Source organism: Poecilia reticulata, chromosome 17 (genome assembly GCF_904066995.2).
Source record: "Poecilia reticulata chromosome 17, P_reticulata-male-v2, whole genome shotgun sequence".
NCBI lineage: Eukaryota > Metazoa > Chordata > Actinopteri > Cyprinodontiformes > Poeciliidae > Poecilia > Poecilia reticulata.
Window position 1 is genome coordinate 24,677,730 of NC_088846.1, and position 70,902 is coordinate 24,748,631.

At 38.9% G+C, this 70,902-nt stretch overlaps 4 protein-coding genes, 2 long non-coding RNA genes and 3 other non-coding genes across 10 annotated transcripts; 1 reads left to right on the forward strand and 8 right to left on the reverse strand.

Moving 5' to 3' along the window:
* Positions 1-7,794: 7,794 nt before the first annotated feature.
* Positions 7,795-11,326, reverse strand: LOC145548090 (uncharacterized). The gene is made up of 4 exons (XR_014084381.1): positions 11,012-11,326; positions 8,726-8,839; positions 8,070-8,183; positions 7,795-7,997 (listed from the first exon to the last, which is right to left on the reverse strand). It is a non-coding gene; the product is annotated as an uncharacterized LOC145548090 (long non-coding RNA).
* A 2,458-nt stretch (positions 11,327-13,784) lies between these two features.
* On the reverse strand, positions 13,785-16,846 carry LOC145548087 (uncharacterized). Its single transcript, XR_014084378.1, has 3 exons — positions 15,049-16,846; positions 14,458-14,572; positions 13,785-14,363 (listed from the first exon to the last, which is right to left on the reverse strand). It is a non-coding gene; the product is annotated as an uncharacterized LOC145548087 (long non-coding RNA).
* An 11,470-nt stretch (positions 16,847-28,316) lies between these two features.
* Positions 28,317-32,097, forward strand: LOC145547935 (uncharacterized). Its single transcript, XM_081598126.1, has 4 exons — positions 28,317-29,371; positions 29,476-29,631; positions 30,259-30,351; positions 31,067-32,097. The coding sequence occupies exons 1-4, from the start codon at positions 28,853-28,855 to the stop codon at positions 31,484-31,486; spliced, it is 1,188 nt and encodes a 395-aa protein (XP_081454252.1). The 5' UTR covers positions 28,317-28,852; the 3' UTR covers positions 31,487-32,097.
* A 1,122-nt stretch (positions 32,098-33,219) lies between these two features.
* Positions 33,220-42,286, reverse strand: acadm (acyl-CoA dehydrogenase medium chain). Its single transcript, XM_008434644.2, has 12 exons — positions 42,135-42,286; positions 40,987-41,092; positions 40,071-40,168; positions 39,708-39,777; positions 39,282-39,382; positions 38,949-39,029; positions 38,232-38,362; positions 38,024-38,132; positions 37,456-37,596; positions 36,644-36,739; positions 35,048-35,296; positions 33,220-34,190 (listed from the first exon to the last, which is right to left on the reverse strand). Exons 1-12 carry the CDS (start codon positions 42,147-42,149, stop codon positions 34,119-34,121), a joined length of 1,269 nt encoding a protein of 422 aa, XP_008432866.1. The 5' UTR covers positions 42,150-42,286; the 3' UTR covers positions 33,220-34,118.
* Positions 42,287-42,726: 440 nt separating this feature from the next.
* Positions 42,727-46,737, reverse strand: rps8a (ribosomal protein S8a). Its single transcript, XM_008434645.3, has 6 exons — positions 46,640-46,737; positions 45,761-45,867; positions 45,445-45,544; positions 45,085-45,260; positions 43,981-44,110; positions 42,727-42,885 (listed from the first exon to the last, which is right to left on the reverse strand). Exons 1-6 carry the CDS (start codon positions 46,641-46,643, stop codon positions 42,776-42,778), a joined length of 627 nt encoding a protein of 208 aa, XP_008432867.1. The 5' UTR covers positions 46,644-46,737; the 3' UTR covers positions 42,727-42,775.
* On the reverse strand, positions 44,204-44,272 carry LOC145548167 (small nucleolar RNA SNORD38). The gene has a single exon (XR_014084459.1). It is a non-coding gene; the product is annotated as a small nucleolar RNA SNORD38 (small nucleolar RNA).
* Positions 45,344-45,411, reverse strand: LOC145548168 (small nucleolar RNA SNORD38). The gene has a single exon (XR_014084460.1). It is a non-coding gene; the product is annotated as a small nucleolar RNA SNORD38 (small nucleolar RNA).
* On the reverse strand, positions 45,616-45,724 carry LOC145548169 (small nucleolar RNA SNORD46). Its single transcript, XR_014084461.1, has one exon. It is a non-coding gene; the product is annotated as a small nucleolar RNA SNORD46 (small nucleolar RNA).
* An 890-nt stretch (positions 46,738-47,627) lies between the features above and the next one.
* Positions 47,628-58,999, reverse strand: hectd3 (HECT domain containing 3). Of its 2 annotated transcripts, none has more exons than XM_008434648.3 (20): positions 58,091-58,999; positions 57,322-57,781; positions 56,463-56,716; positions 56,253-56,388; positions 55,940-56,061; positions 54,237-54,350; positions 53,988-54,070; positions 52,928-53,093; positions 52,759-52,840; positions 51,690-51,872; positions 51,558-51,610; positions 50,722-50,890; positions 50,532-50,645; positions 49,838-49,927; positions 49,519-49,725; positions 49,303-49,432; positions 48,819-48,893; positions 48,653-48,734; positions 48,493-48,564; positions 47,628-47,843 (listed from the first exon to the last, which is right to left on the reverse strand). In XM_008434648.3, exons 2-20 carry the CDS (start codon positions 57,673-57,675, stop codon positions 47,759-47,761), a joined length of 2,571 nt encoding a protein of 856 aa, XP_008432870.1. In that variant the 5' UTR covers positions 57,676-57,781; positions 58,091-58,999; the 3' UTR covers positions 47,628-47,758. The 2 variants fall into 2 exon arrangements, with proteins under 2 accessions (XP_008432870.1, XP_008432869.1); XM_008434647.3 differs by having other exon boundaries at positions 57,322-57,784.
* Positions 59,000-70,902: the final 11,903 nt, after the last annotated feature.

Consider the following 70,902-nt stretch of genomic DNA (forward strand, 5'->3'; position numbering starts at 1 on the left):
CACAGAATTGTAATTTTCCTAAAGTTTTATGGTGTTTCATTCTCATGACAACTTGAGACATTTGGGGTTTAGGCCAATACTTATGAATAAGTATAGGATGGGTTAGGATGATGCCCTTGTGCCCACTTCAGTGGTCTGTGTGCATTTATAACATAAAAATCCACAAGAAAATGGCCTTTAGACGGCTGTCCATTGTAGTGACCACTATGCATGAACGCCTGACCTTAAAGTCGCCTTAACGGACTGTCATGTGTTCATAGTGTCTTGTGTTGTTGAATTTTTACTGTGACGACATCGCCTCTGTTCTGAAGAGAATAAATATTAAAGGGAGAGAAACCTCAGAGTTGGTCTAAGCAGGTCTGACATGCTTCTCCCCTTCCACAAAAGACAAACCTTTGTGTCCTTGTGATCATTTCAGAGTTTATAAACCTAATAAAAACATTTCTGGGTGTCTTCTTTGCCTGTTTATGTTAGAAGTAAAAAAAAAAGCATTCAAACATTCAGACCCTTTGTGGTGACCGTGTGGAGCCAGGGCTTGTTCTGAAAAAGGGAAATCCAGGTTTTGTAATACCTGATACCTGCCTCCCCCCAAGAGCAACTTATGTTATATTTTTCCTTTACAAAACTTATAAACACCAGCAAACCTCACTAGAGACAAGGGTGTTAGAAAATGAATGAAAAGCAGTTTTAAATTGGATTAAACTGAAGAAACAAAGTCTAATGAATGAAATGTAGCAGCTGGGAGCGAGATACAGAACTATAAAGTGATTTTAACTTATTTTTGCTGTTTTCACATGTTGTATTTGTTTGATGCAAATCCCCCAAAATGAGGTTTGACTTTACAGCGGAAATTGACCCAAATATTCTTAAAGAAGATTATGAGAAGCTTTTTACAGTTTTTATGAGTTGCCTTGTTTGTGCATTTCTTTGATTAAATAAAAATGATAATAGCTATCAGGTAAATATTTTACATTAGAAAGAGATTTACCAGAAAGCCTCAACCCATCTCTTCAGGAAGGAAGCCCAATTTTTAATGTCTAGCGATTTTCCATCCCTTTGTATCAGCAATAAATAATAAAAAATGCACACTATGTGTTGGAGAACAGCGTTTGGTAGATGATTGATATTTCACTAGCAAGGACCATGCCACAAAGATAAAAGTTTAAAGATTTATAATATGTAATATGTATGTGTATATATATTTTTGTCATAGTACCCCCAAGAATTTAAAACTACTTTCACCCCTACATATACAGTGTGTATATATATATATATATATATATATATATATATATATATATATATATATATATATATATATATAAACGACAGTGAGAGACTATATATAGTCTCTCACACACACACACATATATATATACTATATATATTATATATATATATGTATTATATATTATATTATACTAACCCTATACACCTGATGCCGAGATCAACTCAAAACCTTCCGTGATCCACATATTGCGCCGCTGCTCTAGTAAAGCACGAACAGTTAAACGATATGAAATGGGGAAAAAAGTTATTGACTGATTAAGTCATGTTTTAGATTGTTGTTAAAAAACTAATCAGTCACGGCTGCACAGTGAACCCATTGATTTTTTACAGCAGACAGCCGCTCCCATCTCTTGCAGGTACTGCGTACCCCCGCTCAATCTTTTAGGGGTACGCAGTACCCTGCCGTACCCCCTTACTTTCACCCCTGCGTCTAACTCAGACTAGGGGGTCACCTATGGGTCAAGTGTATATTCCATTCTTTTCTTTTGCCCCTTTTTTTAACCAAGATTCCCTTTCCTGTGTAGGTGACTGTTGTTGCATGTCTTTTAAAACATCCTGTTGTAATGATTCAGTAGCATTCCATAAAACCTTTATTTCTCTCATTGCTGCTGCTTTTGCATGCTTATCTGCAAATGCATTCCCTTTTGATACAAAGTCTGTGTTTGATGTATGTGCAGCACATTTACAGACTGCTACGTGTTTAGGTAGCTGTACTGCTTTAATTAAATCTTTTAGCAGGTCAGCATGAGTTGTTGGTTTACCCGTAGATGTAATCATTCCCCTGTTTTTCCAGTACTGGGCAAAAGTGTGTATTGTGGCAAATGCATATTGACTATCAGTATAGATTGTTACAGCCTTATCCTTCATTAGTTTGCAAGCTTCTGTTAATGCTATCAGTTCTGCTGCTTGTGCAGATAGATTTTGTGGTAAAGCTTCTGCCTTTAGTACTTTTTCTGATGTTACCACAGCGTATCCTGTTCTAGTTTTTCCATACGCGTCCTTTTTAGAGGATCCATCTACAAATACTATTTGTCCAAACCCTAATGGTGTATCAGTTAGGTCAGCTCTACATTTAGCTTTGGTGGTTGCTAAAGCTTCACAGTCATGAGGTTCTCCATCTTCTGCTGTTGGCATCAGTGTTGCAGGATTTAAAACAGTACATCGCTCTATCTTTAAATGTGGCTGTGAGAGTAAAATTGACATGCAAGACAGATGTCTTGCTGGTGATAGAAAGGTCATGTTTGTAACAGTAGTGCTGACACTGCATGTGGCACTTTTAATGTTAAGTCATGAAACAACACTACATCTGCACTTGCTATCACAGCCATGGAGGCTGCAACCACAGCCCTTATGCATGGTGGTTGAGCACATGTTACTGCATCCATCTTTGTGGAGTAAAATGCTATCGGTTTCATTTTGCTGCCATGTTGTTGTGCCAACACTGATGTCATGTAGTTTCCTCTACAGTCAACCATCTGAAAAAATCTCTTTTTATAATCTGGTAGTGCTAAAGTTCCACTGTCTACCAATGTTTGTTTAATAGCACAGAAAGCTTTCTCAGCTTCAGGGTTCCATTTTATGTTTTCTGTCATTTTCATTTCTTGTTTGTAGATTAATGCACTCAAAGGTCCCGTTATTTCTGCATAATTTGGGACCCAACTTCTGCAATAGTTGGTTAGTCCCAGAAACGACATCATTTGTTTCTTTGTTTGTGGTTTTGGTGCCTGTAAGATGGCTGTTTTTCTATCTTGCATCACTGTTCTTCCCCCAGAGGTCAATTGGTGACCTAGATATTTAACTTCTGGTTTACACAGCTGTCATTTATTTTTGCTCACTTTATGACCTTCTTTATACAGGTGATGCAGTAGAGGAAGAGAATCTATTAGGCAGTTCTCTTCACTTTGAGCTGCCAATAGAATATCATCCACATATAACAGTAATTGACTGCCTTTAGGTGGGTCAAAAGTGGACAGGCTAGCTGTCATCATTTGGGAATAAATTGTTGGACTCTCACAGTAGCCTTGAGGCAACCTGGTGTATGTATATCTTTTCCCCTCAAAAGTAAATGCAAACCAGAACTGGCTGTCTTCATGTACTGGTATAGAGAAGAATGCATTACTTATATCTATTACCGTGAACCATCTTGCTTCTGGTTTTAGTGAGTTCAGTAGGGTATGTGGATCTGGTACACAAGGTGCTCTTTGTATAACCGCATCATTTACTGCCTGTAGATCTTGAACCATCCTCCACCCCACTGAGGGTGGGGCCTTTTTGACTGGAAAAATGGGTGTATTGCATGGTGAGTCAGGACACTCTATTATTACTCCAGCTTTTTGTAGATCTTGTATTACTGGTTTAATTCCTTGCAGCGCATCAGGTTTTAGGGGATATTGTCTTACTCTGGGTCTATATTCTGTTTTTGGTCTAATTATTACGGGGTTAGCACATTTTATCAGTCCAACGTCTGATGCCCCTTGAGACCAGAGTTCTTCAGGTACACTTTTTAACAGGGTTTCTTCCTCTTCTGTCAACAAGAGGTGTCATTCTTCTTCTGAATCTATATGGGTGCCTGCCTGGACTGTTGTGGTCCAAAAGAGTGCCTTCTTGGTCATTCCTTCAGATGCGCTGTACCAGGTATTCACACCTGTGACCACCCAGTCCTTTGCACTTTCTCCTCTTTCCACCATTTTTCCTAACGCCCACCAGGTTTCATCTTGGTTTTTACATATTGAAATGTGAGGTCTCCATGTCATCTTAAAAAATTGCTTCACCTCTTCTGGGAGGATTACAGAGGCTGCTGAGGTTGCTGACACATCAGAATACATATATGCTATGGTGACTTTTACTGGGGTTACTCTGTGTAATTGGTCTTCAAATTTCCTGTCCGGGCCTGGAGAGTTTTTGTACCACAAAGTAATGTGTAGGTCATCTGGATCCATTACATCTTGTGTTTTCCTTACAGCTTGTTTCCCTTCGTCCACGAGCCTAACTCCGGTGGACATTGGGGGTTTGTTTGGGACATCTAATGTATAGTAGTAATGTACTTGTCCCATGCCCTGTAATACCATTGTATCTTGTGTTTTCTGATGTCTTCTCATTACTTTCAGCCCATCTGGTGTAGGCATCAATGCTAATCCCAATGCTACTAAGCCATCTCGTCCCAACAGATTTACTGGACAGTCTGGCAGTACCAACACTTTTAGTTCACATTGTTCTCCTTCTGGATCTGTTATCCAGATTGGCTGTGTTTCTGGTATGCTATTAACAGCTCCTTGTGCGGCCCTGACCATTATTTTTTCAGGGCCCAACCTCATTCCTGGTATTTTGTGTCTTATAGTTGTCCTGCATGCCCCTGAGTCACATAAAAAGATAATCTTTTTTCCCATCACTACTAATTCAACCTCTGGTCTAACTTTTTCTTCAAAAAATAATTCTTCTAAATTGAGCATGACTTCTGGACCTAAATCTAGTCATGCTTGATGTTGGTCTTTCCCCTGTGCTCCACTTTGACATTCTCTAGCAATGTGGCCCTCTTTTCCACATGTCCAGCAGACCCTCGGACCCCCTCCTTGGCGGGGTCCAAATCCACGGCCCCGGCCCCTCCCTCTTCCTCTACCCCTTCCTCGGTTCTTATCCCTTTGGTAGTACACTTCCATTTCATCTCCAGTGTCTTGGAAGAAGGTGGAGACAGGTGTGGATTTTTTGTTTAGCTTTTGTTACTTTTTCTGCATGCAAAGCATGTGTCACATAGTCTCCCAGTGTTCCTCCACTCATTCCTATATAATGTTTATTTATCCACCCGTTTATCTCGGGTCTAGAGCCTGCATGTAGTGCATTTTTTAACTGCTGACGGTATGGCCCGTGGTCAGCACCGTCCTCCTGTAATCCACTGTTTGTTTTAAACACTTTTTCCATTCTAACACGGAAATCATCAAAAGGTTCTTCTGGTTTTTGTTTACACCTACTGATTTCAGTGTAGTTTGCCTGTCTTCTATACCTAGCTCTGATCCTGGTGAGCAAATGTCCCACTTTAGTGTTTAAAGTGTCACTTCCCTGCTCTTCTACCACCAGGGGGTCATTTACTCTATTCATTGGGTCATAATCCCCTTTAACATGATACCAGTCTGGACCGGTTAACTGCATCCAGACCTGTTGTACCTCAGCACCATTTAAGCAGTAGGTTCTTCTAAGATTTTCCATATCCTCCACACACTGCTCTACGTCTTCTTTAGGGTGTGGAATGCCATCTACTGCTCTCTTTATATCATCCTTTGTCCTCTACGTCTTCTCTTTTCCATTACATTTTGTTTTAATTTTGTCCTGCAGTTCTTTCAGCTGTGTTACGCTTAGTTTTCCACTAAATTCATATTGTTTTATCCAGCAACAAAGTGGCTTTAATGCATCTTTGTCCATTTTTTCAACTATTTTCCAGTCCTTGCAGGACAGGTCTTGTAAGACCTTCTGTTTATGTTTGCTTGCCCCTTTTCCCATTTTGAACTAAATTTAGCCCAGTGTGGTTTCAACACCTACTGTGTTCTAAACACTGGGATTTTTACAATAGGGTGATGATAATTTAGATTGTGGTAAAGCTCACTTCAACTCAAAAAGAGTGGAGCTTTCTTGCCTGCATGCATCCACAAAATCTCATCACTTGGTTCCTATTGTTTTTGGTATAAGAGTTCTGTCTAGAGACAGAAGTCTTCAATCACACACACACTCACACTTTTAGAACGCGCTTCTTTTCTCTTAACTGCAGTAGGGGACTCCGCCGTCCCGTACAGAATTTAACTAACTATCAGTTAGAGGAGTCTGCCCTCCCTGCGGAATTTAACTACTCAGTTTACCTGATAGTGCCTAGGATTCTCAGGGTTTTAATTCTACGTGCTCCACACGTCTCATTCAGGCCTTTTTTAACAGAAAACTACTCACTGTCTCCCGTGCTCCTGGATCACTCGTCAACCGTCCGGGGTCCAGCCCCACAAGGGCAACCAGTCCTGGAAAAGGATTTTTAAGCTGTGGCCACAGACTTCACCTGGATCCCCTTGCGCGCTGGACCAACCTTCAGGTGTCTTGAGATCCGGCTCGAAGGACCAAAATATATGTCAGGTTTAACCCCTGACATAAGTATATAACTCTGCAAAAGAAACACGGAGACAGAGATTAGAATTCAACTCGCTGCGAGGAGAGGTGTTCGGAGATGCAACCAGTCACATGCCCCGAACAAACTCTGGCTTGCATTCCGCTCTCCCCGCTTTTTATTTGGGGAAAAGCCCTGGTTACAAAATGGTTTCTAAAGGTGGGGGAGCAAACAGGCTGAAACTGGTTTACAGTATGCATTCCTCTTCCTTCTCCAGATGCCCCCAACTGGCCTTCTTCTTTTATAAGGTGATGGTCAGCATGCATTGTTGACACCAGCTACTCTGTCTGCTGGCGTCCTGGAGCGGGGGGTGATTTTACAACCACATGAAACAAATCTAAATCCACACACTATTCATAAACAGAAGAGATACTTTTATAGATAACTACATTATTTAGAATGAAAACTAATAAGTAGAAAAAGATAATATAACATTTATCCAACAGAAAATTAATGGTCTGAACATCAACATTTCTGCAATTATTAACGGGAAACACTTTTTTCATCCTGATTAACATAATGATATCAAGGCACTTCAAGGCATTTGAAGGTGCAAAAGTTTATATATTATTTGACACATGAAGAATTAAAGGTGTATTTAAAATTTATATTTTCTGATTTTCCAAAACAAATAATTTTACTTAATCACAACATCTGCAAACAACAAATCATTTTGTCACCAGAAAAAATACTAATTAGTTTGGCATAAAAAATAGCGCTGAGACGATGTTAATGTGAATCGGGGAACAATTTTCACCCTTAAAGAAAAAGAAAACACATTTTAGTTTATTTTGACAGCCGTACGTTGAAAAAAATAGAAAGTTACATTATATATTAATCCTGTAATATATGTGATAATATTTATAATTATTATTACAATAATTCTGAATTTGTGAATAAATTTCCATTTATTTGGTGGTGGAAAATTAAGTCACTATAGAAACTATTTTTAAATGGGATTAAACTGAAGAAAAAGTTTAATGAATGAAATGTAGCAGCTGGGAGTGTGAATCAGAACGATAAAGTGATGTTAGAATAAGTTGTATTTTTACTGTTTTCACATGTTTTATTTGTTTGATGCAAATCCCCCAAAATGAGGTTTGACTTTACAGTCAAACCTGTAATTGACCCAAATAGAAGATTAATTATGAGAAGCTTTTAACATGTTTTGCCTTAGTTGCCTTATTGGTGCATTTCTCTGATTAAATAAACATTATCGTCGCTGTCAGGTAAATCTTCAAAGTATTTTATTAGAGTGTGATTTACCAGAAAGTCTAAACTCGTCTTTTCAGGAAGGAAACCTATTTTGTAATGTCTAGAGATATTCCATCCTCTTATACCAGCAATAAGAAATAAAATATACGCACTACGTGTTGGAGAACAGTGTTTGGTAGCTGACCGATATCTGTTGCAGACCACAGTTTTGTTTTGTTTTTTTTACAAATATTTGAATGTTTATGCTGATAATTCTCACTATCACCTCTTGCAGCAGGTTGTCCAGTTTTCTAATTATTCTGAGGCCAGAAGGTCCAGTGAGGTCCAGTGTTGTTTCCATCCAGCAGTGGCAGAACTGTAGAGCACAGACAGATTTCAGCACAAAGATTTCAGGTGTTTCCCAACCAGGTTTCTGCTCTGAACTCACCTGACAGGAAACCCTGGACCGAGATCCGAACAGCTCCACGGGTCGGATCCAATCCAATGTTTCCAGCAGCAGAACAGAAACGGAGAACAAGCCCAAGTTCCTGAAGGCTGATGACTGAATGAAACAGAAATCAACAAAGTCAATATCCATCCATCCATCCATCCATTTTCTTTACATTCTTGTCCCACAGTGGGGTCAGGAGGTGCTGGTTCCTCTCCAGCTAACGTTCCGGGCGAGAGGCGGGGTCACGCTGGACAGGTCGCCAGTCTGTCGCAGGGCAACACAAGGCAACACTCACACCATGGGGCAATCTGGAGAGGCCAATTAACAGTCATGTTTTTGGACTGTGGGAGGAAACCGGAGCACCTGGAGAAAACCCACGCATGCACAGGGAGAACATGCAAACTCCATGCAGAAAGACCGGGGCCGGGAATCGAACCCAGAACCTTCTTGCTGCAAGGCAACAGCTCTACCAACTGCACCACTGTGCAGCCCACAAAGTCAATATTTTATTTTGAAACTACAAACTAGACTAGTTCAGCATCCACAGCTCAGTGTGCATCAAGACAGAAATAAATTAGTTTATTCTTTAATCAAGATTTAATTCTGCATGTGGAGAAAAGAAGTAAAATACCACGAGATAAACCTGAACCCACCCAGCTCATCTCCACGGATCCTGTAACGATCAGGTTCATGGATCAGGTCCAGTTCGAAGTCACCCACAGTGGGACCAAGATGGAGAGGAATCCCATAGTGCAGGAGGTTTGGACCTGAACAGAAACAAATTAACAAAACCCAAATAAATATAACACTTCAACAAACTAAAGCACAAAAACCTCAGGTTGTAACAAGTTTGTTTGGTTAATGTTGCAGCTGTTAGGAAGTTTATCCCTGCAGCAGATGATAGACAACAGCAGGTCTGTGATGAAAGTATCAAAGAATTGATCCCCCATAGATTTATTTTATAGTGTATGAGTAGAGGTGGACAAACGCTGTACTAACAGTAAAAACACTTCAACATATTTTTACTCACGTAAAAGTAAAAAGTAGCCGTCCAAGAAATTATTCAATAAGACTACAAAAGTATTTGGTAAAGAGTTTACACAAGTACTAAGTAACTGATCAGATGATCAATCATTTAATATTTAGAAATTACATAATCAGATGGTGAAACATCTGGTGTGATGTAAACAATCTGAATGTCAACAAAACAAAATAAATGGTTGATTTCAGGAAAAATGGGTGGCAGTAACAATATGATTTGTTACAATAGAAACAAAAAAAATCACATTAATTCAGTGGATTGTTTATATTTGTATGTATTAAAACTTTTTTAGGTAGTTTTTGTGGATGTTATTTGTATGTAAGGTTTGTAATTGTTTTGTTTTGCTACCTATCGACACAAAACAAGGAAGACCTGCTAATGATAGGCATGAGCATAATGGTGGCTTCCTGGTTAAATCAAAGTTAAATAAATAAATAAAAACTATATCTCTCTACAGAAACACTTCAACAGATGGATGGATGTCTGCGTCATGTCCTGCTTTTTTTCCCACTGGAACTTGTAGTTTGCTGCATTCCAGTTATTCAAGCGTATGACTCGTTTTAAGGTGGTGTAACAAATCGCTTGTATGTCGTCCCTCACACACTTTGCAGTGTTTGCCTTGTTTTGTTCTAGGCCTGGTAGGATTTTCCCTCAGCCAAAAGCATCTGGTTTGGATCATACTTTTTTTGCGCTGTGGTAGAGCAGACTGAAAAGTTCTCAGGCCAAATTTTCCTTATTTTTCTTCCTAATTAAATACAGAAAGACATTGTGAATTCCTGGTTTTCCTACACAGCAATAAATCAAATATAACATTTTGCCTCCGTTTTGGGTTTATTCCTTTTTTTTGTCTATAAAATGTTTTTAGTTCATTCCCAATAAAATAAGAATTTTCTTCTTCTACAACCTTTGCTGTGTTCAGCTAAATGTAATGAATCAGTGTGCCAAAGTTTGTTTTTGAGCAAAAACTTGAAGGATGTTTGTGGCATTTAAATTAAAAATTATAAAATTATATCAAGTCAAACGAGAGAAAAAATATTTTTGTTGCATTTTTGTTTAAGAACATATAAACTTGCCACAGAAAAAAATAATTACATAAAGTGTTGTGCGGCCAAATTTGTGAACAATATATACACAATATAAAGATGCCTATTGCATCACAAACTTTCAGTTTATTTGTTTTTCAATTTCACCTCAAGCGTTAAGTAACTAATCCTGGTAGATTATCTGTATCTTCAGTCCTGTACTCCAATCTGACCCGGTTCTGGGTCTTCAAAGCAATCAGTGAACAGTAACATTTAGTCTGAAAATACAAAACAAACTATTTTTTGTACAATAAACAACTCTGGAACATGTTATGTTTGTAATGGTAAATCTACAAATGGATGGAATGTCAAAGTAAGGTCATAACATTTTTCTAATTTGTTTAAATTGACATTCAGTCTTATTTGTTCCTCAAGAATAAGGGCTAGCAGCTACAATATAAAGCTGCTTTAGCTATGAGTGATAAAACTTTCAACATCAGCTGAACTACTATTACAACAAAACTCACCTCCAGTGAAACTGAACAAAGAAAAAATCATGATTCACCAAAATAAACAATGGATCCTCCGGGTGCTTGAGACCAGTCGTTTCTTGCAAAAGAAAAAGACGCAGATAAGCTTTAATGTGGGCTTATTAGGTCGAGTGGTCTCACGTTGGGATGGGAGGAGTCCTTTTTTCTGAATCATTTTTCACAAACGGAACGGACAGATTGGACCAAACAAACAGCAGCTTCAACATTTGAAACACTTTTTCAGCTCATTAAATAAAGACTGAAGAAAAAAGTTTTTTATTATTATAATTCACTAAGAAAACTGCAGTTAATATTTCACTTAAATAAAGCCAAAAATAGCCTTACCTTACATAAAGACTTTTGCCATCAAGGAACGTCCAAATCAAAATGTGCTATAAAGATTCCCATCAGCGTGAAGACGATTCTGGAAGACGTGACTTCAGTGAATGTTGGGTTCCAGGGAAAAACTAAAAAAATTTCTTGGACATCACGTCCAGGCATGGAGCGATGATATGTCCTTCATCTTTCACATTTTCAGTACTTCTCCATAGACATCAACTTGTTCCTCCAGGTCCAACATTTCCAGAAGGACAAACCCAAACTAGTTCAGCAGAACCATGTCATGCTCAGCTTGATCCTGAAGAAGAATAAACCTGCATAAACCCCAACAGATCTGGAGAATGACTTTGTTCTGACCAGGATTAAATAAACAAACACACCCTAGCCCTAGCCAGCATTTACTCACATTTATTAATGTACTCTAAAAAGGGATGTCAGAAGTAGTCACAGGCCACAAGGACTGTTTCTGTTTTGTTATAAAAAACTTGAAAATAATTCTATAGTAAAAGGAAGCTAAATACTGTCGAAATACTTGAGATTCAACAGGTCTTCTACCCCCCACCCCTATTAAAAGAAATAAGATTAAGATAATAATTCAGTGCAGTTAAGTATTCAGCTGTTTTGTTCTGTGTAAATCTTGAGTGAAAGTGAAAACTAAATGTTTTTTTGAATGTGGACGGGGCTGCGTCAGGTCTGATTCAGCAGTCAAGTGAGTAATACATCTGCAATCCTCTCTCCCTCTCACCATATTCCTCTCACCATCCACCCCTCCCTTCTCCCTTTTTCTCCGTCGCTGCCGGCAGGAGTGTCTTAGCACTGATTTTGAGTTCAAAGGCGGCTCGGAAAGACACGTTACGACGTGTTAATGATGGAGTAAACACTTATAGCTGCTGAAAAAGCGTTTGGTCTTTTTCTTTCTATCATCATAGAAAGTAGTAAACTTTTTTTTTTAAAGTTATGATGAAAAATGGAACTAAGATGTATGAGTTACACAATGGACAAGTAAAAATTGTAAGCAGTCAATATGATTTTTGCTGACTGGTCAGTTGCCACTGAGCCCCTCATGCCAGAGTTGGTGAGGACATGTCCACTCCAGTCCTTCAGGAAGTTACGCTTATGGTTAGATCTACAGTCATATGAAAAAGTTTGGGCACCCCTATTAATCTTAATCATTTTTAGCTCTAAATATTTGGATGTTTGCAACAGCTATTTCAGTTTGATATATCTAATAACTGATGAACACAGTAATATTTCAGTATTGAAATGGGGTTTATTGGACTAACAGAAAATGTGCAGTACGCATTAACACAAAATTTGACAGGTGCAAAAGTATGGACACCTCAACAGAAAAGTGACATTAATATTTAGTAGATCCTCCTTTTGCAAAAATAACAGCCTCTAGTCGCTTCCTGTAGCTTTTAATGAGTTCCTGGATCCTGGATGAAGGTATTTTTAACCATTCCTCTTTACAAAACAATTCCAGTTCAGCTAAGTTTGATGGTCGCTGAGCATGGACAGCCTGCTTCAAATCATCCCACAGATGTTCAATGATACTCAGGTCTGGGGACTGGTTGGCCATCCAGAACATTGTAATTGTTCCTCTGCATGAATACCTGAGTAGATTTGGAGCGGTGCTTTGGATCATTGTCTTGCTGAAATATCCATCCATGGTGTAACTTCAACTTTATAACAGATTCTTGAACATTATTCTCAAGAATCTGTTGATATTGAGTGGAATCCAAGCATGCAGTTATGCCAGAGACCTCACTACAGACACTGGAGTTCCTTGGGAATTCAAGATCTGGAATAGTGGACAAAGTTTATGCAAGGCATATTTCCATGGGTCAGAGTAGGAGAGGTTCGGGACCACAGGGACGGATTACTGCGACTAATCAACATCACATGCTTTGATGTGTGTGTATGTGTGTGTGTGCGTGACAGAGTAGTGTGAGAGTGATTGGAGGTTTAAATACCGCTCTGTATTTTACCTCATATAAAACAGTGGGATTAAACAGCAAACCTCTTGTGGATGCAACAGGCAAGATTCTCCCACTCGAAAGAGTCGAAGCGGGGAATACCACAACAAGGTATTTTAATTGCTGGCCCACTGAAAAGATCTCCAGTTTATACACTGCAAAAAGTCCCCTTTCAAAAACAAGAAAAAAAAGTACAAAAATAAGGTACAATTTTCTTAAAATAAGAAAAATTATCTGCCAACAGAACAAGAAAATTTATCTTGTCAAGATTTTCTAAAACAAGAAAAAATATCTAACCAAGATAAACCTACAATATCTTAAAATTAGTGTATTTTTACTTAAAACAAGCCAATTTTACTTATACGAGTAAGATATATTATCTTATTTTAAGAAAAATTATCTCAAGTAAAGAAAATGTTACTCGACACTGAATTTCTTGAAATAGCGTAAAATTTTCTTATTTGAAGAAAAATGTTCTATGTATTAAGAAAATAAATCTCATATATTCTATTTGTATTAGTAAAATTGGCTTGTTTTAAGTACAAATACACTAATTTTAAGATATTGTAGGTTTATCTTGGTTAGATATTTTTTCTTGTTTTAGAAAATCTTGACGAGATAAATTTTCTTGTTCTGTTGGCAGATAATTTTTCTTATTTTAAGAAAATTATACCCTATTTTTGTACTTCTTTTTCTTGTTTTTGAAAGGGGACTTTTTGCAGTGATATACCTAAATCTAGTTTATTTTTATTGTTGCATTGGATTAAAATATATATTTTATCATAGCTTTACTCAAGGTTCTTATGCTAAGACAAAAATCCAAAAATTGATCCTGTGAATACTGGAACAAGAGATGTTATTGGCTTGCTGAAATGAAGACATGAGTTCAATTACTTTTAACATATTTATTACGTTTAAGTTTCACATAAGCACAATAAAACATGTCTACTGGTCAGAATAAAGTCTGGATGGGCATCTGATTCTGAAACAATCCTGTAAAATGACAGAACAATGAAGATCTGACACATCTGCCGCACTCATAAGATGCCCTAAGAGTCAAGCAAACCAAATTGTCCAAAGCAAAAAAAAATCTTGGGATTAGATGTCAACAATAGGAGCTTCCTCCGCAATGAACTTCTTCCAATAAGCCATAGCCTTTTATATGTGGAAGTCTTGCCTCAGTTACAGACGCTGTTCTCAAGACATCTGTCAGCAGCACAGAGAGGAGTGGCCACAGACACGGATGCTGAAAGGTGTAGTAGTTGTGATGTCCTCCTTTCAGAAGATCAGGGCAGGCATGGTTCCAATGGCCAGTAGAAAGTTGGTTTCATGATCACCACAGAGCTGAAAAGTGGTCTTGTTTGAAGTTGTTGGGTCATCTGCTAAATGGAGCACAGACAGAAAAACAATCACAAAACAAACCACGTTTTAGGGACTAATCAGTGTAATGATAAATCAGTATCATAAATTTCTTACCTTGAGAATGTGAAGGATGCTGTCACTTGCATTTCCCAAAGTTTCTTGTAGATGGTGCAATACGTGATTGGAGATGTGTCTGGCATAGGCTTCACCATGGCAACAGTTTGGTTTACTAAAAAATAAAACAAGTCTTATTTTAGTTCATGTGCTCAATTACAATATTACATGAATTCAAGATGGCAAGAAAGTTATTTTAATTAAATCAAACAAGGACTACTTAAATTCACTAATTAAAAATAGTGTTTAAAATATCCTGGTAACAGTGTGGAATATCTAACCTTGTAAACTCATTGCATTTAAGTTTTTAAATTACAGCACATAAAACACCCTCAAAGTTAGTGAAATACTAGGCGGAAATGCCCTTTAACCATTTCCCGAATGAGAAGCCACCTTAGCTATGTTAAAAAACGGAAGCTACCATGAACCCGTGTCGATATTATTTTTAAGCCACAGCTATTGTGGTTAATAACTGTTCAAAGCTCATATTATAAGAGCGGCTCTTTAACCGCGGATGAAAATTGGCATTTCACGACATGCTAACTAGCTTCAGTTAGCTTATCTTAGAAAGACAGACAACTTTAAACTTACCTCTGAGTACAGCAGCTGTAGGGTCTATACACGTAAAAAGTCCTCCATCTTCATCCATGTCCAACCGAGATTAGAAAATTTGCCAAAAGAAAATCTTATAAAAGTACAGTAGATAACAGCTTAGTTAGGCTGTTACAACTGAATTAACCGTTAATCAGGGCAGTTAAATGATCTCTGGCGTTGCCGTTAGTGATGTGCGGATTGATACTGAAATATCGATTCTTTCGATACCAGAACTTAATTCTTTAAAATCTATTGTCAGATCCAAGGATCAATACTTTCAACACTTTAGTAATTTGAGATAATGTAGATTAACAAGAGCAAGTTAGAAAGTAACAAAATTATTGAGATCTTGCCTAAATGAAACGTTGTTAATGGGAACTACTTTTTCTTCCGCCTGGTAAGAATGTAATGTGTAAGGACGTAATGCCCAAGCGCAGCGTGCTGCTGACGCTCACTCACTCAGAAATGAACATGTTGACAGATTATAAAATAAGTGACATGGAGCTATTTCAGCTGCCATTTTATAGTAGTTTTAATAATTAAACAATGATGCACACTGCTAAAAAAAAATAAAGGGAACACTTAAACACTTAAGTGAACACTTAAGTGTTCCCTTTATTTTTTTGAGCAGTCTATTTAGTAGGGTTATTACTTTACTAATTTTCTTTTTTTTAGTTTGCAACTCCATTTTCACATGTTTTGTATATTTCTGCTGAGTTAAAATAGCTTATAGTAAACAAGATTGTTGTCTCAATATACTTCTGAGTTTAAAATGAGTGCATCAGAGTACATTGTGTTCTTTTTATGAAGCCAAGATATGGATTACATTTATTTTTTATTTAATTAAGAAACAAACTAACTGTCTTTGCACAAAGTATGGGATCTGTATTGCCAATACCAGCTTAAATTTTACTCGGTATTGGATCGGAAAGAAAATCTGTTGTATCGAACATTAATACTATCTCACTGACATTTTGGGCGCTTTCCCATTTGGATTGTATGATGTCATAAAAGGGGTTACAAACATGATGAATAAAATATTGTTCAAACTAATATTAGTAACTGATAAAGTAAGAATTTGAAATATAAACCAAAAGTTAAAATATTTATCATGACATTGAGCTAATCAATATTGTTGATTCTAATCTCATTGTGTGGAATACCAGCCATTTCAAATCACACATCAATAGAAATTTCATGACATGTCAGTAAGAGGTCCCACATCTTGCATCAAGAAGATCAGATTAAGGTCCATAGCAGATGGAAACATGCCAAGAATTATCTTGATATATAAACTGATATTGTCTCTGAAATTGTTGTGTTAAATGTCAACCGTTTAAATATTCAATTATAATCTCCAGTACACTCTGCCAACTTATACAAGAATATAAGTTCATGTTTTTTTTTTTTTTTTTCATTGACAATAACACAAAGGATTCCATTTGGACATAGTCTGTTTTAATTATCTGAATACATTTCATTAAGTATGTGATTTCGCTTTCTGTGCTTGAAATAAGAAATTTTTACTTATATAATATAAGTTCTAGACTTGAAGTTTGATAGGTAAATATTGATATTCTAGATTCTAGCACATATTTACTCATAATAAGTAATATTTTCTTAATATTAAGCTTTTATATCTTACTGAGATAATTAAGTACAAAAACACTTAAAATAAGAAAAATATTCTAACATAAATCCCTCTTGGTGAGAAAAATTATCTTGTCAGAAAGAAAACAAGAAAAATCTCCTTAATTTAAGATATTTAATCTTACTAAGATTTTAGTTTTTGCAGTGTAGGACTCCCTAGGAGTCAACGAACCTGGACCAAATTTAAATAAATTCAAATAAATAATATTTTCAAGCTGAAATTGCAAGTGTTTTAAATATGGGAAACAAATATTCTTGTAATTCCCCACTCGCTGAGGGCCCCGATGGGGATGAAAAGTACATGCTGTCCAGGTTTCCTGGTAGCACTGTACACATGAAAAAATGGAGAAAGAAATATAAAATAGATGGAAAGCTAAAAATTGATCAATGGCAAATAATTGTGGGAATTTTGGAGAGTAGTGTAGAAAGAAAAATGGGAATAAAAAAAAATCTAAAAAGGAGAATGAGCTGAGGTGTGCTAAATTATGGTTAAATGAATCTAAAAACTTAATTATAGAGACGGAAGAAAATAAAGTAATTCCAAGCACACGGAATGCTGTAGCGGTGCAGGGAGAGCAAGCTCCTGCAGCCACCTCTCCCCTTGCTGCTTCAGCAGCTCCGTCTGCCCCAGTGTCAGCCGCTGCTGTTCCAGCAACACGACTGTATCCCTCACTAGAGGAAGGGACACAAAACTTATATGTTTTTAGACCCTGTACCTTAGAAGAGGTCAGGAAAGCTGTGAAAGGATCAGATGTTTTTCACCTGGATAAATTTGGAGGTTTATATACCTCTGCCTTTTCCAACGACCGGACAAAAGGCCGTGGAAGAGACAGAGGCAGAGGAAGTCACAATAGGCGACGACCCCAAAATAACACCCCACAAAATCCACGGCATTCAAATGGCTGCTGGATTTGTGGCAATATTGGTCACTGGGCAAGAAACTGCCCTTCAAAGAATGCTGCACGGGGCGACAAGAGGGGTGGTGGAGTGAGGAGACCACAAATAGGAGAAATCTTCAGCATGATCAGACTCTACCACACCCCAAAAACACAAACCCCCAGTCCAAATTGATGAAATGCTAGAGACATGTGCATGCAGGTTGGGACACGTTAAGTAAAACCATAAAAGAAATTGAATTCCTGTAAGAAATCAGTGTATGCAAAATAATTTTTAATGTTACTAAAAAATTAGGTTTAAACCTGACAAGTGAGAAATAATTTGTTTTAAGAAATACTGATGTTTGTTTTGTTTTTCTTTTTGAGCATTCCTACACCTTTAAAGAAAAACCAGTAAAGAGAGGTCTCACTGAAATAAAAACATGGGAACAACTACTTTGTATGCTAAAAGTGGAATCATGACTTTCCTGAAGGAGGAGAAGCTGAAAAATAAAACTAAATAATAAAATTCTCCTCAGAGAACAATGTTTAATGTATAGTGTCGTAATTAGATTATAAAACCAACTTGGTGAAACGATCCTCTGGCTTCTATCTGGAGGGGTCAGCGGTCAGAGTAAGGTACCAACCTGGACATTAACCAGCCTCGTAACTCTTAGGCCTTGAGAGGAGGGCTGCCCGCTGACTTCACAGTCTGCAGCACTGAGATCAACAAATTTAGAAAAATCCATTGTTCTCTGGTGAGACGTGTCTTAGATGAAGTTAACTTAAACGTATATTCTACATTTTACAAGTTAATGGTGAACATGATGAAAGAGACTACAGCTTTTAACATGTTTCATGTTTATATGTGTTTGAATAAGGAAATGATTTATGACTTCTTAAAAAGTTGGATAATAAGTGGCTAAAAACTATACGATGAAAAGAAAAAAAAAGTTATATGGAAAATGTTTGTGTATAAAGAAAAAAAAAACACAGAAAAGCAAGCAAACACTAATTGACTCTTATTTGCTTCTTTCCTTTTCCTCTGTCTGAGCCTCGCTGCGCTGCGTCTGACCTCTGACCTCAGCTCTGATCTGTCCTGCCAATCAGATGACGTCCCTCCTTTATCACCAGCCAGTTGACAAAGAAGCGAAAAAGGACAGGACGATTTGTACCACCTGGACACTGAAGGCAATAAAGTGTCCACTGGTCCTAATTCCTTGACATCTGGGAACTGCCATGCAGCAAAACTACTGTATGGAGTCCTGCTAGACATTTGGAAAAAGAAAGCAAACTGAACTGTTTGCCGCTTGTTTCATTGGTGGACAAAGGGACGGTCTGGACAACTTATAAATAATCCAACACCGGCAAGTTGGACTGACAGGGAGCAGGAGAAGGGACAGAGGGGGAACCAGCTGCAGCGACGCTAGCAGCAGGAGCCGGAAGCGAGAAGTGAGACAGAAAGGAGAAATGCGAGATAAGTTATACACACACCGCTGTGATAAGAGAATGTGCTTACTAATCCTGTTTGCATATAGGAATTATCTATTTAGAAAAGAACATTTTGAAGGTTTTAAGGTACAATGTTAGATAAAAATCTTTCATTTTGTACCCGTTAACTCAGTCCTTAACAGAAGGACCAGTGATCTTCTTAGGGCCCACGAGCCGTAGATTGGGAAACTGTGAAGGAAAAATACTGTAATGGTTAAAAGTTAAGAAAGAAAAAAAAACTGAGTGTGATACGGCTAAATTACACCAACTAAAAAGGATTAGATTCAAAGCTAATAATGATTTGCAAGTGTTTTATTTTCTTTGAAATAAATACTAGTTTGGAACTAAATTAAATATCTCTAAGTGTTGAAAATAATTGATATTGCGGTGTTGAAATACTATGGAGTATTTCTTTGCATTTAACTGAAACATTTAACTTAGAGTTTAATTCTATAAAGAATCTACAAATTGATTGGGATTGTGTTTGTGTTTTATATTGGGATGAATGACAATTATTTTGAGAAGAGAGAAATTTTACTGCTAAATTGAGTAACGGATTAAATTATTGACCATTTAATTTAAAATATAAAAAAAAAACTTACATTGTTAACTTGCGAGGTTAACAATGCGAGGAAATGCGAGGTTAAGAGAAAGTCTGAGACTTTAAGCAACCTTGTAAACGGCTACTAAAAACTGATGATTGTGATTAAAAGCAACATTTTCTAGATTTCAGTCTAGAACATTTTAATCCAGATTTGATTGATAGTCAATACATTCAAAAAGAAAAATCTTGAATTAGAGGATATGATATTTGTTTTGAATTAAAGGTGAAAATTTTTATTTAGAAAGAGTTATGCTTTGATGAATTTGATAACATCTACAGGGAAACTAGTCACCCATGCATCCGTGCTTAAGAATCTTTTGCGGGCCATACATTTACCAGCTAAACTAGCAGTTTGTAAGTGTGCAGCGCACACCACGGAACAGGATGAGGTTTCAAATGGCAATAGATTAGCTGATAAAGTAGCAAGGGAAGCTGCAGCTGGGAAGCATGGGGGAGACAATTTCTCAATACAGACAGAAGATCCTCAAGTAATAGACAAAGCTGTGTTAAAAGACATGCAAGATGATGCTCCAAACGCAGAAAAACAAATGTGGATAACTAAAGGGGCGACACTGAATGATGATAGCATTTTTTCAGTAAATAGAAGCCGGTCCTTCCAAAATCTCTATTTAGAGCGGCAGCGATTTTGACACATGGACATTGTCATGTGTCAACAGGGGGGATGATCTCTATGCTACAACAGCTCTCCCATACAGCTTCTCCTTGCAAAATGTGCTGAATTGTTGAACGATGCACAGTGACACCATCTGCAGCAAGATGCTGCTGCAGGTCTTTGGAGGTGGTCTGTGGGTTGTCCTTGACAGTTCTCACCATTCTTCTTCTCTGCCTCTCTCATATTTTTCTTGGCCTGCCACTTCTGGGCTTAACAAGAACTGTCCCTGTGGTCTTCCATTTCTTTACTATGCTCCTCACAGTGGAAACTGACAGCTGAAATCTCAGATAACTTTTTGTATCCTTCCCCTAAACAACTATGTTGAACAATCTTTGTTTTCAGATCATTTGAGAGCTGTTTTGAGGTGCCCATGATGCCGCTCTTCAGAGGAGATTCAAATAGGAGAACATCTTGCTGTAGGCCACCTTAAATACCTTTTCTCATGATTGGCTACACCTGGCTATGGAGTTCAAAGCTTACTGAGGTTACCAAACCAATTTTGTGTTTTAGTAAGTCAGTGAAAAGTAGTTAAGGGTATTCAAATCAATAAAATGATAAGGGTACCCAAAGTTTTGCACCTGTCAAATTGTGTGTTAATGCGTACTGCACATTTTCTGTTACTCCAATAAACCCCATTTCAATGCTGAAATATTACTGTGTCCATCAGTTATTAGATATATCAAACTGAAGTAGCTGTTGCAAACACCTAAATATTTAGAAATAAAAATGATTATGATTAATAGGGGTGGCCAAACGTTTTCATATGACTGTTTCATGGGAGAGGAAGTGGAGGTGGTTGAGGAAAATTACTAATTTGGTTTTCATCTGAACAGGCCGGACTGTGATAGTAACAGTGAAGCATCTAAAAGAAGGGACAGAGGAGACTGGAGGAAGCTCAGTTCATTCAAGGCCAGAGATCTTGATGATTCATCATTCTGATGTTTTTCATAAGAGTGTCTGTACTAAGTATTTGCAAAGAAAGCAGCAAAGACATCTCAGATAAATACTTTGTTAAAAAGGAAATTGTTTTTTTATTTTAAGCTCAAATAAACCCTTAAAATTCATTTAGTGTTATTAAATAATTTAAAAAAACAATCATGGATGAACTTAAAATTGAAAACACAATGACAGCCAACATTTTTCTAATTAAATTGACATTCAGTCTTATTTGTTCCTCAAGAATAAGAGGAAGCAGCTACAATATAAAGCTGCTTTAGCAATGAGTGCATGAGTGCTAAAAACTTTCAACATCAGCTGAACTACTATTAAAAGGCTCAGCAGCCTGATAAAAAAGGCTGCTGGGCCTTTTAATAGTAGTTCAGCTGATGTTGAGAGGCTGCTGAGCCTTTTTAGGTCTCTGGTTCTGATGCTGCTGAAGAGATGACGCTCTCAACAACAGACTGATAGAAGATCTGCAGCATCTTGCTGCAAACGTTGAATGACCTTAGCTTCCTCCAGTCTCCTCTGTCCCTTCTTATAGACCAGTGGTTCTTAACCTGGGTTCGATGAGTTGGTCTCAGGGGTTCGGCGGAGCCTCTACCGCGGAGGTAAAGACACACTTGTGTAAAGTCGTGATGGCGCCCCGCTTTGCCATCACTTGCTGCAGAGGATCACGTTACATTGCTGAGCCAATCAGAGCTGCGGAGGAGCCTTGATTAAAGGAGCTCCACTCAGCATGGATTTGTACTTGTGATTTTAATTACTTCAGCAAAGCTCACAGTTTTTACCAAATTCTGTAGCCTTCGGTGTACTTCTAAATCTTACGGTGGCCCTGAGGTGCAAAGCACTGCAACTTTAACGAAGCACAATTACAAATACAAAAACACTTCAACATTACGAAAAACACAACACATTAAGGAAAACACAACGACATTAAGAAAACGGAAAAGGTAGGTCCCAGTGGAAGACCTAAGAATTCGCTGATTGGACTACAGCTCGGTTTACTTTTGAACCGGAAGTTATTCTGGCTTTACGTGTTTTTTAAAAACATGAATGTGCTTGGTGATCCACACCTTACCACTACTATTCGCGAATATTTTGAGTCAGGACACACATATGAGGTGATACTAGACATGCTACGGACCAACCACGATGTGTCACTTAGTATGCGGACACTAAAGTCTCATTTGAAAGAAGAAGGGTTACCAGAAGAGGCGACTACTCTCCACTTCCTGAAGTGAGGCGTGCCATTATGACCGAGCTGAGAGGACCAGGGCAATTATTTGGCTATCGGACCATGTGGCAAGTTCTGAAACAAAAACACAACCTGCGAGTTGAACGTGATCTTGGAATGAGACTGCTGAAGCAGCTGAATCCCCAAGGCATCGCTCTGAGGACTCGCAGGAGATTTACAAGACGCACGTATCACTCTATGGGGCCCAATTACACATGGCATGTAGATGGCTACGACAAACTGAAGCCATTCGGCTTGGCCATCTCAGGATGCATTGATGGTTTTTCGAGAAGAATGATGTGGCTTGTTTGTGGGGCAACAAACAACAATCCTTCTGTCATTGCCCAGCATTATATAAACTGTGTCAAGAACCTTGGAGTGATACCAATGAGACTGCGAACAGACCTCGGCACAGAGAACGGGACTGTCGCAGCAATACAGTGTACCCTCCGCCATGCGCATATGGATTATTATGCTGGGTCATCAAGCCACAGTTACGGATCATCCACAGGGAATCAACGCATCGAGTCATGGTGGTCTTTTTTCAGAAGAGGAAGGTGGGTGCATGTCTGTTTTTCAGATGTGAAGTACAGCGAAAGCTGATCACGACCTGAAATCCATGGAAGCATACAGTCTGAGTTGAAACGGATTTGTAAAGTACGTCCAAACTGTGAAAAACAAGGTTCTGTTGACTTTAGTAACATACACGTAAGCTATATGTTAAACAAATGTTGCTAGTTCGGCAGTAAGTTCTATATTACATATCTGTGTTATTAATTTTATTATTACACAGAGGTGGGTAGAGTACTCAAAATGTGTTATGGTATAATAGATGTAACGTACTTTTACTGATAATAAATTAGCGATGAGGTGAAAGCTAGTGCTAAGCTTGTGGTTTGTTTATTGTTGTCATGACAACTCCAGAGGAAGTACTTATGGAGTTGAGTCACATCGCTGTCGTTTTGACAGTTTACATGCCATATTGAATTTGTTTCAAACATTTATTTTTATGTGAGTAAAACCCTAAGAGACTACATCCCATAATGTCCAAGTTGAGGACTGTTTGTCTTTTTTCACTGTTATATAAGCTGCAGACTATTTTTTATTGTGTCAAAGTGTCATTTTGTCAGTGTTGTCCCACAAAAAGATATAAAGAGCTGCAGAAATGTGAGTTTACTCTTGTGATACACTGTATAACCTGTCACTGATAGTGCTCACTTATACTGGGTCATATAGCCGCCCAAAAAAAAAAAAAGACAATTTGAATTACTTGTAGAAAATATATGTTACAATTCTATGACTTATTATATTCTGACTTTGCAGATATGGTTCAAGAGATTGTGGATTTCCTGTTGAGGACAGCGATCTGGATGTTTTCCCAGAAGCAAGTCAGGTGACAGAGTTGTGTGGTGATAAAGACATTGAGGAATACCTACAGCAAGCCATGCAACAACATGGACAACAGCAGTCAGAAGACTGGGAGTCAGCTATGGAACTGTATTTCTTGCTTAAGGACATAGCGAGGCTGTAGACACAAACGAGAATCAAATCGTTTAATATTTTGTCTCCTGTTCATTTTGCTAAAATGAAACCTCATTGTTACTCAGAACAGCGACAAGTGCATTAAACTTTTTTATACACCAAATTGTGCATTCAGTGTGAACTATGAAGATAAAATGTGCACATTACACTCTTAATACAATTCTAACAAAGTTATGAGTAGCCTATTGGTTTTCTTACAGCTGCGAGAAGAAAAAAACAGGAAAAAGGTTTTTCAAAACAAACTAGGTTTTTGTAACACATTTAACATTTATGTCTGTCTAGGTAGCAAAACATTGCTATGTTTTAAATTATGTGAAAACATATCAAATTATGTATTTTAATTAATGTTTTATATTCAACAAGACTGGAAGAAATCTTTGTTTCAGTAGCATCCAAAACCCGGAGCGTTCTGTATCCCAAAGTCCATGTTGGCCCTAAAAGCAGTGTAAGAATCCAAAAGCGGCAGTTTGAGTGTGTTTGCGCAGGTGTTTGCGAGAGGAAAAGGTGAATCACTCAGAAATTCTAGATGTGGGGATGGCACCGTGCCTGCTGGTGGAATCGCTGCGAGACCTGTAGAGAACATGAGGACTTCCTCCAGAGACACAGCAGTTGTTTTCTCTGAAAGATTATAAACAATGTAGTCAATAGATAATCCATTGCACAATGGATTTTATTTTTGATGTCCTCTCAATTAAACAAACAAAAAGCCCAATTTTAGAATAAAACACAATCCGTCCTTACTAACCTTCACAGTCAAGCAAATAATCTGCCCAGAAAACGATTATTTTGCCCTCCTTTTGCCGCCGATTGCTTCCTACTGGGCTGAGAACTGGTTTAAACATCGTCTCCAAGTCTGAAGCAGTCAGGGCCTTGGCAGAGAAACACAGGATTGGGGAAAGGACCCTGGAATGCTTCTGCAGTGCAGCAAAAAATCCTAGACTTCCCAGTCCATCTTTGAATCTGTTAGGACAGAAACATAAGCAATGTACTTTATTCGTGGCATAGATATGATTTATTCTAAGTCCTGCGTAAACGTGAACAACATTGTAGTTCAATATGTACAGGGGAAAAAGAAACTACATATACAAAGTAAAGAATCTTGCACAGTGCTCCAAAATTCAAAAATAAAAGTAACACAATATCAAATTTAAACTAGAAAAAAGTTTTCACAGCAACAAATTGATATTGTGTCATGCAACATTCATGCAACATTTTTATAAATCACATTGAAAAAATATTCATATGCCATGCATATTGTAATGGTAAACAATGATTCAAAATATTTTTTTTTATTTATGAGTACAAAGAAGACAATGGCTATTGTACCCAAAATTCTGAATGGATGATACAAGTGGTGAAACTCAGAATTTAACAAGTATTGCACAATATATTCCAGTAGCTCATACAATTTTTCAGAAGGGCACGCAAAGATCTATTACCAACTAAAGATAAAACACAAAAACAAAGAAAAAAGCTGGTTAAATTTGATATCTGATCAAGTAATTTCATATCTCTAATTTGATCAAAATTTTTTATACCCAATTACTTTTTCATAGTAAATTACAGTGTCATAAAGTCGGTGGCAGGTATGAACAAATGAAAGTATGTCATCGATATTGATTTTTGAGCATCAAGCTTTACAATTGTTTGAAAATATTTATAACCATAAATAGCTCACCGTTTACCGTTGTACTTTGTTTAAGCAAGTCTATTAGTTAAAAGCTGCTTGTTTTTGGACTGAGCCATAACGGACCTTCCCGAACTTTCACTTTTTCCTTTTGCTTTAACCCCTTTCTTCCAAGAGAATACTTTTGTCGCTTCTCATGTTTTTTTTTTTTCTGTATTCAAGGAAGGTGCTGAGGACTGGTGCAGAGCAGGATGGGACAGTCTGTTGTGCTATTAGTAAATTAAAGAAAAAATGTCGCACATCACAGCCATGCAAACAGACAATATGTATAACAAACTGAAGTAAAGTTAGCACATGTCTAAACTGAGTGCGGGTTCGCTTCGAAAAGGCGGCAAGCTTGATCGCAGTGCAAAAGAACCAGAAGGACACAAATTACCCTAGAAAAAGTGCATAAGGTTGTAACGGACCTTACTAATAATATAATACAATGCTGCTGAACTACATCTAGTTTTTTTTCTTACTTTTAATTGCATTTACAATGAACAACTAAGAGACAGTGGACGCGGTCTGGAGTTCCGCTAGCATAAGCAAGTTACTACATCCATATGACAGATAAATACTTCTTTATGCTTAACTTACTTGAACATTGTGGAGTATCTTCCATATACATTTCTTGAAGCCTCTTGCCACAACTGCTGCAAAAGTTTGTTGACGTCTCAATCAGCTTTTTCCCACAGTTTGGGCAATACATGGTGACCGTATTCCCGCTTTGCTTCTCACTCAAACTGAGCACGCCAGAATAACTTCCGGTTCAAAAGTAGAACGAGCTGTAGTCCAATCAGCGAATTCATATGTCTCCCACTGGGACCTACCTTTTCCGTTTCCTTAATGTGTTGTGTTTTCGGTAATGTCGTTGTGTTTTCCTTAATGTGTTGTGTTTTCCTTAAAGTCGTTGTGTTTTCCGTAATGTTGAAGTGTTTTTGTATTTGTAATTGTGCTTCGTTAAAGTTGCAGTGCTTTGCACCTCAGGGCCACCGTAAAATCTGCTCCTTAGTTGCATCTTTTCGGGCTTGCTACTGCCTCTAGTGGCGTGGGGGTGGTAACACAATGGACCTTACCACAGGGGCCGCGTTTCATTGGCTAATGCCCATTTCACGGCACAGCGCAGCTACCACGTGCGTGACCGTCTCACAAACACAAGCTACAGTAGTAAACTCATGCTAATGTACATTGTGGACTAGCAGATCAGCAGAACATTTTTGTGTCAGGACTTGAAAAAGAATGGTTCTCCACCATCAGTGGGGTCTCTGTACAAGCGATGTCAGGTATCCTGATTGTGTTTGTGGAACTAAAATTAACAATTTCCAAAATTTGAAACGGAAAGCCTTGCTTGGATCAAAGCTTGTGCACGACCGCATTTGCAGCTCAACCGTCGTAGGATCAATAAGAACAAAGGCGTGTGTGCTGGTGTAAGTATTATCGCTTTGCTTTCTTTGTGTTTAGTGAATGAAAAAAAGAAAGTCAATAATAAACACATCCATTATGAAAACCTTTTAGCCAAGTACAGCATAATGGCAGTACCAATACAACTTCTACATCCTGAAGCCTGTCTGTTACAGCTTTACGTTAGTTGAACAGATCAATATGCAATGTGTACCGTATCTGACATACATTAAAGATTTTATTTAACCTGAAAAGGCTTTTTACTAAACTGTAATCGTGTTAGCCACGCTAGCACCGAGTACCAAGTATCAGGCCTAGGCACATTCGAACATTTGCCAACAGAAATCAGTGATTTCAAAAGTAACCCTCAAAACCATAAATGCCCGACTTACCCAGCCTTCCAAGAACAATAGGCGTCAGTGATTTTGTCCACAGCTATATTTATGCTGAAGGTGCGAGGATCTGCTGTTTTCCTCATCAACTGGTAGCATTTAGCAGTGATGAGCACAATATGTTGGAGGCATCGCGTGGCTTAAACACCTTGATGTCATCCAAAAAAGATGACATGAACTTGTTGGTTCCCCTGTCCATCGTCGTTTTACAAAACCTCATTTGGAAGTTACAAATGTTTTCACAGCAAGAACTGATGTTCTTGATAAGGGAATCGTAAATGCTCTCAAACAGAAGTTTTCAAATCTGGCCACAGTATGCATGACTAAAAGTGCAACATTTAATGGACTGAAGTATAAATGCGGGATGATCTTGATCCATGGCTCATTGGGAGGATTACCAGAGTTCATTGAAATCATCCAAATGGTGATCCTGGCAAACCAGCTATTCTTTCTGGTCAGAAAACTTGAGGAGTGGTATCTTGAGCATTACAGATCTTACAATCTCAAAACATCGTCAGACAAAGAAGTGAAACTGGTTGAGCTACAAGACCTAACGGATGTGTACCCGCTGGTAGACTACAAAATTCGAGGAATGCGTCTTGTGACAGTGAAAAGATATGTCCATGTTTTATGGTAATATAAGATTGTACAAAAAATGTAATGCATGTTACAAAAGATTTTATTTTTTCTTTATGGCTGAAACTACCTTTTATTTTGTCTTCCCCTCTATAAGCAAATGTCCTAACATTCTACTAATGTATATGACATATATTGTGAAGAATTTAAATAGCACCCTTCATTATTTTACTGTCTTTATGCCCTTTTTTCAGATTGCCATGGCAAGTTCAAAACCTGCAAGACTGAAGGTGATTCTAGGAGAGAGCAACACTGAAAAATTGACTCTTCCAAATGGCATACCAGATTCTCTGGATGATCTTCTCAACAAGGTGAAGGATACCTTTGGTTTAAAGACCAACATCAGACTGCAATATATGGACAAAGACTTTGGTAATGACTTCTTCAACCTCAGCTCAACTTCTGACCTTCAGGACTTGGGAACAGTCAAAGTGATTCAAGAAGAAGCAGTTCAACCTTTTGTTGATGTCATTGAAACAGCTCCATTTTCTTCTGCAGTTCACTCAGATGACAGCAGTTCTTTAGCTTCAAATGACACTATACTGCTCTCCTCCCCTGAATCCTTCTCATTGCGAACCCAACAATGGCCAGCCAACTTTCCCATTCCCATGTTTTCGTATGACACTGAACGTCAGTTACAGAAGGGGAATTCTGAGTATCAGGCAAACAACAAAATATTGACAGTCACCCCATGAATGAAGACTGACATCCTAAATAGATTAGTAGAAGAGATCTACAGATACAGAGCCTATCCAGAGGACGCACAGTTCTGTGTAGTTGCAGAGGCCTTGATTAAAAAATATCCATGTTTAAAAGAGCCTGGTTCATTTAATGGTTGCTACGGTTGGAAACAAAGGCTGAAGTACAAAATGGGAAACTACAGGACTCTACTCAAGTTTCAGGGATGTCCAGAATTGGCTGTTAACTCGCTTAAATCAAAAGCCAGTACTTCTGGGTTTCCCGCTACAAAAATAAAGAAGTCAAGACGAGCTGAAGCCAACTTCTATCCCTCTTTTCCAGTGGGAGAAACACAAGAAAGTATGGAAAAAGAGAGAATTGAACTCTTGACAGCAATCAAAAGGAGGAACAATGACAAGGTCATTGCAGACAAAATGGCTCATACCTTTGCCTACAGGCGTCAGGAGGTGGTGAATGAAGAACCTGGCATAGAGAATTTCAAGGACAGATGGCCTGCCCTGTTCCAACAGAAAGAGGTAGTAATGCAGATTGAGGATTTTTACTTAGATTTTGGAATGATTGGTCAGTATTTACTTTGTCATTTTGTAACATACTAAATAAGTTTTATTTTGTTTTTCAGATTAATGCGGAGTTCCTGAGACTCATGGCTCTTCCCCTTGAACAGACTTTCTTTGCCCAGTTGGACAGGCTCTCAAGTCAGCTGATTGAAGTCATTAAAGCCAAGGGAGGAGCAACACGTGCAAAAATAGCTGGAATCATGAGAACCTATGATGAGGTATGGATATCATCGATATCTGGGGGACATTTACCATTTTTAATTTAAAACAAGGAAGTTAAAGTCTCTAGTTACTTTCAGACTTTTTGTTTTAATTATTAATACTTGATACACTGTGCAAAGCTGATATCACTCAAAGAAAAGCAAGTTTAACGGTCTTATGTATTTTTGGTGGATTTAGTTAGTCAGTCTGTATTGTGGTTCATTCATGAATTTCATAAAATACACGTTTCTGTCCAACTTGCCAGAAACTAGTGCTATTTAGTACATTTTTTGGAGCTTATTTTAAAATTAAAATTTTTTAAATGTTAGACTTATATCAATTTTATGCTGCAAGATATCTCTTTAACAACAAATTATATTCATTAGTCCTAGTAGATTGCTCTAAGAAAAAGCCTTAACCTCAACAATATAGTCTAGTTTCACAAATTGAGACCTGAAGCATAAATATGGCAGAGGTTGAATTTGTGTAATTTTGAAGAGAACTGTTAAAGACCGGTGGACATGTGGGCTTCACATTATGGTATTTGTTAGTCTTTTGCTGTTGTGAACAACCTGAATATATTACTGTTACATCAGAAATCTTGTCAGAGATATGGAATATTGATAGCAATAAATTTTCTCCAGGTGGAGGACATTGGGATTCGAAGGGAATGTGTTCTGAAAGGGCTCATCACCTTTCTTGGAGAGAATCCAGAAGACCTTATTAAGGAATACTGTGTAAGTTTCTTTTAAAGGTTTGAAGCCGCATCTTAACCCATTGAGAAAAATGTAAAAATTCAATGTCAGTTGCTTGTACCTTTTTAAATTATTTCTGGCCTGGCTTTTCTATATGTAAACATCTGTTTTAATACAGCAGGCAGATTTGGTGTCAGAATTGTAAATTTAACATGGCTATGTCCTGCTTAAATCCAGCAGTGGTGTGCTTTGCTTTTCAGCAGAGACCATTATCTAACTTCACTATAAACTTCATTTCCTGTTCACTAACATAATAAAAACAAGTTAATAAGACTGTTTTAGTCATGCTATTTTCATACCAGCTCCAAAATATCTGATAAGCAACAGAAATAAGCATTTTGTGTTGATTTTCAACCTAAGATGACCATTGGCTTGGATTACTATTCTGCTTCGATGTATAATCTACAAATTTGTTTAAGCTAAAGCCTGCAATATGACAAAACACATGTAAAGTTACATGCTTGCATTATCTTTTAAAAAAACATTAAATATCACCCTTTGACTAATTCAAATTGTAATGCAACTGAACTTTGAAAATTTATCAAGAATATTTCAGATGCCATAAACGATTCTCTTCAATTCACAAGCTGTACACGTATACGCTTATACTTAATGCTTGTGTTTATAAGGCATTTATTTTTAAATTGACAGATTAGTTACAGTCTTCAAGTTTAACATATTGTTTATCTCACTACAGGGCAGCAGTGGAGATGATGCCCAGATGGAACTCAAACAACTCACCCTGGCAGTGTTTGTGATTCGGGAGGAGGGAGAGGGATTGAAAGAATCCCCAGAAGACATTGGCATTGTCATTGAGGGAGTGGAGGTGTTGCATGACCTGACTTCAGTTGCCTCAGCATGTGCCCTGCTTCTGGGTTTGATATATGCCCTTAACCTGGCTTATCCAAAGCCTCTGCGCTTCACATTTGAAGTGTTTCAAAAAATCTTCATGCAACTTGACCAACACAAGATGTCTCCTAAGTTCAGTATTTGTTTGGAAGACTTCAGACCTCACAGTGAAGACAATTGCATCCTGTGCAAAAGGACATATTATTTTCTGTCTTTGTGTTTGAACATGAGGGGTCCGTGTTTTGGAAGCTTAACCTCAAGGGACTGAACTTTTTGAATGTCTTTTGGGACATTGTGTATATTAAAGCCACAGCATTAGTAGGCTGCTGTAGTATTGTTCACAGACACTTTCACAGCGTTTTTTTTTTTTCAATTTAGGTTAAGCAGTGCTTAATGTTTACTATTCTGTTCTGATGTCAGTTAACTTAAGTATCGGACATGGTTTAAATGCTGCAGCCATGACCCCACGCCCTTGTTTGAAAGGATGTAGATGTCATTGCTCGTTTTCTGTTTGTTCTTGAAGATGTTAAAAACAGTCACAAATGTTGTTTCATTTTATGTAAAAAACAGTTTAGGGATTGAGAATGTTGATTTCCTTTATTTTAGGAGGACTTGTGGTATGGATTCTACAAGCTCACACAGGGATGTCCAAGGTTTGTCCTGGAGAGCCATCAATGTGCAACTTTCAGATGGACTATTTCAATACCACCTTGCTGAATTCACACACCAGCAGACGCTCAGCTGAGCAGAGACATAGTAATGAGCAGTTCATTTTATTTGGAGATTGGATTTATCTGAAAGTTGGAGGATGGTAGCTCTCCAGAACTGGACTTAGGATACCCCATGTTGAGTTTACTAAAAAGCTAACCCAATTAAGCAGAAAAGATCTGTGTAGTATGTTCAGTGTATACGTTGTGAAAAATCTGTAAGTTTGTGATTTAACAATAAAATTAAACATTTTCTAATTGTGCAATGTAAATTTGTTATTATAATCAAGTTGAGTTTTTGAGTAGTGTAAAGGAATTTTACTCCTATAAAAGCTAAAACATACTTCAAAAGTGATTTATATTTAAGCAATATTATAAGTACAAAATATGTACTAAACGACTTTGGGGTAGTTTCATTTTTTAAGTTAGAACAACTTACATTTTTGAGTTGACTTTCTATAAATTTAAGTCAGAGGGATTAAAAATTTGTATATGAAATAAAGTAAATAAATTAAGTTAGACTGACCTACATTTATCAAGTTAAACAAACTAAAAAAATTATGTTGATTAAACCTAATTGAATTACTTGTTACCTACAGAAGTAATTCAATTAAGTTGGATCAACTTTTTTCTTTTTAGAGTGTACACAGGTTGGATAGGATCTGTGATTCAAAAGTCCGCAAACTCCTGTCCTCTTTGTTTGGCGGCTCTCACTTGCATCTTCTTTTTTTTTCTTCTTGTCCGTCCCTCTTTTAGGTCCGTGTGGAAGCGCATGGCTCCCCCCCCCCCCCCCCCATCATTCTTTTTTTCTTTTCTGATTTGACTTCACACTGTGGCAAATTTTAAATACCATGGGTTGTTGGACAGTCAGCTCAACTTTGCTGAAAACACTGACTATATTTTGAAGAACTGATCTCAGAGACTCTACCTTTTAAGAAGACTTGGTGATCATGGGGAGACCCAACTAGACTCTAGTTGGGTCACCCCTATGTATTGAATTTGGAAAAAAAATGTTTTTTTAATCACGAAAGAAGGGTTCAGTGAATGCGCATGTGAATCTGATGGGTTCAGTACCTCAAAAAAGGTTAAGACCACTGGTCCAGATGCTTCACTGTACATCTCCAGTCCAGTCTGTTGCCCAGATGAACACCAAGGTATTTATTTTCCCTTAACCACATCCACTTCTTCTCCCATGACAGATCTAACCCCGTCTCCTGAAATCCACAATCCTCTCCTTTGTTTAAATTATAGATGAGATGATAGTTCCCACACCATGACACAAAGCTACAAGAGATCTTTCTTGCCAACAGCATCACCATCTTTAATAACTCTTTGAAGAAATTGAAAAAATTAGTTACAACATTTACTGTAATTCCCTATGGGTTTAAGAAAGTATTTTTGAAGATGAATAATTGTCAGAGCCTCGGGGTTAGAAGAGGAAGGGGAATTCAAGGGGCTGGTCGGGGAGATGGGGGGGGGGGGTCCGAACACAGAAAAAAACGTTACAGTACAGAAATGCATCCAACACCAGTGAAGTCTGAAGAAATCTGACTGTAAAACTGTTTAAATCTCATTTTAAATGCAAAAACAGGCAAAATATTATTGATAAGATAGAAAAAAAAACAGCTTTTTTAGACATGCAATACAGACTTCAAAACATCTTTCTACACATTCTGTTCAAAGTTAAAGTTATATTACAAATTTGATCTTAAAGTCAGACGGATGTTCAAGGCAAAATATGGCAAAAATAATGAGCAAGATTATTATTAAAAGGCTGAAGATGTGAGCCACAATAAATCCTTACAGAAAACTGGATCTGAGTCACTGATGCACAAGATTTACAGCAGCTTTAGTTCAGACTGAGAACCAATGACTGATCAATGCTTAAATATGCATTTCTGATTAAAGCTATAAGCAGTTAAACGGTTCACTGAAGAAATTGTATTTTTTACAGCGTTCTGTGTTATTTTGGGCTTGGAAACGAGTTTAAATCGTCACATTTAAAGTAGGTTTTATCGTTTGAATCAGCAGAATGAGGACCTGGTGACTCAGATTGATGATCTGAATCTTTCGTCAAGGCAGAAAACATTGGAGCTGCATCCCGGGTCAGCGGCCGGATCCGTTTTACAGAACCGCGTTATGTACAGGAGCCACAGGCTAACAGAGAATCACTGAGGATGAGGACGATCGGCTTCACTTCTTGAATCTTCCCAGGTGTTCTCTGGCGATAATGAGCCTCTGGATTTGAGCCGTGCCTTCATAGATCTACAGATAAAATAGATCAGAGTTGTTTTTGAATACATTAATCAGGTTTATATGTATAGCACATTTCAACAACAAGGCAGTTCAAAATGCTTTATATCATCAAAAAGCAAAAACACACAGTAAAACCAGTAAATATTACATTTTGCTGAGTGTCATCGTTACACATCAGATTGATTAAAGTTTCATTTATAATGTTTCAAAAGCACCCAGCTGGGTTTTTAGTCTAGATTTAGAGGCACTCAATGTTTCAGCTGTTTAGCAGTTTTCAGGAAGTTTGATCCAGTTTTGTGGTGCGTAGAAGCCGAATGCTGCTTCTCCATGTTTGATTCTGGTTCTGGAGACGTAGAGCAGGACCAGAACCAGAAGACCTGAGAGGTCTGGAAGGTTGCTATGACAACAGCAGATCTTTAAGCCGTTCAGTGATTTATAAACTAGCAACAGTATCTTAAAGTCTACTCTCTGAGCTACAGGGAGCCAGTGAAGGACTTTAGAACTGGGGTGATGAGATCTGTAACTGGTTTTAGTCAGGACACCAGCAGCAGCGTTCTGGATCATCTTAGCAGACCTGTTAGGACACTGTTGCAGTAATTCATGTGACTAAAGATAAACGTATGGAGGAGTTTCTCTAGAACTTCCTGGGACATTAGTCCTTTAATCCTGGAAATGTTCTTCAGGTGACAGAATGCCGACTTTGAAACTACCTTTATGTGTTTCTGAAAGTTCAGGTCTGAGTCTATCACACTGATCTCTAGTTTCCAGTTGTAATAACTGAAGCTGTGCGTTGACTCTAGATCATTCCTCTTTATGTCCAAACATAATAACTTCAGTTTTTATCTAAATGAAGCGATCTTTCTCACCTGGTAGATCTTGGCGTCCCTCATCAGCTTCTCTACCGGGTATTCGCTGTTGAAGCCGTTTCCTCCAAAGATCTGGACGGCGTCGGCGGCCACCTGGTTGGCGATGTCTCCGGCGAAGGCCTTGGCGATGGAGGCGTAGTAGGTGTTCCTGCGGCCCTGGTCCACTTCCCAGGCGGATCGCTGGTACCCCATCCGGGCCAGCTCCACCTTCATGGCCATTTCAGCCAGGAGGAATGACACGGCCTGGTGCTGCAGAGCAAGAACACAGACACCGTAATCATCCTGGTAGAAAGGCCTCAGCAGAAATACAACAGTTACACCCGAGTTTATTAGCCAATTGCTTTAGTTAATGTATGGCTATGGATAGAGGATTAGGGCTAAAACTCTGACTTTTTCCTCAGTTTCAGAATATTTCACATTGTTTATGCATCATCAGGCAAATCTATTCTTAAAACTTAAATCAAATAAACAAATTTGGGACAATATTTCAATGTAGATAAAACCCAGCTTTACAAATCCTATAACAAGGAGGAAAGAGTTATGTGATTATTTTTTAATGCAAACAACATAACTGATATAAATCAAGATAACTGATTTGAATCAAAGAATATTTGGTTATTTATTTGGATTTTGATATGGATTCACACAGAATCAGAAAAAAAAATCTGGAAAAAAAAATCTGAGAAAAAAGAAACAGATGAATTCTGGGGGAAATAAAATTCCACATTCTGAAAATAAAGTCAGAATTCATAGGGAAAATCCATCAAAATTCTGTTAAAAGAAAAATATATTTAAAAAGAAACCAAAACCATGGGAAAACAAGAATTCTGAAATAAAAAGCCTAAATTCTGAGATTAAAATCTGAATTCTGAGGGGAAAATTCAGAATGTTAAAATTTTACATTCTGATCTTCCATAACTAATCTCCTTCCCAAGTTCTATTTCTGTAGCTTTATGTGGTTTGAGGCGCCACCTACTGGTGGAAGAGGAGACTAAAAGTGTGGCAAATAGCATGGTAGTTAATGGTACAAAAACGACGTTGTACGAATCATCCAGTCAAAAGCGTGTATATTGGGTAAATCATACCAAAATAGGAAGAATTGTAGTTTTAGCTGTTCACCTATTAACACAGAGAAAAAAAAAAATTACACTGCTTGATCCGCTAAAGACAAGGTTTTAAGAAGGCATTCGGAAAGGGTTGATTTTTTTTGCTTAATTTCCATTATGAAAACACGACGGTGTAGCTTGTTGTGTGTTTTGTGAGCCTCAGACTGCATCGGTCCTGCTAGTTATAGTTAGACGTTTGGTTATGCTGGTGTTTCTATATGAAAAACATAATAATTACAACTGATGTTGATCTAAATGTACACAATGTTTCATTGCAATGCAGCACATTAATCAGAACCCATCTTTCTGTTCTGTGAGCAATGATTAAGTTGCATGAATGTTTGTGTTTTCAGATGGAAACACAGAAAGCCGGCATTCGAAAGTGTGTTCCTCGTTTTATTTTCACTTCTCACTTAGTGATTTTAACTTTTCCTCTGAAACCTTTCCATCCACAACATGATTTAAATGCTCGAGCTTTGAACAAACTAACCTCAGCAATAACTTTGCCGAAGGTTTTCCTCTCCAGGGCGTAGTTGGTGGCTTCGTCCAGGGCCCTCTGGGCCAGGCCTGTTGCTCCGGCTGCCACCTGGCATAAAGTCGCATTAGTTAACAGAAAACTAAACAGAAATACATTTAAATGTGGAACATATGAGACAGAACATGGGAAACATTTGATCACTTAAATTATTACGAACTGAGGACATTTACTCGTTTGGTTTGATGGCACCGTTTTGACAAAAACCAACAAATAAAAAACCAAACGCTTTTTGTGACACAAAGGAAAGTTAATGTGAATTTCATATAAAGTGAGAACGTACCGTTTATTCAAATATTGAAACTAGAGGGACTTGATTTATTTAAAAATGCTATATGTTTAAAACTAGAAAATATTATTGACAATTAGTTTAGAAAATGTATTTTTCTCAGTCTCAAGAGATAAAATAAATACATTTAAAAGGTAAAAACTGAACTAGTTTAAAACAAATGTGCATTTTGATGGATGGAGTAAAATTATGGAGCAATTTAGATGATGAAAAACTGCTTTACTATAAATCAAAACCATTTACAAGACAAATTATTAAGTCTTATAGACTTCTGAGTAAATTATGACAACGATGGATTGTTTGCAACTTACATTGCTGATTTAATGGTTACAACTCAGAAAATGTATTTTATGATAAAAGAGGCAGGTTATTACAATATATTTTCTTCTTCCTGCTCTCTTTTCACTTGTTTATGGTAAATATGTTGTAAGAAAATGTTTATGAATTTGAATAATTTGGTTGTAACTGGAGCTCTTACGGGGGGTCTGGTGTTGTCGAAGGCACCCATGGCGATCTTGAACCCGGCTCCCTCTGCGATCAGAACGTTCTCCTTTGGTATCCTGACGTCCTCGAACGTGATGCCTCTGGTGTCCGAGCATTTCTGGCCCATATTCATCTCCTGGAAGGACAAAATGGGCCAGAAAACGCCACAAGCATGAACCATCCTGGCTGGGCAGAAGATATTGACTGTTCATCGTTAACAAAGTCGCTAAATTAATTTAGTTTGATTTACAGAGACGCTCACAGCTTTAGTAAGAGGCCCTGCTTACCAGGGTTTCTGCAGGTTTCACCAACTCAGGTTTAAGACTTTGTAAGACCATTATGAATTAAATTTAAGACTTGTATCATGAGAGAAATGTACAAATGTATTTTATATAGTAGTAGTGCCAAGATTTATGCACACAATGAATTTAGCATCTTATGGATTAGCAATAGAAGAGAGCCGGTGGTGAGATTTAAAGGCCTTAATTATACGAATTAAAAAGATTTTAAGGCCTTAATTTTAGATACATTTAAGACTTCAAAGATGTCTAAACACTGCTTACCTTCCTTCCGATCTGAATCCCTGGAGAATCCGCTTCCACGATGAAGCCAGTGAAAGCTTTGCTGGTTGGACATTTGGGATCAGGATTGGTGCGAGCGAGGAGGAAGTACCTGAGGACAGAAGAGACAAGTAACATGATGTCTACCAATACTGCATCCGCATAACCCCCATTGAGCAAAGGGAGAGAGCAGCTGGGCGTAGATACACACCAGTTAGCTTTCCCTCCGTTGGTAATCCACATCTTCTGGCCGTTAACGACGTACTCGTCTCCCATCTTCACGGCTCGGGTCTTTAGTCCGGCCACATCAGAACCGGCTCCGGGTTCAGTAACGCAGTACGCCTAAGGAAACGAGACGCATCACAACTCTGAACGACAAACAGAAAGAAAACCTCTTTCTTGTTGTGCGTAAACTACGAATCCTTAGTGTTGAGTCACCCTTTAAATTATATCCCCTTCTCTTTGAAAAACCAGACTCTGTATTTGCTCTGGTAACGGTTTATTTGATGCCTTAAACATAATTTGAACAGTTTTGAATTCTACCAGATCTTCAATGCTTAAAAATAAACAGCGTGGAGCCAAAACGGTGGATAAAACAGGAAAGTCTGCCAGTATTTCAGATATTACAAAAAAATAATCAATAATTATCCATAAGCCACATCGTCCAGTCCTAATTTCTATATTAAAAACATTTTTTAATGGTCTAATTTGAAATATCGTGTTTTTAAAAAATCATCATAATTAATGTTAATTACAATGACTGACAAGTAATTAATCTAATGTGTAATTAATTAAACATCTGAGTGTAGTTAATCTAAATCATTTGTTTCATTTATTGAAAAAGTTTCTGAAATAAATGGACTTTTCGGTAATATTCCAAACTATTCAACGTTTATACTAAAATCAGTTTGTCTGGTGCTGAACTTACACACATCAGCGGTTCCTCCGCCATCCTTCCCAGGTATTTCTTCTTCTGCTCCTCATTTCCAGCAAGAATTACAGGCATTTGCTGCAAAGTAAACAATAAGTTAATTAATACGGAGCTTCTCCTTATGATTGATGATGTGGAAAAACTATCAGGAAGGAAGTCAAGAGCCATAAAATCTGTTTTGAAACAATAAATTTACGTTTATGATACAATATCTTAATAAAATTGATTAAATAAATCATTTCTGCTGCGTCACCATCTGCTCTCCTGTCCTGATGACGTCGTTTTGGATCCGTTACGTTACTGACTCTAAACATGCGTTACGTTACTTACTCCCAGAGAGTTTGCCTCGATGGCCGTCTGCATCCCAGTGCAGGCGTAGGCCAGCTCCTCTGTGATCAGGCAGGCGTCAAAGATCGACAGGCCCATCCCACCTTAAAGGAAAAAACTCAACATTTAAGAGAAGCGGCTGGAGGAAACGTCACATTTAGATTTGGGTCAATAATCAGAATATACATTATTGATCCCCAAGGGGAAAGTGATTATTTGCCAACAATCTACTCCCATCCAAACAGTTAAACATTACCAAATATAAACCATTAGTAATATAACATTTATAGCATTAAAATGTAAATTTAAAACATCTTATACAGATAATTAAATGCACATTTATTTAATTATCTGCTTCTGTTATTAGAATCTCCTGACAATAAAAAAGGTTGTATATTATTGAAACGTATTAAATTAGTAATGGCTTACCGTACTGCTGTGGGATGTGACCGTTGATCAGGCCGAGCTCCCAAGCCTTCTTGATGATGGGGAACGGATACTGGGAGACAAAGTTGAGGTCATTAAACACATTAAACTTAAACATTAGGCTCCCTAAAATCCACATTTCATTTCATTTAAATCTATTTTCTATTTCCAAATAATAAAACTATTTTTTCTAACACTAAACCAATAGAATAATGCACAGTTACACCACTGGTATTTAAATTTGGCTTTATATCTTTAGGAAATTTGTACAACTGAAGGGTAAAAAGATTAAAGCTTTTCTGTAAAACTGCACTTTAAAAGAAAGTATTCAGCAGTATGTTTGAGCCTCTTGTTTTCTGAACATACTTCTCCACTTCTGTCATAAGCAGCTGCTACAGGAATCATTTCTTCTCGAGCGAATCGCCTCGCCAGCTGCTGGAACTCCTTCTGCTGATCCGTCAGTTCTGTTCAGAAAACAACAAAAACAGTTAAGAATTTACTCATTCACTACAAATAGATGCACTTTGATTGTTTTCTAAACAATAAAAGTGTAACTCAAACTCATTTGTAAAGGAGAATAATGACGACAAATATTTATGAGTGAATCTTTCAGGAGGAAATTAGGTTTCGTTCTAAAATCTGATTCCTGGGAAAAACCATGAAAGAACAAGGCTGCAGATTGTTTTTAAGAAAATTTGTTTTATTTATTATAAAGAAATAATCAGAACAGTTTTCTTTTCAGTATTTATGTGCATCGGTGTGCGTGAAACAAGCAGAAACCACTAGACTGGAGTAACCATGGAGATGCACCGATCTTATATTAATATATATATTGGTTTGATATTGGAAAAAAATTCTAGATTGGGTAATTGGTGACGACGTTCCCAATCCATGAGAGCAGATCTATTCAGTATAATTCTATGATTTATTTATTTCACATTATATTTAAAATTCCTAATTGCACTTTCTGAACCATTTGAATATTTGTTGTAATTTAATTTTACAGGTTTGACCAACATAGTCAACCTGTTTTTGTCAGTTTCTTTATTATTGACTTTACATTGGCTGTTATACTCCTAATTGCACTTACTGGAAATTTTAAAGTTGTTTATGTTTGTCCAAACTTGTGAAGCTATTAGTGTATTTAAATGTGCTGTGCTGCTGCAGAATTATCAATTAAATGTATAATCATTGATGATTAAGTTTAAAAAAAGAAAAGTCGATTCAGCACCGTTTTTCTGTATTCACATATTGCTTATTGTCTTGTTTTCCTCTCACTCACCGAATGAGAAGCCAGGAGCTCCTGCATGGCGGCTGGAAGCTGCAGTGGCTGCAGCAGCACCAGAGCTCTGCAGACGAACCCCAGAGCGAAGACTGGCTCTGAATACCTGCATGGAGGTCAAAGGTCACCATTACACTTCTACTGGCAAAAGCAACACTGACTGCTGCATCTAAGCACATCGTAAACAAACTGAAACACTAAAGAATGAGCAGTAAAATCAAAGTCTTCAGTGGTTGAAGCTTATTATTCCCATTTGTGTTTCTGTGTCTTATGAATAAACTGTCGTATTAACTAGGGCTGTGGTGATACAATAATCTCACGATACAATACATGATATTCTGCTCACTATACAATATATATTGCGATATTCAGCAAATGATACAATATATCTTTGCGATTTTTTTGAAAGATTTTAGAGGGACAGTGATACGTATATTATATTCACAGAACCTGTCATCGTCTTATTGTGTCTACTTACTGTATGGCAGAATAGTTAGGTAAACATTGTGTTTACAGATTTGAATAAAATATAAGAGAAAATAATTGATTGTCCAGCAGAGGAAAAATTCATGTGTACCAGCAGTAAGGTAGATGAAAATGGAAGAACGTAGTTACACCAAGTCAAAGAATATAAACACACTGAAAGGCAAGGGCAAGTTTACAAGAAAAATAGTACTGTAGTTTTTAAAAACAACATACTCAAAGGGGGTTATGAACAACAAAAAACGTCCAAATACATTTAACAGAAACTAAAAGGTATTTCAGTCAGTTTACTTAGACCAGGTTCCAGTTTAACTCAGTCACTCTTTCCTAATATTTCTCCTGCTCCTTGAAATGGACCTTGAGACTGCAGGTATTTACACAGGCCCGTGTTCAGGTCTGTTGTTAAAAATCCAGGAGATGCTGAAAATAATTCAAACTGTGCTTAAAAGCATACTTGCAAAAACTCGTTGGAAAACTATTTATCAGTGTTTTAGCCGTTATAGCAACTTGCTAACTAACATTAGCATGTGACGTAACGGTTCGACTAGCCTCGTTTCCTGATACAATTCATTGCAAATGCAATGATTTAAAGCTTACATTCACAAATTAACTGGTGAATACACAGAAATATTTATGTGAATAGCAATTAGAGAAAACAAACGCACCTTGTTGAGCAGCATTGTTGATCCTTCAGCATAAACTGACCCGACTGGACGTTAGCTACCGCTGCTGCAGTAAGTTAGCGTCCTCTCGACCAATCACAGCGATGGAAATTGGTCACGTGTACAACCTGGCATCTCCACTGTGACTTTTGTCCCAGTTTCTCCAGCTTACCTAATGCAGTTCACCTCTACTGTTTATGGCAGTTTATTGAACGTAATGGAAAATTAAAACTGTCTCAGAAGTGTTAAAACACAAATTAAAAACACCAGCAGCTCAGAACCCATTTTGATTAAAACTAAAACAGGTTGGACGACATTCAGCTCAAATACATCTAAATGGAAGACTGAAATATGCCAGACATAAAACTGATATTTTATCACGAAATAGTTTACAAAGCATCAGATTACTGGGTTGAATACATCTGATATTTAATCTCAACCTCATGTAATTTTTATTAGAAATCATTTAGTGTGTGTAAATAAAACCAGGTCAGGAATTACTTCAAAGTTCACAATTTTTCCAGCTTCTGCACAAATTACACAGATTTTATAGGAATTGTTTGCTTTTCAAAGAACAAAGAGCTCAGAGATCAGATCAGGTGTGGGACATTTGAGTTTTATTGTTGTATCAAACAGCTGTACATCTATTTGCCCTTCTTGGCCTTGATCTTCCTCAGGTAGAACTCCAGCTCTTTGCCCTCCAGCAGATATCCGTCTGCCCTGCCGCACTGGCCGGGTCTGGAGGCGATGCAACCTGCAGGAAAACAAGGAAAAAATTAACTATTAGGAAGAACTGAAGCAGAAATCGGGTGTTAAAAATATAAATATGGATTAAAATTTTTTTTATTAAAGATATGTTCATTTACAGCTTTAAAGTTCTAAAGATTATATAATAAAGCAGTGAAATTTGAACAACAGAGTATTAGAGCTAATTAGAACAAAGAAAAATAAAGCTATGAGAATGAAATTGTATGAGGACAGTCGTATTACAAAAGTAGAATGTTAGGAAGTCATACGAGAATAAAATCAATAAAATATAGTCATACAAGAAAATCGTAATATTACGAAGTCATACAATACTAAAATCGCAAAATTACAAAAAGTCATAATATTACTAGAAGCCACTGAATAAAGTAACATTACAAAGTACTATGAGAATAAAACCGGGAAATTATGAAAAGACCTATCAAGTCGTACAAGAATAGTCGCATGGAAATAAAGTAATATTACAAGTAGTTATGTTACTTTGTAAAGTAACAAAGTTGTAAGATAATACAACTTTTATAAGTTTGTATAAGTATAAAATCATACGAGACGTAATATTACGACTCTCAAGACTTGACTCAAAATATTTCAACTTTATTCTCATACAAGTTTATTCTGGTAATAAGACTTCTTTTAACTTTATAATGAAAAATTAAGATGAAGTTTTAATGTTACAACTTTCTTGTCGTAATTTTATTTTTTAGATTTTCATAGTATGACCCTTAGACGCCATTGTGAATTTGCTTTAGTAAACATTAAACCCTGGAAAATTGTTTTCTTCTGACAGTTTTAATGACCCGTATTGTCAGCGTGACTCGCCCATATGCCAAACTAAAAGCAGAATTTCCAAAACAAAGAACATTTCTGACCAAACTAGTAGTTTGAAGATGGATTTTATCTCTTGGGAACCCAGAAATGAAACTACAAATTAAGGCAGAATTCACAAACACTGAGCAAAACTTTAAGAGTGAGTTCTTTTACAGAGATTTACAGAATTATTCCCTTTTTAAAACTTTAATATCATGAAATTCTGTTTTCAGGCTCCTTGTTTAGTTTTAGTAGTGGGTCGGGATCTTTGACCTACCGAGGAGTTTTCCCTGCAGGAACTGCTCCTCCAGGAGAGTGCTGATCTTGGCTGTCTTTTTACGCTCTTCGTACTTCTTCTGGATCTTTTTGGACCTTTTCTTGTTCAGGATCTCCTCCTCCTCAGGGGTCTGCAGCAGGACAGGAAACAACTTATTAGAATAACAAATAATCTCTGTAGATATTAACACTCTGCTGATTGTTTATGTTGCTGCTCGCTCGTCTTTCTCAGAGACTCTGATGTCACCACTTCCATTCAGTAGCAGAACTGGTCAAAGTTATCATCACGGAAAGACTTGATGGAGATTAAAAATACAAGTATTATGTAAACCGGATGTTTTAACTGATATCACTTGTAAACATCTCAAAATGTCAGCTCTTAAACTAATAATTTTTTATTTCAAAAATACTTTTTTTCCAGATGTAAAGTTCAAAGTTTCCCAGTAGTTTGTAATTAAATCATGAAAACAGAAACGCATGAAGGACAATTTCACATGTTTTCTAATTCAGAGCTGTTTGAATGCTAGAAGAACAGACTGAGTTGTATTAAAAGCAAATTGTCCAAATCACATTTTATGATCATTGGCTTCAGCATTTTGTTAACATTTAGACAAATGAGGGGCATAAATGAACCACAACCAATTGTGAAACCGCAGATCATTATCTAAAATTTGGATTTATCTTTGTCACATTAAATTTCAATTAATTTTTTCCTTTTATTATTGGGATTGTTAATTTTACCATTTTCTCCACTGACATGAAAGTATTGATAAATATCAATACATCTGAATATATGACTAGATGCAAATCCAAGGACAAATCATGCAAATCACACTTCTGTATGTGATTTGTGTTGAATAGTGTTTTACAAATGGGAAGTTTTTAGTTTGTGCAGCTGATTGCTTTGTAATAGTCAGAGGCTGAAAATGTAGTAATAAATAGTACTTACTGTCACTTTAATCATCATCACAACAGTACCACAACATATTGTAATAAAACGTTAAGTACAGATCACCCAATCCTATCAAAATGTGAAGATGGCATCAATTTGCATCTTACATGTTGAACATCATCTTTAAATATAGTTTAAATGTATGACACGTACCAGCTTGGCTCCCTTCTTGCGTCCCAGAGGAGTGGCGTAGTGCGCCTCATACCACTGTCTGAAGGGAAGGCTGTCGACCAGGACGATGCAGTTCTTCACCAGGGTCTTGGTTCTGACCAGCTCGTTGTTGGAGGCGTTGTAGACTACATCGATGATCCTGGTCTTGCGTGTGCAGCCTGATAAAACAAAGTGAAGCAAAAATCAGAACAAGAACACCTTCTTTGAAATAAAAAATATTTTTACAGGACTTTTTTTTTTTTTTCTCAGAGTCTTTGGTTTCACCACTTGCACTCAGTAGCAGAACTGACAAAGTTCTCATCATGGAAAGAGGACTCACAGGAAATTTAAAGAAACACTCACCCTCAGAGCCCCATGAGAAGTTTCCACCATCCAACCTCAGAGCACGGTACTTCTTGTTCCCACCACGGACCCTCACTGTGTGGATGCGGCGAGCTCCGATCTGCAACGATTACACGCTCCATTAAAGCGCACATAATTTCTACAGCAGCAGCAAAAGCAAATGTTTAACTCTGCGTGTCAGTGTAACTATGACAAGTCCTACCATTGGTAAGCTCAAAGCTTTGAACCAAAACGGCTCAAATAGGAGCCTACCTAAGGGCAAGTTTTCATCTCTCACGCTGCTCCACATTTAACACTAAACTGCCTTTTCTCTAACCTTTGTGTTTGCAGGTGGGCGACCGAGCTCATACTTCCTTTTCTTGTGGTAGGGCTTGCGTTTACCGCCGGTCTTGCGGCGTTTGTGCCAGTTATCCCTTGAGATACCTGGAAAAATGTTTACAAAAATGTGTCACATCATAGTTGCTACCACGATATTGATTGAAAACAATCTTTTGCTTGAGTGATCAGTTCTCCAAGGTAAGGTTTGTCCGCATTCTGAACTTGGAATCCGCTTATAAGAGTTTCATCACGTCACTCAAGCAATTTCAGGTGAGCTAACAGAAATATAAAAACACATTGTGATTCAAATTCTACTTCCTTGAATACTTTGTCTTTGCTGTTACTAGAGATTGAACATATCACATAAAATATCTAAACATGCATCAGCTAAAATTTCTAACCAGCTAGTTCCTAAAAAACATTCAAATGTGCGCTTTCTGCCCTTAATATCAAAAGCAGCATGACATGATATCTGCTAGCGCACTAGCTTATGCTAACAGCCTTCACTTTAGCTTTACAATGTTTACACATCTAAACGTCAACTTTTACAAACCCAACAAGCATTAAAACTCACACTAACATGTAATAAAATATCTAAATCAAATTTAGAAGCTCTGTACACCTTATATGGGACACACTTCACCTGCAGGAGTTAGCTAGAAATGGGTGATGCGAGCAGCCATCTTGGAGCATTTCACACAGCTACTGAAAATTACATTATAAAACATCATCTATTGCATTTGCGAATCAAAGTTCGAGCTAGAAATATTTAAAAATGATTAAGCAGCAGTAAGGCGAACCATTTTGATAATATTCCGCCGATAAAAAACGAGATGGACAAGGATTCTGTCTTCGAGCAATGCAAGAAAACACGTACCCATTCTCAGGCGCCGGCTAGAAAGAGGAATCGCAAAGGCTCATGGGTAGGTTTGAAGCTTCGACCTCTCGCGATAATTTACACACAGTCCCACGCGTTTAAGCGCGATTTAAAAGTTGTTCAACTGTACCTTCAGAATCAGATAAACTATTATCGCACACCTTTACAGAAGAGGAATACGGCGACTGAGGGAAATAATTCTAGCTAATATCAGAATTTTTTAAGATTTTAATTCAGACTTTTCAGAAGGCTTTTATGACTAGGCTAGAAAAAGCCTGATTCTGACTTTTCTTTAGACTCAGATTTAGTTTTTTTAAATTCAAATACTGTATTTATCCCAAGAAAAAATTAAATGTCGTAACTTATATCATCTGGACATCTTCATAAAGTTGTTGTGGCTGATGATGCAATGGGCAGGAAGAATCTCCAGTAGCAGTCAGTCCTGCAGCAAATCTGACTGAAAACTGTCGCTGTATTACCGTCTCATGACTGTCATGACATGCTAAGAGCTAACACCATCAATTGCTCGCAAGCATTGCTAATCTCTACTCATATTTAAATCTCTAATCATTCGTTCAGAAAGTTAAGAGTCTGGAATACGATCCTTATTAAGATGGCTGTAAAACACCTTTGCCAGACAAGATGGCCGCCCCAGACACACTAGATTGTTCTGGACAATGAAAACCCATGGGGCGTGATCGTAAAAAGATTTTCCAAACATTAAATCTTCAAAAACTACATGTTTGATTCATTGATAAACTTGATTTATCGCCCAGCCATACCTGATAAGTGAAAATATAATTGATAATCTACCATCTGTGTCATGATTTAATTTGTGAAATTTAGGCTTTTACTCATAAAACTAAAGTTTCAGATCTAAAACACTGTTTTAACTGCTTGGATGAGAAATTATTTAAAACACTTTCAAAGAACTCTATTAAAACTTATCATTTGAAGATAAGACAATGTTAAACATCAGTGAGTCAGGTTCATGTTTCTTCATAGTCGTTTAATATATACAGCTATTGTTAACTGGCAGTTGTACAGATGTGGCTATAAACATGGCGGTGTGCATCTTTCCGCATAGTGAGCAGCATTCAGTGAGGCGGCGCAGAGAGGTCACTCTTCCCAGGGGCTCATGTCGGTGTCGATGGCCACACAGTTGTACGCAGCGTAGCGCAGCTTTTCCTCACAGACCTTGGCACTGAAGAGGAGAGCAGGAGTTTTAGTGTTCGGCCATTTTGTATTTACAGTTAAGGCAAGAAATCAGCAGAGAAACAGTCATCATAGCACCTTGACCAAATCCTGCAACTAACAATTATTTTGTAATGGCTGCTTATATGTTCAGTTTCTTTTTGCTTATGTTCAAGTACTTCCACTAGATGGCGCTTTTGCACAAAAAACATACTAAAGAAGATCTATCTACATAATATAAATATACATTCACAATAATAAAATAAATTTTTTTAGCTTTTACAATTTTAGAAATCAATTATTCTATTTATTAATTCTGCAGATTTTTCAGTTAACAACTTAGACAAATTTTGTTATTTAATAAGAAAACAAAAATTCTATTGTCAAGAATACAACGTTGCATCCCTTTAATCTTTTGTAGCAGCAAAAGATACTTATAAAATCAACATGTGAAAAGCTCAGTTCTTTCTGTTCAACATTACGTATGGATGATCTGTTGACTATTTTTTTGATTAACCAATTAATAACTAGATAGTAAAATTTGATTAGTATGATACATATATTTGTTTTTACAGAAATTGAACCAGGGGAAGCTAAAACTGACATTTAAGGAGTTAAACTGGTAAAAATGAAACCTAAGGCCCTTAACCTGGTCATACCTTGGATAGTTGGGTAGATACAAGGTGCTGGAACACGTGGACGACTGTGGAAGTGCGTCAGTCGTGTCCGACCTGAATCAGAAAACAAAAACAAGTTGGGATTATTCTGTTTTTCCACTTTTGTGCAGAAATAACCCCTGAACATAGCAGTCGTGCTCACCCTTGTTTGTCAGGGAAGACGTAGATTGGAGCAGGAAGACGACTTCTACCCGTCACAAACCTCAGAAACCTGCTGCGATCCTCTAGAAATTCAAAAAGCAAAGTGTTTAATTCATTTCTGTCTTGTTAACCTGTAAAGAATGATCTTCATGTAACAGGGAACAAACCGTTGGTGAAGTTCGACAGCGCCTCCCATAAGTACTGCACTCTGACATCACTTTGCTCCAGGTCTTCGTAGCGCGCTGGTCGATAAATAAAAAACATTTTAATCATGTTAAAAAAATATCTGTGCAGGTTTTGACACTTTCAACATTCAAAACATTTATTGTTTCATGAGATATTGATCCTATAGCTAAATGCCAATACAAGAAGTCAATCTTTCAAAACATGTTTCTTTAAAAAAAAAAAAACTACATTTATGCAAGCATTCAGAGACATCCTGGATGTACGGTATATTCCTCTGAAGGTTACGCCTGTCACAATAACCAATTTGGCTGGATGATAAATTGTCCCAGATGTTACGATAAATGATAATATTGTTGATTCATTCCTTGTTGCGACAGGCCTACCTGAAGTTGCCGTGTAATTTTAAACATTTCGGTTTAAATGCTTAATAATGACAGAAAACACCAGATAGTGAGTAAAACTTACTGAGCCGTTTCAGGGCTTCCACTGTGATCTCCGGGTCTCCACACACTTTCTTCTCCACTTCCTGCCATGTGAGCAGGTCCAGTACGGCCTGAGGAACCACCTTCAGCAGCCCTGCCTGCATGGCTGCAATCTGCAGCAAACAGAGAAAAACAGAAATCAACAACGAAACAAAGGAAACCGTGAACAGTCATGAAGTAAGAGGAGTTTGTCTCCGACCTGCTGCCTGCTCTCCTCTAGCCGAACTTTCTGCACCAGGCGGATGAACTCCTTGCGGTCTTCGTATCGAACCGGCACATTGCTGCCGCCTGGGATCAGGTCCATCATGTGGCCGTCGGTCAGCGGCGTCGTGTAGACCAGCTCCTCCCCGAACCTGAACTCAAACGTTTCCTTGTCCATGTTCTCCATGGCTTCCAGCAAGTTTACCTGATCGCAGATTGAAGCCAAAGTTACAGAAACCCAACAAAGACTAGAAATTATCTGCAAAATTTACAGTTCGGCATGGGAAAGCGGATCTGCATTGGTTAGATGTCCTCACCAGAACCGAGTCGACTGCTGGGAAGTCTTTGCTCCAGCTGACCGTCTCCCCTGTCAGCTGCTTCCACACCAGGCCAGGCAGAGCCAGAACCTGCAGCAAGGATTTGGCATTTTAAATTAAAACATGGTCCAAAGTAGGGCTGCGAGACATTATTTGTATCGATTAATTCAATCTTTGGTTTCTCAAGATTTAGTTTTTGAAAAATCTGAATTTGCAGTCCTTGGATTTCCATAGTTCCAAGGCGGCCATATTGTTTGACACAGATGCTTAAAGCTTCTATTTATTTGTAATTTGAATTCAGGTCAACTCTATGACTGAACATTAGAGTCGGGCAACTATTTTTAAATCCGAGAGTAAACTCGTAGCATTAAAGTTAATAGTGCAGGGCATTCTGGGTAAATACAACCAAACCAGTTCTCCAAAGCATTTGGAGAAATGGATCATGGTCCAACGACAAAAGAGAAATCCTACAACGCTACTCCATTTTTGTTTACATTTTGTAAAGAAAATGTAAACAAAAACTTCTCTCATAGTAGAGACGAAGGAGACAGTGGTTGATTTTTAGACTTCTGCCGAGGTAGATAAGATCTGCTGCACATGTAAGTATCAGATGATCATCAATATCCCAAAATTAATCTGATGCAGATTTACTGATGCGCCCACTATCTTACAATAGGATTGCAGGTTGACTCACCAGGAAGTCTTTCCCCCTAAGAGCTGCACCCATCAGCTGGCCAATCCACTCGTATTTATGGAAGTTCTTGCAGGACGGGTTGGGGACGTAGTAATCTCTGGCCTCAAAGTCTCCCTGATGGACAAAAGACGGTTTCAGAAAGGCGAGGCTCACCGACGTTTGGCAGCAGTGACGAGGTCAGATCCGCTACCTGGTTGGACGTCCGGGTGAAGAACGGCAGAGGCATGGGACACTCGGCAGAGCTGGGGCACAGCTCCTCCGACATGTCTGCCAGGCTGTCCCGAAATCCTCCGCCCTGGTCGATGATTCCCTCAGCAATGAACTTACATTCCCACCACTGGTCGTAGCGAGCCGGCCATCTGACGAGACGAAACAAACATCTTTGTTTGTGATCAAACTTTTGTTTTTTGTTTTTTTAGTATTTGATTTGGCTAAATAAATATGCAACTCCATTATCCATTAATCGCATGGTAAATTAAAACAAACACAATTTCTATTTGCGTAGTTTATAATTTTTTTCTTTAATTTCTTTCCACCAAAATCTGCATAACAAACATCTTCATTGATCCTATTTCTGAAGGATCATTTTGTTTACAGAGACTTCATAATTTATTTTATTTGTTGTTTCTGTTGTTTTGTTTATTTATTTTGGATATTTAAAATGTCCATTATTTAAATGTTCATTAGAATTTAAAGTTTATTTATCCTTGAGATTGTGTTCTTGCATTATTATGCCATTACAGTACTGAAAATGGTCTCAAAACAACAATATTATAATTTATCGCGACAACTTCTGGGACAATTTATCGTCCAGCAAAATTTGTTGTTGTGAGAGACCTACATGTCACCAGAATAAGAAATATATTTATACAGAAATATACACAAAAATCAGACGAGAAAAATACTAAATACATTTTTTTTTCACCATTATTGCCGTAAACAAGACAATATGACAATATGGAGGAGTGCGCCACAATATGGCGCACTCCTCTCTCTCGAGAGCAACACGAGGCCAAGAACACGTACCTGTAATCTAAAGTCTTTTCATGCTTGTCGGACGGCTTGAGACCTTCGTACACCTTCAGGAGCAGAGAAAGTAAAGATAAGACCACGGTAACGACGTCTGAATGAGCCGAACCTCTGACCTCTGACCCAGACCTGGCTGAACACGGCGTTCTTGCAGCTGGGGTCCAGAGACGGGTTGTCTCTGTGCTCCATGGCCAGCCGTCTGTTGATGTAGAGGCGAGGCATGAAGTTCGGCTTGCTGGTCTCCGAGTCCTTCAGGCACTGGATGATGAGGGCGGAGCGCCGCTTGGACAGCAGCAGGAACTGCTTTATGCTCTAGAGAACACACACAGAGATGAAACCACACAAAAAAGGAAAGAGAAAACATTTGTTTGACACATTTCTCAGGTTTTTATGCTTCCATTTGTGTTTCTACTCCTAAAAACATTCCAGGAGCTTAAAAGAAAAAACACCCAGCCGACTTTTTTGTCTGGAAAATGAGACGTTTCAAAAACCTGATTATTGAGTCACATTCCACTGCGCCGTTACCTAGCAACCCCAGGCAGCCCAAACCATCACCTAGCAACTCAAGCCACGCCCAGTTCCGTTACCTAGCAACCCAAGTGGATTAATTCTTCAAACTAGAAATTAAGTGAAACTCGTATTTTGCTGCATTTTAAGCAACTAAATGTTTTCTTATTGAAACAGCTACTTTTACTAGCTAGTAGTTACTACAGAACAGGACAATGTTTTTTCCTTCATCAGTACGTTTAAGTCTTCTACTTCTCGCCAAATTAGGCAGCTAAAGCAGGAAGATATTTCCAGTTTCTGAGTTTCGGTTTTGTTTATTTCAGATTTAGTTATGAGGTTAAAAAGCAGCAGCAGAAAAAATAATTTTGACTCTTCTACTGTTGACAATGGAGGAAGAAGCATTTTGAAAAGAGAAGCTTCATTCCCCCTGATGGTGTTTTTAGTTTTGATCTCTTGGATTTTCTGTGTACAGAAGAGACCCTGTTTACTAAAGTTAAAAAATATATTTTCACTTATGTTCCCATTATTATTTCTGAAACAAATTCAATAAGTGAATCTTCTCTGGCTCAACCTGTTTAACTGTCTATTATTCCTATGTTTGTTTGTTTGCTGGGTTTATCAGGAGCCGGCCACCACAAACGGTTTGGTTTTAGTTGCTGTTCACCACATGAACATCTACAAACCGACTCACTTTGATCTGGTTAAACGTTCCCAGGCTGTAGTCCCAGGCTGGCACCAGGTGAGGCAGCACATTGTCCAGAAGGCTGATGAACCTGCAGCAGACCAAACATAAGAGCAAACTGATGCGTCACGGACTGATCCAGCTGAAGGAAGCAGAACGTAAACCGCAGCGGGTTCACCTCTGGATCACCAGCGCTCTGCGGTACAGGATGTCGGGCGGCGTGCCCTGCAGACGGGGGTAACGGACCAGATTGGAGGAGTGAAAAACATCGGCGTTCAGACCCAGATCCCGTTCACACGACGACTTGATCTTTAAACCCCGAATTCGGACGTCGATCCCCTCATCTGTGAAACAGTTGGAAAGCTTTACTTAGGATTCACTGAAACAAATACTTTCTTCTTACCTCTAATGAAGATAGAAATCATTTTAAAATTTGGTTTAAATTCTGGAAATGTTTTTTCATCATCATTATCTCCAAACTTTATAGATTTGTAAATTTTAGGCCCAAATACACAAGTTGCCTTTCAACCAGAACAACATATGGATCTGAGTTCATTTGGATCTTAAAAGGAGTTCTGCTAGGCTCAATTTCTGGCCTGATTTATTTTCTATTTTTATTCATAACTCAGGACAGAAACGTCTACCTTTATGCAGATATACTGGGCCTCTGGCTGGACAAAGGAAACATTTAGAAAGGTTAGACTGGATTTTCATCATCAAAATACGGCCTATTTTAACTGCACATCCACCAAAAACCTCATTCAGGTGAAATTTTTGAGCATTATTGATTATGATGACACTTTATATGCATTCTGATTCCTGTAAACCTCTTTTTTAACTCTATATCACTGCTGTTAACATTTTCTACCAAGTTATTCACAGAATGCATCAGTATATTTGATAAATAACAGTGGTTTATTTTCATATACGAACATTTACTGTCACATTTATATTTGATTTAAGTGCATTTCTAGGAGATTCTTGTGATTTACAATCAATCAATATATCTTCTGAATTGAATAGAATAACATTGGGAATAATCTTCATATTACTCGAAAGTCTTCTGTAACTAATTTAGACTTCTCTGTGTCACAAAGTCTCCGACTTCCTTGATTTTCTTTATGTTTTTCTTCTTTAATGCTAAACTTTAATGTGTAACTTGGAAAACAACTGGTAATATCTGGGGCTTTCTGGACAAATAAAAGTAAAAAACAAACAAACAAAAAAAAAAGACTGACCTCTACATTCCTCGATTCGAACTTCAATAACAGGGAGATGAGAAGTCATGTCCTCCAGAACGCACACCTCTCCAATCAGATTGCTACAAGAAAAATGAGAACAGAAAGACATAAAATAAAACAAAAACAATTCTGGCGTATTAATGGAGATGGTCTTCACCTCACAAATAAAACACATAAAGCACCAATAATTCAGCTGTTATATTGCTAATCTATGCAGGTAAATAAAGTTTACTGGCTGAAGCTCACTCGTCTATGGTGACATCACTCAGCTTCTTCAGATTGTCTCCTTCTCCTCCATAAACCGTCACTCTCTTGGGCATGTAGTTGTCGTCCGTTGAGTCCACAGTTAATATCAGCTTACTGTTGGAAGAAAATATAAACAATAAACCCTTTGACAGAAAAGAGGATTCACTGATTCTTGGGTCATTGTTAAGGTTTCAGTTGTAGGAATCAATTAAAGCTAGAAACAAGTGACCTGAACCTTCAGAGACACATAAAGGTAGTTACAAAGTTGGCCTTCTATCGCCTGAAGAACATTTGCAGGGCTAAAAATGACAAATGTATCAGCAAAATCAAGAGAAACTCGTCCACGCGTTTATCTTTAGTCGCATTAGTTTGCAAAAGTGTATTTACTATAAAAAATCAGACAGCTGCAGCATAAAAAATAGAAAAAAATAGAATAACAGCAATCACCCAAGTCCTTAAATTGGATCCCTGTAGCTCAGGAAACAGCCTTTAAAATAGTGTAGTTAGTTTATAAATCAACAAAAATAAGTTAAAGTCCTTTTGTTAATGTGTATCGAATGCACTTGACAATTGTTGACTGTGTTCTACAACTTTGTGTTTTTATGATACTGTAAATTGCCTTGTTGCTGAAATGAGCTACACTAATAAACCTGATGATGACCTCATGGTCAGTTCTCTGTATGCTGCAGATTATGTGTTTGCATGTTTAATTATACTAGCAAATGGCTTCTGGGTAAATGGAGCTCTGATTTGTTTGGTTTCTTTTTTTGAGGGGAAGGACTAAAAATGCAAAACTCCTGGTAGGAAACCAGACTGTGAAGCTTCGTAACACAAAAGGCTGCAGGAAATCTTGGTACATGCTGTCTTAGTTAAAGACATGCTGGAAAGTCAGTGGCAATTTTTTTTTAAATTAATACATAAAATGCAAAAAACATTACTTATTTTATATACAATTGAAATAAGAGTTTGAATGACTTTTAAAAGCAACTAAAACATCCATCTAGGCCTCTGACAATAACAAATTTTTCTGGACAGTAAATTGTCCCAGAGGTTTTTGTGATAAATGACAAAATTGTTATTTTGAGACCGTTTCTAAGTAATATCACAAAAATGGCAAAGTAATGCAAATTATTACATTCTCAAAAATCAATAAACTTTAAAATATAACAAACATTTAACACTTGAACTGGGAAACATTTTAAAGATCTAAAATAAATAAACAAAACAAAAGAAACAACAAATTAAATTAATTATGAAACAAATTTGTTCTTAAAAAATAGGGCCAGTTGAGACCAAAGAACCAGACTGAAAACTTTTATCATCCAGTTTTTGGTAAAAAGACAAAAAAAATATAAATTATTCAAATGGAAATTATTGGGCTTGTTTAAATTTATCATTTGATTAATTCTTATTGCACCCGGCCAACATGCATCCAAGCAATAAGTTTAGGATTAAACTTGAAAAAAATGTAAGAAAATAAACCAAAAATAAACTTTCTGAATGCTGTGAGGGAGTAGAGACTGAGCTGCACAATATTTTCAAATAAATTCAATTCACACTTTAATTGACCAAAAAGGTGACAAAGTGATATAATGTCACCACTGTGTGAATTCCTAATATTGCTCAGTTTTTGCCAACTCCTTATGAAGACGCCACCAGCTGAGCTTCAAACATAAATAACCCGACAGACAGCAGGTTCCTACTTGACCACAGTGCCTCTCTTCATGAGCAGGCGGATCCAGTGCTGCCCCTGCATGCCGTCGCTCTCCCAGTAGGTTTCGGTGTCGCCATCGGTCAGACAGGTCACCCCGCCGCTGGGATCCTCCTGTCGTTAAACATCAGTTTGATTCAGGGACAGCAGGAAAATGTAATCAGATTTTAGTAGAAATAGAAAAACAGTGAGTCATGCAAATGGAAATTATCGAGTTAGTTTAAATGATCATGTAATTATTGATTTATTGCGACCGGCCTACACATTAACCTAAATAAAGAAATAGTTAATCATCTGTCGCTCACCGAGCTCGAAGACACTTCGATGCCGGTGACGCACTGCTTCACGCTGCCCAGGTTCTCGTCCTCCTTTCCTATGTGGTCGTAGAAGTAGTGCACCAGATCCTCGTCGCATTCGTACGTCCAGGTGGGAGGAACGTACCTGAAACGTGCAGGTAGCGTTTAAACTCACCACCTCGTTAACAGTCAATAGTCGCTTCACACAACTCTGCTCACCTCAGCTTCTGGACAGCCACCGAGTCGCACTCTGCGATTTTGGGCTTGGAGCCGATGTAGAGCGCGTTCTCCACGTCCACCACCTGCTCCCACCTGTAGCAGGGTTTGTGGTCGTAGCCGAAGAGCTGCTGCTGCCGGCTGATCGTCTCCGGCGACTCCACGGGAACCAGCCTGTCGCCTCCCTCTGTGTGCTTACACACCAGGATCCAGCCCTCCTCCAGGTCCTGGCCGGGCCGCAGCTCCTCCAGCTGCTCCTGGGAACAGAAGACCGTCATTGGGTCGTCAAAAACATCAGCAAAATGTTTCTCCAAATATCACAACTTTGACGGATATCATACAAAACCAAGCTGCAAACGCTTCCTTCTAAAATGTGCTGCATTCGTGGACATTTGTCAAATAAATGTATAATTTAGTCCATTTATATATGGGTTTTTAAAAATATAAGTAAATTCAGCACTGTTTTTGTGTAGTGGATCGGTATTTGCTGATAATAAACTTCAGATATTGGTATCGGAAGTGACTGAACAAATTTTGTTGTTTTTACATGTTGGACCAAACTTGTGAAGCTATTGGTGTATTCAAGTGTGCTGTACTGGTGCAGAGTTATCAAATAAATTTGTAATTTATTTATATAATTTATGTCTGTCTTTAAAATAAGAAAAGTCTGTTCAATTTTCTTTGAAAAAATAAACATTTCACGCCAATTCAGCGCGGTTTTTCTGTATCAGATCGGTATCGATACTAAACCTCTGATATCTGCACTGGAAATGAAAAAAGTGGATTGGTACATCCCTAATTGTGGGACAATAAAGGATGTTTCTTTTCTGTTTTAACTAATGGAGAAGCATGATGAGCTCACCTTGTTTATTTTGACCCAGAGACCCTGGCTGTTGCAGTACTCCTCCCCTGTGGTTCTGATGCAGGTCCCTTTCTTCGGCTCTATGCTGTACTTGCACGACTTCTTGCTGTGTGGAACCTGATGAGGGCTTTCAAAGATAGCCAGGAGGGTTTTCCCCACAGTGGATCCTCCAGCAGCAGCTCCGGCAGCAGCAGAGCAGCTGGAGGATGAATCCTTGCAGATTTTGTAGCAGACCTCTTTGGGAACATAACACAAACTCTCAGGGATCGGCTCACTCCTCCTGAAGCTCTCGATGCACCTGTTCAAGAAGCGGATCCTGCCCAGGAGGAGGTGAGGGTTGTCTCCCAGAGCCATGGTGGAGAGGGTTTAACAGAGGATCAACAGCCCGGCAGCAACAGGGGGAGGACAGCTGACATTACACCTCTGTCCTGTTGTGTTTCCCAGTCTGGATGCAGGGATGCTGCTGCAAACAACACAGAACATTCCGCCTCAAAACACGATTTACAAAGACCTCAAAGGTCAGACATGATCTAATAGGAGGGCAAAGTTCACTCACTCTGAATAAAGAGTCGCCTCATTTCTAAAGGTAAAAGTCAATGTGCTAATGCTAACATGCTAGGTGCTCTGTAATGACTGGGACTCTTACTCTTCACCAACAAAAACTAATGAAAAATCCAGCTAAATATTTAAAATACTAAGTCGGACAAACGTCACACAGTTTAGGAAGAGGTCCGGAAGCTGTCTTCAGAAACAGCAAATGTTAACGTACCTGCTAAGAAGAGTTTAGATGGAGAAAGTAGTCTATTCGAGTCTTGATCTCTCACAACGCGGAAGTGCAAAAACATCCGTTCGGTGTCCCTTTCAAAACAAAAGCTCGAAACCGTTTAATTTTTAACACGCTCAAATATGTGACTTAAAATAACCAGAGCTGGGTAGAGAAGCCAAAATGTGCAATTAAATAAAAGTAGCACTACTTAAATATATTTTTACTCAAGTAAAGTAAAGGTAAGACGTAGCCATCCAATAAATTACTCAAGAGTTAAAAATATCACTAAAAAAGGCTAAAAGTTTGATCAGAATTTCTGATTGTTTCACAAAGACGTCATGATCAGATATATAGAGAGAGTTGTGTTTACCTTCTGGGATTTAAAGGCTAATATAAAGAAAAACAACAATAAAGGTAGGTAGGTTATATGGAAATTTTACTAGAAAAAGTTAAAGTATGTTTAATAAAATTATCTTTAAAAGTATATTTTCCCAAAAAAATTACTCAAGTAAAAGTAACTGAGTAACAGTCTTGAGATTCAAGATAGGAAAGGGATCTCAAGGTCCAAACACTCTTCCTTATCTCATATTCATAAAAATAGCTAAATGTAACGTGTTCTCTGCAACTTTATTTTAGTAAAGTGAAATTTGGCCAAACATTATGAATAAGTTAATGTGATGCTCATAAATATTAGTAGCGACTCACTTACTTCTTTTATTGGGGCCTGCCCATAGCAATGCATGGAGGCAGGCACCTATTGTTCTTCACCCAATAGAATGTCTGTTTATTATTTATTTTCCTTCCGTCAACCGTAATGCGGCCCGAACCGCTGCGTGCACCCACACAAATGTGGTATCAAAAATTGCGGCTCGATCACGGGAGGGGAGGAGTGGCGCAACTACACATTATTCAGGTGGATGCGAAAACATGGTCCAGATAATTAATTACCATAGCAACGGGTCCCAGAGCGAGGCAGTGAGTAGTCTCACAAAGAGGCGCAGAGAGAGGTCTCACAATGCATTGTGGGAAAAATAAATATTTCCTGTGACTATTCATATTTTGCTTACATAAAATTAGTATTTCTCTGAATTTTTGAATGTGAATTAAAATCCTTAGTATGAAGCTTGAACATTTTCGAGAAATAAACAATTACTGACGGTCTTTATTTTATTTTTTATTTCAGACCGTGAGTGAGAACACCATGTGCGACGCTTATAGTTGTCAGTCTGGGCTTCAATTTCGTTGACCATTGGGTTCAGCTGTTGTACTGATGCGATGAATCAGATCAGCCATAGAAATTTTGTGATGATCTGGGCACAGCTGCAGTCTTTGATGATAAACTGTTAAACAGCCGCTGCTCCTCCACGTCGAGAGGAGCCAGTTGAGGTGGCTCGGGCATCTGGTCAGGATGCCTCCTGGACGCCTCCCTGGTGAGGTGTTCCGGGCACGTCCCACCGGGAGGATGCCTCGGGCAAGACCCAGGACATGTTGGAGGGATTACATCTCTCGGCTGGCCTGGGAACTCCTTGGGGTTCCTGGAGGAGCTGGAAGAAGTGGCTGGGGAGAGGGAAGTCTGGGCCTCCCCCCTGAAGCTGCTGCCCCCGCGACCCGACCCCGGACAAGCGGAAGAAAATGGATGGATGGATGGATAAACAGTATACAACTCAACAGAGTGTGTAATACTGACTTGTAATACCGCATTAGTCAGTGCATCGCCTTGGGCAGGGAGATAGTATTAGCAATTATCACGGGTTGTACGACTTGCAGAAGCCAGAGCACATTGATGCTAATATTAAGCATCAGAACACTTTTCTTACTTATCAGCAACATTTTGTATAGTGAACATGCTAGTGATGCCAAACATGATAATGATAGCAATCATGCTAAGATTAGCATTTTGGCTACTTTCACCTACATGCTAGTGATGCCAAACAGGATACTGATAGCAATCATGCGAGTTAGATTAGCATTTTGGCAAATTTCACCTTATGCATTAATTTAAAAAAAATTAATGGTACAAGTACAGCTTCATCAACATGTTTCTGACTCTCCACAGGTTTTTGACTACAATTTAGCTCAGCTTAGCATTGATGCTAATGTTGAGCATCAGAACGCTTTTCTTACTTATTACCAATGTTTCATATACTGAATGGACTAATTAATGACAGTCAACATGCTAGTGATGCTCCACACTACTGATAGCCATCATGCTAATATTAACATTTTGACTCATTTTAGCTGATGCAACATACTAAATGGTACAAGTACAGCTTAGTGAACATGCTTCTGACTCCCCGCAGGTTATTGACTATATTGCAGCTTTCTTTAGCATTATTGCTAATTTTTAGCATCCGGACGCTTTATTAAAAATCCGACGTGCACACTTTGGCAGGCCCGTAAAATTTCTGCAGGGATTTTCTAGTGCTAATTATGGTATTTCTTAAGCTCTGTTTCACTTTTTGACTTTGTCAAATAATTCAGGTTGCACACAAACGTCTGCTTCTGCTGAATTCTGCTATACCTTTGCTAAATTTCATTAGCAACGGTGTAGCTTTGCTAATTCACTGTCTTTGTCTGCTACAAAGACAGTAACTACCTACAAAGCCCTTCTGCAAACTTTAATCAATTTTAGCAATTCATATATCAAAATGATCACCTCTCTGTGCTATTTTGTGCTTTTTTGTTATGTTTTCCTTTCAACAATTTCTGATTTTGTACTAATTTATGCTTATGCTAATTTATGCTATTTTCCTATCTTTCACTTTTCAACTATTTCATGTTTTATACTAATTTCTGCTTTTGCTAATCTATACTATATGATTTGATATGTGTTACTATTGTACTTTTTCAAATATTTTAGAAATGCAGCGATTTCTTCAAGTTGCCATCCGTCCCCGCAATAGCTGTTTATTGCGGTAAACCAATATTGTCACATTTAAGCTTTCATTTGAATAGATGTAAGTATGGATGGACAGACGGATGGACGGCTCGTTGGGAAGATGGATGGACGGACGGACAGAAAGACAGTGTATAAATAATTAGATAAAATCCTACAAAGGTTAACCTTTGTAGGATTTGTTTGCTTAATGTGATTTCTCCTGCTCAATTTCATTTCTGCTTATGTTTCTGATTTCTTTATGCTCCTTCTACTTTCTAGCATTTTTTGTGCTTTTTTTCCTACTTCTTATGCTTTGTTCAGATCTGTTTTTTTTTTATTTTTACTAATTTCCATTTCTTCTAATTAATATCTTTTACTTTTCACCTCTTTCAATTATTTCAGGTTTTATATCATTATTTTATTATTATTTTATATTATATTACTACATTCCTTGACAAACAGTGTTCAACTCTGCATGTTGTGTTTAGTTATATATGTGATATTTGCTCTAAAAACTAGACAAAAATAAACTAATGCATGAAGTGTACATTGTCCATTGAACATATATATTATTATAAACTTAAAGATGGTTTGGATTTTATTGAATTGTAACCTGAGGATTTCCTCAGCTATGCACCACGTAACTGAGAAGAGGCATGGAGGAAATTAGAGGTTGAAAACTGCACACACCTGCTCCTCCATTTAGCAATCAGTAGTCCTATAAATTTGATAATGATAGGGCAATGATAGGGCAGCAGACTCCTTTCACAGACTCCTTCCAAATACTAAATATATATTTAGTCATGTAGAAACCAATTTTGATATGGGCAAAAAGAAAAAAAAAATTGCTCTTGGGTTCCCCTGGTGGCCACTGTCAGTAATGTTGCCCTGTGATTTGAGCTGCTGTTCAATGCATTTCAAACCTCAGAAAAACACCAGTGGAAGAAAAACAAGCAAACTAATGTCGCAAAAGATAACTTATTCTTTAGGGAGAGAGAAAAAGAGGAAGAACAGAAAAAACCAAGATAAAGGCATGTTTGCATGTCTCTTGGTGGAAGAGACAAGAAAAGTAGCTAAGAGAAAATTAGCTTGATAGCAACCTAGAAAGGTGCCGTTCAAAAGCTAAACATTTATGCCAGCATCCTTGTATTTGCGTGAAACTGGATTTGAGTTGATTCTCGAGGTTGGCCCTGTATATTTCTGAGTTGTATTTTTTTTATTTTTTTGCTTCATAATGTTTGATAACAAAAATTAAAACTTCTCAATGGTTTAATATTGTCTAGCAAAATGTTTTTACTTCATACTTCAGGCTACAATAGAATGTTCCAATGTTCCAATGGCATCTATGGCATCAGCATTGATGTCATCATTCTATGATGTCATAAGGGAATCTTTCTCTTGAATGCAGCTCACAGATAGAATTTTCTCTGACCTGTTCCACAGTTCAATTGCGGCAGATCCCTCTTCAGAGCACGTACGACGTTTATCGGATTACAGATACTACACTCCTTTTAAAGAAGCGAGAATTTACCACCGTTTAAATATGAAGCAACAACAGATTGTTTGTCAACATGAAGCTATTCCATCTGAGCTTTCATGGGTCGACATAATGGATCTCAATATCCAAGTTGACTATGACGCCATCATTTTCCCTGTAGAAGATGACAGCGATTCTGTTGAATCTGTTGATTCATCTTCCTTTAAGTTGGAAGATGAATCGACAGATATCCAGGGGGAATCAAGTCCTTCAGACGACTTGAAGAATCCAAGGTCATTGGAGGTCAAGCAGGAAACAACTCCATCTGCTGACTCCAAGATCACCCCCTTAGTGGAAGAGACAAGCCAGCACGTTAGCGATCTGAGAAAGCAGGTAGACGATCTTAAAATAGAACTGCAGAATAAGATCTTTGAACTCCACGAGGAAAGAGATCGAAGGATCGCAAACCAGGCTGAAGTGACATCACAGCAGGAGGAGATTCAAAAGCTGCAAAAAATGTTGGAAGAAGAACGTCACTTGCGAGCTGAACGTGAACAGGCTGCTTGTTCTTCCAATGTTACAACTGACAAGAGCCTTCTTCGACAGCTGGAGCGCTCCAAGTGGGAGGCTGAAAAATACGCCTCCCACAATAAAGGTCTGGTTGAGGTAATGGTCGAAGAATATAGAGTGAGGCTTAAATACGAGGAGCAGCTCAAATGTCACTCTGAGCAAGCTTCAAAGTTCAAAGAGCAGGAGGAAATGGTGAAATCTCTGCAGGGTCAGGTTGCGGACCTGAAGGTGAAGTTGAAGCTCGCTCTAGAAAACAACCATCTTAGAGTTTCCACCCAACCAGAGGTCCCCCTGCAAAGAGATGGCTCCCTACCAACAGAAGAGACCAAGGAAAGGCAGACCATCAATCAACCCGCGAGGTCAGAAGAAAGATGGACCTCCAATCAACCAGGGAGGTCCGAAAACGGATGGACCTCCAATCAACCAGGGAGGTCCGAAAACGGATGGACCTCCAATCAACCAGGGAGGTCCGAGGAAAGACGGACCATCAATCAACCAGGGAGGTCCGAAAACGGATGGACCTCCAATCAACCAGGGAGGTCCGAAAACGGATGGACCTCCAATCAACCAGGGAGGTCCGAAAACGGATGGACCTCCAATCAGCCAGGGAGGTCTGAGGAAAGACAGACATCCATGCGACCAACCTCCACTGGTTACATGGGGGGACTTCATGCTGGCATGAAGTCCAAGCTATGCCCAGCTCGGCCTTTACACCGACCCAGACCCAGGTGGGCGTTAGCAACTGAGTGTTAGCAAACCCAGGTTTTGCCAACACTGGGTTTTTATGAAAATTCAAAGCTTTATTTGAGCTTTATTTGAGTGTGTGCAAGGATAAGTGTGTTAGACTTAACACACTAACACTGAAGTGTGTCTAACACACTTAGACACACTTAAGTCTAACACACTTAAGTGGATGGATGAATATTTGTTAAAAGTGTCTCACAATAAAATATGAAACAGAGAATCTGTGAAAATTCCTCTGTCTTTGCTTCTGTCCAGAAACAACCAATGCAGAACCAAAAACCCTTTGGTTCTGATTGGTTTCTAATGTGTCTCAGCACATTCAACCCATTAGTCTACTGGTATGCTGCAGCTATTCAATTCCCAGAAAAACAACCTAACATTATATAATTGTTATTTATAGAATGATTTAGAAAACAAAATTCTATACAGGTTTGTCAAAATTATTGTGACCCGTATTAGAACTTTGCATTCATTTCCCTTCATTTTAATAGCTGTGGCCCTAACCCAGACATTTTCCCTAACATTTTCCCTAACCCCACTCAATTCCTAACCCTAATATTAACTGAAATTTAATTGGCATTTTACCTCTAAATGTTATCCCTGACCCAAAACAATGAATCCATCATATTAGGACCGGGCCTTGGTCCAATATGATGGACCTAATATGACACTGTTTGTTCACACCAAATGCGTTTTGACCGTCAGGCACATCTGGTTTACATTCAAAGTCTATGTGTTGGCGCGTCGAGGGCCATCATGGCGCTCTTCGAGCGTCTAGCGTGGCGTTGGACGCTTCACATAGACTATGAATGTAAACCAGACTCGCCTGACGCTCAAAATGTGTTTGGTGTGAATGCACCATTAGAATGTTCAGTTCCTATGGTAACAATGACATCAGCAGTGAAGTGATGACATCACTCTTTCATACATCAAAGGAGTCTGTCTCAAATGTAGCTCACAGTTTTTTCAGACCTTATAAGGTATTTTTGGTACCAAGTGCACCATTTAATCCTTACTGCAAAAACAGGACGAAAGTAAAAGGTGGATTAAACTAAAATCAGTGTGGAATTATGCTGCTGCTGTATTTATTTTAGCAATAAGTTTATTTTGTGAAGGCTGCTGTAAATTTGAAGAGGATTTTTCTAACTATGCAGCCCCCCACAGTGATTAAAGAGGGATAATTCTCCACAGATTTTGATTTTATTTCGCTCATCTTGTCTGCCCTGTCATGTAGGAGGAGGCTTAAACATCATTTTCATATTTACAGAAGCCTGGATTCAAAAGCCAAAAACATCTCCAAAGTTCAAAATGTTCCCGGAAATAAGAGTGCTTCTATTTAGCCCATAAAATATGCATTTTGTTTCGTAGAATAGTTCATGTAGAAATGAACAAAGTGACCTGACAGGAGTCTATCTGATTGCATCGAACTGTTCCAGTTCCTAACCAGCTACTGTTCACAGGAAAGCAAGGAGGTCAAAATTCCAACCCAGCTTTTAGTTACTAGTTTCCATTATAACAAGACCAATATTCAGGTCAAGAGATGATTTTGACCTGAAGCACCAGGGGGTCAATGGGCTTCCAAAGATGTCGGATGAATTTTCTGGAGACTGTGAAGGACTACGCGTTAGTTAGGCCGCTTTGAACCATCGCACGTGGGAGGCTAAATTATTATTTCTCACCCTGTAGAACTCTAAACTACTCAAACCAAAAGTCTTATCTGAGGTGAAGCGGCAACAGCTGGACTGAATAAAACACAAACAACTATCATTTTGCAGAGCTGATAAAACTGGAAAGGTTACAACAAAAAGCAAACAATGAAAACAAATCTTTGTTCAGCAGCATCAAAGTGAGCTAGAAATGAAAATGCATCATGCAAAGCAAACCAAGACATTCAGGAGATGGAGAGAGAAGAAATCATTCATCCTGTGCTTAACCCCTGTGTTTACAAATGGGGTCCAACTGACCCCACACACGTAAAACTTGTACCATTTGCCTCAGTCCTCTACGTTTGCTTCAGTCCTCACACGCACAAGGGTTAAAAGCAGAGATTGATTTGACCTGAGTAACCTGTAGAGGGAGCTGGTGGAGTCAGGGGGCTGGATGCAGCTTCCTGGTGAACCACAGGCCTCGTTGTGGCTCATCTGCTCAGAAATGTTTGTGCACAATCTTGTTGACCGAGAACTTCTCCACAGTCAGAAGTGCTGTTTCTATTACAAATGTGTGTAAAACTTTCTTTTGATATTCTGCTAATGTCATAAAAAAAACAAATAATTTCTCAGTTGTTGTATTTTACAGAAGAAGATTATGGTCACTGGAAAAAAAACAGAAGAATTTTTATTTTAATCTCAGAATTCTAATTCTGTGTCAATCTACGATAAATGACTAAACTTTCTTATGTGTATGTCAGTTTTGTTGTTAGCATGTGAAAATGGTCTCTTTTCTGCTTCTTCCTTGTAGGATTTGTAAACCTGCTCCGTATCCTCCCTGAACGCCAGCTTTAGTTTTGAGTTGTCTGATGGTGCATAAACAATTTAAACAATTATGGTTCTGAGAAGAAAAAAAAATCAATTCACGTTAATGTTAATGGCAGTAGTAATTGTGGATCTCCCTCTGGAGAGATTTCTGGTTTATTTATCTAGAGAAAAAAGATGAATAATCTAAGTCAGTCTGATTGGATAATCTGAGGTTAATTGGACGTCAGGCCTACGTGCCTCCGTGACAGGATCTCTTTCTGTCACCACCAGCATCTGTCCACACAGATCCACTGTACAGCTCAGTCAACAGCTCAGCTGCGTGTTTATACGTTCCAGTCAATACCTAAAATGAGAACAGTCTGAACACGCGTTTATTACAATCTAATGAAACCGATACTGTTCTCCAGGCCGGAGAAAATACAAGCTGGTCCAGGTACATTTTAAATGCTTCCACTGATTGTAGGAATCTAATATCATTTCGTGTCTTCGGCCGTGAAGACCAACTCCAGAGCCCCAGTGGACAAACATTTCCATGATGGGCGTCGGCACACGCCTTGATCCAATTATGCGTCAATTTGTCACATCAAACTCATCTCATCAGTCTTTGCAGTGAATTAATGTCTTTAAACTGTAGTAGCTTCACCGTTTTCTTTTATATTGCCACGTACCAGTTTGATGAATGAGTGACGTTTCAATCCTTGACGTGTCCAAAACCTTTTGTTTGATGATAATCCTTCAGATCCATAAATCCAACATGTCAACTGAGGAGGGATTATTCCCTTCAGTCCAAAGGCTGCTGGTTCCTCACTTGATCAAACTTGTTGTTTTGCTCTGATAAAAACCATAAGCCCCAAACCCAAAAGCCTGCTGGTCCTTCACCAGGCCCCTACGCTCACAGCAGGTGGACTCACCACATTTAGTCCTGTGTTACTTAGAAAATAAATAAATAAAAACTAAATAAATGAAGTCAACAATCATTAACCTACAACTAAATTATGTAAATAATAAAAAAAAAATTTAATTTAAGAATAAACTAATAAAATTCAAATTGATAAATAAAGAAAAAATAGCTCCAACATTACCACTATTATACTGCTCTTAAAACAAATAACAAAATGAACTTTGATCCATGTTGAGGGTTTGCAAGCATCTTTCACCCTGTCAGGTTCTGTGTCTTCCCCTGTTATTTTGTTAGTCTTTTCTTTATTTTTTGTTTGAATGGGTTTTTTTATTATGGATGGAACTGTTGCTCCGCCTGGTGTCCACCAGATGGCACAGGCACACACAACCCCTGAGAAGCTGCCGGGTTCAACCCGTACTCACACCTGCGACTCGTTTAGGAGGCGTGGACTACGGATATAAGCAGCAGCACCTCTTCGTCTCATCGCCTGAGTGTTTGCTTACCTCGGTAACCTTCGTTCCAGAAATAGGCCTTCTGTGATCTGCTCCAGTCTAACCCCTTGTTGTCTTCCTCGTCAGATTATTCTGCCGCCTCCTCGTTGCTCTGGTGTGATCCATCGTCGCTGGGTTCTGAGTGAGTGTGCCTTTTCCCCGTCGTGGATCATCAACCTCCTGTGTGCTTCCCCGGCGCTGTCGGTGTTACCGGTCAGACGCCACCCGTGTGTACCTACCTCCTGTGTCCTTCCCCGACGCTGTCGGTGTTACCGGTCAGACGCCACTCCACGTGTGTGTGCGTTTATCCCCCTTCGTTGATCCTTCTCCGGTGATTTCCCCTTCGGGACGCGACGGGTCAGGAGACCCACGCCCGAACACCCCGGAGAACTTCTCGGACGGACCTAGTTCCAGGTCATTCCCGTTTATTGGAGCTACCTGACCGCTCTCACCTCCACTAAAAGGGTTTTTAGCTGGACCCCACAAGCCAAGGCAGCTTTTGTGGAGCTCAAGTCTCGGTTCGCTAGAGCCCCTGTTCTCATTCAGCCCGACCCCAGTAAGCAATTTGTAGTCGAGGTCGATGCCTCTGATACTGGGGTTGGTGCAGTCCTATCCCAAACGACCAATCAAGACCATAAACTGCATCCTTGTGCCTTCTTCTCCCGCAGGCTTTCCCCCGCCGAGAAGAATTATAACGTGGGGGACAGAGAGTTGCTCGCCATCAAGCTGGCGCTGGAGGAGTGGCGTCATTAGCTTGAGGGAGCAGAACATCCCATAATCGTATGGACCGACCACAAGAACCTGTCCTATCTCCAGACGGCCAAAAGATCCAACCCGCGCCAGTCACGCTGGTCCCTGTTCTTCTCGCGGTTTAACCTCTCTATATCCTATCGCCCAGGGTCCAAGAATGTCAAACCTGACGCGCTGTCCCGAGTCTACTCCCCTGACGACTCAGAGGATGCCCCCGCTTCCATCCTTCCTCCCAGCTGCACCATAGGCGTGGTCACCTGGGAGATAGAGGATATAATCCGTCAAGCACAGCGTAAGGAACCTCCTCCGGAGTCCTGCCCACCAGGTAAACTGTATGTTCCCTCCGCAGTCCGCTCCCGCTTTCTATATTGGGTTCATGCCTCCAAGTTTTCGGCTCATCCCGGCATCAGTCGCACTATAGGACTGATAAATCGCAGATTCTGGTGGGAGTCCATCCACAAGGACGTCAAAGAATATGTGTCTGCCTGCGCCGTCTGCGCACGTAACAAGTCATCTAACCAACCTCCTGCAGGTCTGTTACAGCCTTTACCCATACCCAAACGTCCGTGGTCCCACGTCGCAGTTGATTTTGTTACCGGACTCCCCATCTCTAAGGGTATGACCACCATCTTCACTATAATTGACCGTTTCTCCAAGGCTTGTCATCTCATCCCACTCAGAAAACTACCCACCGCTGCTCAGACCGCTAAGCTTCTCTTCAAACATGTTTTCAAACACCATGGGATTCCACAGGAAATCCTTTCCGATCGTGGGCCCCAGTTTGTTTCTCAGGTCTGGCGTCAGTTCTGCTCCACCTTGGGGGCTAAAGTGGCCCTCAGTTTCGGATACCATCCCCAAACCAATGGACAGACAGAATGCATGAACCAGGAGCTTGAGACCACCCTGCGATGTCTCACCTCCTCCAACCCCGATGACTGGGCCGAACACCTTCACTGGGCAGAGTACGCACATAACAATCACATTTCCGCTGCCACTGGTTTCTCACCTTTTGAAATAGTCCTGGGCTACCAGCCGCCACTGCTCCCTTCTGACGAGTCGGACACCTCGGTCACGTCGGTCCAACATCACATCCGCAAGGTGCGTAAGGTCTGGAAGGATACTATCACCGCTCTCAACAACACATCCGCTACTAATAAAAGGCTCGCTGACCGGCGAAGGACTCCTGCACCGACGTATTCCGTAGGACAAAAGGTATGGCTGTCCACACACGACATTCCCCTCAAGTCTATGTCCAGAAAGTTGTCTCCTAGGTTTATCGGGCCATTCGAGATACTGGCACTCGCTGGCCCCGCAGCGGTGCGATTACGACTCCCTCCGTCCTTGCGCATCCACCCGACCTTCCATGTGTCCCAGATAAAACCAGTACACTCCAGTGAACTCTGCCCTCCGGCCGAACCCCCTCCACCCTCCCTAGACAGTGAGGGCCAACCCGTCTTTGCCGTCCGCCGACTCATTGCCTCCCGTCGACGGGGTCGGGGCTACCAGTACCTCGTCGACTGGGAGGGCTACGGCCCCGAGGAGCGGTCCTGGGTCCCTGGGTCGTTTATTGTTGACCGCACTCATTAGAGATTTTTGGGACTCTCAGCCTTCATCCTCTGCCCGGCCGCCAGGTGGCATCCGTTGAGGGGGGGTACTGTCAGGTTCTGTGTCTTCCCCTGTTATTTTGTTAGTCTTTTCTTTATTTTTTGTTTGAATGGTTTTTTTTTTATTATGGATGGAACTGTTGTTCCGCCTGGTGTCCACCAGATGGCACAGGCACACACAACCCCTGAGAAGCTGCCGGGTTCAACCCGTATTCACACCTGCGACTCGTTTAGGAGGCGTGGACTACGGATATAAGCAGCAGCACCTCTTCGTCTCATCGCCTGAGTGTTTGCTTACCTCGGTAACCTTCGTTCCAGAAATAGGCCTTCTGTGATCTGCTCCAGTCTAACCCCTTGTTGTCTTCCTCGTCAGATTATCCTGCCGCCTCCTCGTTGCTCTGGTGTGATCCATCGTCGCTGGGTTCTGAGTGAGTGTGCCTTTTCCCCGTCGTGGATCATCAACCTCCTGTGTGCTTCCTCGGCGCTGTCGGTGTTACCGGTCAGACGCCACCCGTGTGTACCTACCTCCTGTGTCCTTCCCCGACGCTGTCGGTGTTACCGGTCAGACGCCACTCCTCGTGTGTGTGCGTTTATCCCCCTTCGTTGATCCTTCTCCGGTGATTTCCCCTTCGGGACACGACGGGTCAGGAGACCCACGCCCGAACACCCCGGAGAACTTCTCGGACGGACCTAGTTCCAGGTCATTCCCGTTTATTGGAGCTACCTGACCGCTCTCACTTCCACTAAAAGGGTTTTTAGCTGGACCCCACAAGCCAAGGCAGCTTTTGTGGAGCTCAAGTCTCGGTTCGCTAGAGCCCCTGTTCTCATTCAGCCCGACCCCAGTAAGCAATTTGTAGTCGAGGTCGATGCCTCTGATACTGGGGTTGGTGCAGTCCTATCCCAAACGACCAATCAAGACCATAAAC

Coding starts and splice junctions, on each gene's coding strand:
- rps8a (XM_008434645.3), bottom strand. Junction 45,545..45,760: donor GCCCACCTGCAAACACAAAG/GTTAGAGAAAAG, acceptor TAATCGTTGCAG/ATCGGAGCTCGCCGCATCCA. Junction 45,261..45,444: donor CTTCTCATGGGGCTCTGAGG/GTGAGTGTTTCT, acceptor TTGTTTTATCAG/GCTGCACACGCAAGACCAGG.
- acadm (XM_008434644.2), bottom strand. Junction 36,740..37,455: donor TCGACAACACCAGACCCCCC/GTAAGAGCTCCA, acceptor ACTTTATGCCAG/GTGGCAGCCGGAGCAACAGG. Junction 34,191..35,047: donor GGGACGCCAAGATCTACCAG/GTGAGAAAGATC, acceptor TTTTATCTGTAG/ATCTATGAAGGCACGGCTCA.
- hectd3 (XM_008434648.3), bottom strand. CDS start 57,675: ATGGCTCTGGGAGACAACCCTCACCTCCTCCTGGGCAGGATCCGCTTC. Junction 49,928..50,531: donor TTAGGGGGAAAGACTTCCTG/GTGAGTCAACCT, acceptor TCCTTGCTGCAG/GTTCTGGCTCTGCCTGGCCT. Junction 48,565..48,652: donor GTCTTCCCTGACAAACAAGG/GTGAGCACGACT, acceptor TTTCTGATTCAG/GTCGGACACGACTGACGCAC.
- LOC145547935 (XM_081598126.1), top strand. CDS start 28,853: ATGAAGACTGACATCCTAAATAGATTAGTAGAAGAGATCTACAGATAC. Junction 29,372..29,475: donor CCCTGTTCCAACAGAAAGAG/GTAGTAATGCAG, acceptor TTTGTTTTTCAG/ATTAATGCGGAGTTCCTGAG. Junction 29,632..30,258: donor TCATGAGAACCTATGATGAG/GTATGGATATCA, acceptor AATTTTCTCCAG/GTGGAGGACATTGGGATTCG.